Raw genomic sequence first — 72,089 nt, forward strand, 5'->3', positions numbered from 1 at the left:
CCTCATCCGAATGACTTGAAATTTTGCAAACACATCACAAATGACACAACAGACCTACTCCAATTTCCGGAGTTCCATTCCGACCTCGATATCAAGATTTCCACTGCCGACCGGAAAACGCCAAATTTTCAATTTCACCGATTTTCAAAATACATTCTGAACCCGCTCCTAAGTTCAAAATCACCCGATGAAGCTAACCAAATCGTAAAAATCCAAATACGATATCGAATACTGAGAAGTCAAGACTGGGTTAAACCTTTCAAATTTAAAGCTTCAAGCTGAGAATCATTCTTCATATCTATTTCGATTAACCTGAAAACCACAACCGACGATTTACGTAAGTCATAATACATCATACGGGGCTAGCCATGCCCGAGAACTGGCGAGCGAAGTGCAAGTGCTCAAAACAATCGGTCGGGTCGTTACACCAAGGCACTTCTTACATTCCCTCCATTTATTTCTTTTTTTTTTCTTCTTTTTTTTGGGCATTTTTCTAATTATAAATTATAAAATGTCAAAAAAGTCTACATATTTCATTTCTTTTCCACTTTCCATAGTTAAAGGCTTTAAAAAAATTACTTACTTAAATATTAGTTATTGTGGAGAAGTGAAAAGCATCAGGAACTTTCAATTGCTAATCGTGCCTCCCTTCTCCAACATTAAAGTGACGGTTATCTTGTAATGCTACTCTCCATATAATGAACATTAATTATAGGCATGAACTTATCACCTTTCACATTCCCAGGTCATTATCTTATATATGGTAAACACTAATCAAAGTTGTATTCTTTTATCCCTATATTATTCAGGACCCTAACCTCAATTATACAATTATCTGAATTTTCTTCACTTATATATTCGTACGTAGACGTTAGACTTATCGTCGATGCTATTGTTGTTCTGCCAACTTGGTGCGGAGCTACCGTATGAATTACGGGTTCGGATGAACACAGTAACTTTTCTTTAGACCTTGTATTTATATTAAAAATCCATTAAATATGTATAACTGTTTAATCGTGAACCCAGTAACTAAACAACATATGAGTTCGATGGCTAATTCAAAACCCATAAACTTTATATCCTAGCTCCTCCTCTACCACCAAGTTAGTGGTGGCTCAAGTCGAGATTCTCAAAGCAATCTTGATTAATTCCGTGTTATCGACTCAGGAGCTTACAGAAAAAGGCATCTGCCTTATTTGTTTGTTTGGAATTTTAGGAGCTATTTTGCCGAGACAGAATATGTAATTGAGATTTATTCTTTTGGCAGCTTATATTTTCTTTTGGTAAAAGTTATTGACGTTAAAAATAATCAGATCCTTTATACAAATATTTGTTAGTTCTTACCGTCCTCTAAATTTGTCCAATAGCACTAGCATCCTTCAGTGTTAGTTGGAGATTCTTCTAAAGAAGGAAGAACATACCTTATGATTCAGTTTATATAATGTCACCGTAAATATTTTTGACTATTCGGAGCCTAGAAACTTATTGATCTCAACCTTGCAATGTTAGTTAACTCCTTGAAACCTACTTCTATTGAAAGATATTGATGGGAGAAATATGTGTTTTGTTAGCTATTTTTGGTTGAGATAACATTTGTTGAACTTAAGTGATATCTTTAGCCAGTCTGTTTATTTGCTAAAGTTGATTTAATATCATAATCCCTGATTTTTAACCATGTTTAAAAAGCCAGTTATGATAGGTAACAATTAATATCATGTATCTTATACGGATTACCATGATGTTCCACATTTCCTTTTTAAGTAGTATTTGACTATATCCCTCTCATGCATAACTAGTGAATTGGTCCGCGCTTCACGCAGTTATAGTAAATTTATAAATGATGTTTTGAAAATTTAACTAATTGAGATAGAATAAATAAAAGTTATATTTAAAAGCATATGAATATTAATTCTGTAAGTTTATTATCACAAATATAATAATTTATCTTTGAAGACAGCTTGATCAACTCGCTGCGGTTGTAATCTCTTCAATTGCCTTTGTTAAGATGTCGTTGATACACTACTTAAATAAGTTTTAATATTTGAAGTTTATTTAACGTAAATTAAAAAGAACAGTCGAAAAGGTAAGCCACACTTTTGGAATGTCAACCAAATTGCTACTTTAATTTGGAGGTTGAGATATTTTAACCAAGCATATAGATCTATGCAGTAAGGACACATTGGTGAGAGAATTTGTTCTAAAACATTATATTGAGGAAACAAAGGTAATAAAATCCCCTAGCCTTCCTTCACTATTTAAATATTATTCATTATTAATATTTATTAGTAATTGTATTGAGAGAATTTGGGGCTTAACTGCATTCTCCTGCCAAATTCTCTTCCTTATCATGAAATAATGTTCATAATAATAATTCACTAATGTAATACTTTTATACTTGGATTTTGATACTTTTAAATACAACAAATTTTAACGTAATTTTCCTGCATTTTGTCCCGTTTAAATGTTATTCCTAACTAATATTTTGACAGTTGTAACAGTAATAACTATATGTGATGAATTTACAGAGTATTGAGCTTTAATGATAAGGGGGAAAAAATTAAAATGAGAAAAAAGATACATATGTTTTCTAGTCTAAAGATGTGCCATATAATTGATCTCTTCAAATACCAAAATTATACGGGAAGATAGATAAAAATTAATTATTATATTTAAAGATTATTGGGCTTTAATGAAAAGAAAAAACAACTAAAAAGTTTTCCATAGTGATAATATATTTTTATATCCAGAAGGTATCACACCATCTCTTCTTCATGACTCTTCTCCTTGATATAACATTGCTATAAAATTTATCGAGGAAAGAAAGGAAATAGACAAAAAAAGAAGAGTGAAAAAGGTACTAAAAACAAAAACAACCAAGTGTTGGGTGCAGATTTCTTGAACTTCAAGAAAGTATTCAAATAAATAAATTCAAACAAATCTGTGCATTCATATCTAAATTAGATTTTCGATCTCAATGGCATTATACAACATAGCCATATAATATTTTACAACAGATTAATCAGGAATTGCCCCATTAGTAATTTTTGAAGAAAACTCAATATGGGGATTTCAGTCATGACTTATTGGCAAGTTAGTGTGAAATTACTTATTCGAATTTACTGACTTTGCATTGTAGTTCTCCGATAACCCTCTCAATATAGGATCCTACGAATCAGTCTTTGATATTTGATGTTCTTTTTCATTGCCGTAGATTTAATAATGGCCAATGATTTTTCTGTGTCATGGCCCTAGTATATCAACATTGAAACTTCTTCTAATTCTTAATAAATAAAACCACAAATTGATTAAGAATATAACGTTCACATAAAAATGTTCAATGAATATGAGAGACACTAATTTTACTACATGAAAACCTAAAGTTACCCAAAACAAAAAGTGAAACAAAAAACGTATGTAGTATTCCTTTCTTTTTCAATGTTTATTATTCATTTTTTACGTTTTTTCTTTTTCTTTTTGTTTCTTCTTTATTTTTTCCCCTTTCAGTGTACTTGTCTCCCCCCGTGGCGGACCCAAGATTTATTCTTTTTTTCATCATGCAGAATTTATTCTCTACTCCAAAATAAATTCCACAAACTTACTCCTGTCCCTCAATAACTCCTCATACAATTTAAATATTTACACTCTTTATTAATAATAAAAGTGTAGAAGAAAGAACTAACATTTAGCATTTAGCACCATCCTCACGCTGTCACGCAACTTCACATATATCTTCAGAGGTGATCATGAGTGCTTCTGATCTTCATTCATTAAGTTCCTTGGAAAAATGAGATTCAGTCCACACATGTAGTATTCTTTTTTTCATTGATATAAAAGTTTGTAAAATTCATTAATTATGATAATCAAAATTTTGCTCACTGTAAAAATCATTTAGGAAGTGATATACATCTTCAAAAAGCTATAGTGATGAAAAAATTCGTTACCTGAGGCTGTTAAGCTCCTTTTGCAATGATCAATCGGGAACTATTATATCCGTGCAAAAAAATTGTTCATTCAATTATCTTGACATCTTGTGCTTCCATGGCTAACATTTATACCCTTTTAATCGATATTGATTAATATTTACTGCTTTTCATTACTTTTCTCTATTATAATTATCCATTCCGTTTTAACTTTTCATTAACGTTACAAATTCAGATTCCTACAATTAGTGTAGTTTAAAGATCATAATAAAGTAGGTAACGTATAAACTATAAAGCTGAATGCATTATTGGGCTTATTTACTAAATTAAAAATAAAAGAAAAAGGCAAAAAATTGAGAAAAAAGATAAATAAAAATCCTAGCCTAAGAGATATGCCACGTCACTTTTCTATTCCCAGCTTTATAGATATATATAGATTGTTGCCTTGTAAGTATTTCTTGTCACGTGACATTAAATGACTGTTTAGCATGTGAATAAATCTCATAATCACATGTAATAGTGAGGTTAAAAAATAAAAAAAAATTAGAAGGTCCGAATATTTAACGCATTATGTTTTGCAGACTTGCATGGATTTTGATGATGAGAAACAATAGAGCTTTTATATTGAGGAGTCAAAATTGATGAAATATCCGATTGATTTGTTTGTTGTGGCCCCATTAAGGCTTACTATATAAAAACTCTCATTATGCTATACCTTGGTGAATTTTGATAATAATAATAAGATGTTCAAGTGGGGTGAAATCATGTACTATCATTTTGTATGTACAATGGACCATTTCATCACTGACATATAAAACTTTAAACTTCATTATTTGATTAAAAGATTTAATAATTGTGGTATTCGGGCCAACTTGCACACATCTTGACTAGCTCCACACGATATGTCATGGCAACATGTCAAAAATTGTTGCAATAGATAGCAGAACCGTTGCAATAGATCTATTTGAACGGTCCAGGGTCCGTCACAGCAGATCACATGCCAATAGGCTACTGCAATGGTTACAATGGTTACCGTTGAGCATATCTATTGCAACGGTCGCTATAAACTTATTTGTTGCAACAATTATCTTAGCAAATGGAATGGTCCCCAACTGTTGCAATATCCTTTTTTGCAACATTGTTGATAACATTCAGAATTCCAGCTAATTTTGATGAAATATTTGACACAAACCCTAGGTTCAAAGAGAACATCGATGACCTGTGGAGAGAGAAAAATGATATTATTGATTAATTGACAAATCTGTCTAAAGTAAAGAAATAGACCTCTTTATATATTTACAGTAAAGAAAGAATTAAATGAATAATTAAACTAAGTCTAATGGGTCAAGAAGGCTGCAATTAGGCCTGGTCACACTTATTGCGCCTGCTGAACTTTGTAGTGGGCTAAGACAAATCAGGAACTCTAGTAGCCCCTCTCAAACTGGAAGGGGAGCTCATTCCAAGCTTGGAAATGAAGCCCTGTTGTTGAACACCTAGCAAAGACTTGGTAAAAACATCAACAATCTGAGAAGAAGTTGAAGTAGGATGTAAACTGATAAGCCCAGACTTTAAAGCATCCCTAACAAAATGGCAATCAACCTCTATGTGCTTAGTCCGTTCATGGAAGACAGGATTCTTGGCAATATGAATAGACGACTGACTATCACAATAAACCTCAACAGGAACCAAATTGGCAAGACCAAACTCATTCAATAGGCGAACAACCCAAACAACCTCAGCAACCAGTAGTCGAATGACTCTATATTTTGCTTCAGCAGAAGAAAGAGCAAGAGTTAGTTGCTTTTTAGACTTCCATGAAATGGGAAAGCCACCAAGAAACAAAATAAAACCACTAACTGACCGCTTGGAATCAACACAACCGGCCCAGTCAGAGTCACAATAGCCTTTGAGACCAAAATCAGGAGAATGAGAGAGAGAAATACCCAACGTTGGAGTGTCAGACAAGTACCTGAGAACATGATACGCATCGACCAAGTGGGGCAATCTAGGGGCAGACATGAACTGACTTAGGTGTTGCACCGTATAAGAAATGTCTGGCCTAGTGTGTTGCAAGAAATTTAATTTACCCACGAGCTGCCTATACAATAAAGGATTAGACAACAAATTCCCAACCTCATAGGACAACTTAATATGAGGATCAAGGGGAGACACCAAAAGGGTAACATCTGAACAATGGAACTCTAATAGGAGATCCTGGAGAAACTTGTGCTGGTTGATCAAGAAACCAGAGGACTGCTTGACAACCTCAAGCCCAAGAAAATAATGTATCTCACCAAGATCTTTGATCTTGAATTGGGCATCCAAAAATCTTTTGAGAGAATCTATCTCAGAGAGACTGTCCTTAGACACAAGAATATCATCAACATAAACAACCACCACAGTCAAGCAACCATCATAAAGCTTAGTAAACAAAGAGTAATCATTTAAACTAGGCTGGAATCCCTTAGATTGAAGAGCAGCGGACAGCTTAGCATACCATTGCCTAGAAGCTTGTCTAAGGCCATAAAGAGACTTATGAAGTTTACAAGCTAGAGTAGAATTATCAGTGGATTGGACAGACAAACCAGGATGTATCTACATGTACACCTCTTCATCCAAATCACCATGCAAAAAGGCATTATTCACATCCAATTGATAAACAACCCAATTTCTTTTAATAGCCTTAGTCAACAAACATCTAACTATAGTCAACTTGACCACCGGAGAAAAAGTCTCGGTGAAATCCACTCCTTCTTGTTGATTATCACCCTTAATGACTAGTCTAGCTTTGTATCTTTCAATAGAACCATCTACTTTTTGTTTTATCTTATACACCCATTTACAAGGAATAACTTTCTTCCCCGAAGGAAGAGGCACAATAGACCAAGTATTGTTTGCCTCCAAAGCTTGAAATTCCTGCATCATAGCCTCTTGCCAAGCAGGATTTGAAGCAGCCTGATGATAAAATTGAGGCTCAAGCTGGAAACTCTCAGAGGAAGAAGAAGGAATAGCCTTGGAATCAGAAACATAGGTGCATACATAATCACTTAGATAGCCAGGAGTTTGAGTTGTTCTACCAGATCTTCTGAGAGGTGGAGCAGAAGTAGTAGGGTTGTGAGGAGGAATAAAGGAGGGAACAGAACTACTAGGAGCATAAGAGGGAGTAGAAGATGGAGGAGAAGGGACAGAAAATGAGGAAGTAGTAGGTGAGGAGGGAGCTGGAGGAGGGAATAAGTGAGTAGAAGAGGAGTTAGAGTAAGGAAATATATGTTCATGAAACACTACATCTCTTGAATGAAAAATAGCAGAAGTGGACAAGTTCGGCAATTTATAAGCTTTTTTGCCAGTACTATAACCAATAAAAATAGCGAAAATTGTCCTAGACTTGAATTTGTCCCTATAGGGCTTAGGCACAACAACAAAACATAAACAACCAAAAGTCTTTTAAGTATGTGAAGGATGGAGAATGTCCATGCAGAAGTTCAAAAGGTGATTTATGTTGAAGTAAAAGAGAGGGGAACCTATTGATGAGATACGTTGCTGTTAAAACACACTCACCCCAATACTTGACAGGCAATTTAGATTGAAAAAGGAGTGCCCTAGCAGGTCCCAGAAGATGTTTGTGCTTCCTCTCTACCACACCATTCTATTGAGGTGTGTGTGGACAAGAAGTTTGATGGATAATGCCTTGAGCAGAAAAAAAAAAAAAGAAATAGCTTCAGAACTACTATCCAACTCAAATGCATTGTCTGATCTTACAGTTTTAACAGGGGAACCAAACTGAGTATGAACCATATGAATGAAAGATTTCAAAACAGTGAAGGCATTAGCCTTAGAAGACAAAAGGTGAGACCATGTAGCCCGGTAAAGTCATCCACAATAGTCAAAAAATATCTAAATTCATTGTAAGTTTGAGTGTGATAGGGACCCCATAAATATACATGTATCAATTGAAAAGGACAAGTAGAATGAATGGAACTTTCAGAAAAAGGAAGTCTTTGCTGCCTAGCCATAGGACAAATAGGGCAAGGGAAAGTTTGGTTTTGAGGTAATTTACCAGAAAGACATGGAATATATTTCATTTTATTGAAAGGAACATGGCCTAATCTCAAATGCCACATATGGTCAACAGACAAAGTAGAAACAGTAGAAATATTAAATCCAGGTAAAACAATATCAGAAGGAGCAGACACAGAAGAACAAGAAGTAAAACTGCTCTTATTCAAATTATTTACATTGGCAGTTATGGTATTTACAGAGAAAAGACTAGAAAAATCAGAATCACAGAAAGCATTAGATTGCGGAATGTATAGCCCCTTCTGAAGTTTACCAAGAACCAGAGGCTTCTTCAGAAAAAGGCCCTGCAACAAATCACAAAGAACAGGAATAAAGAAAGCATTACACTTAAGATGAAGCAGCAATTGATGCAAAGAAATCAGATTATAGTGAAAGGAAGGAACCAGTAACACATGAGGAAGAGAAATAGTGGGAGACAGAAAAAGTGATCCTGTACAAGTAACCTTAACCTTGTACCCATTTGGGAGAGTTACAAGGTAAGGCAAAGGTAAAAGTGTGATATCAGTAAGTAAAGATTTGTGAGGTGTCATATGATTAGTAGCACCAGAGTCAATAATCCACAAACTATCATCTACTTTAGAAAAATTGCAAGCATGAGATATACAATTACTAAAATCAACACTACTGATCAAACCTGCAAAATTGGCAGAGGCAGCACTAAGGTCCTGAGAAGTAGAGGACTGCTTGGAAAGTTGAAGCAGAGAAACCAGCTGGTCATATTGCTCTTTTGACAAAATATTGCCTTCAATATCGAGTGGAACAGCCTTAGGCCCTTCAGTAACATGATGGTGATTGTCAGGCACACCTGCTCGAGATGGATCCGAGACATGAGCATAAGTTGTTGTTCTTTTGTACTTAGAGCTAGAACCAGGGGGATATCCATGCAATTTATAACATTTGTCAATCGAATGCCCAGGCTTCTTACAATATCTGCACACCATATTAGAATTCTCTTTTCTAGAAGCATCAAAGTTCACCTTATTAGAAGCATCAAAATTTACCCTAGAAGTATATGGTTTTTGAACCCCGGTGGAGAAGGAGGCTAAGTCAGTACTGAAACTTGGAGTAACAGGTTGAACCTCTATCTGGATCTCATCCTCAATTAACATAGCATAAACACTGTCAATGTCAGGCAGCGGCTTCATGAGTAAGATATTCCTTCGAACACCGGAATAAGCCTCATTCAAAACCATAAGGAATTGATGCACCTTTTTTCATCCTCCAACTTCTGAAATGCCTCCTTACATCCACAGGTACATTCTGGGTACGAGATGGAATAGGCCAGTTCATCCCAAAGCTTCTTGATGCGATTAAAATAAGAAGCAATGTTTGAAGAACCTTGGGAGATGGAAGCAAGGTCTTTTCTGATCTGAAAGAGCTTAGTACCATTCGGTCTTCCATAACGTTGTTCAATTTCCTTCCATAGTTTTTGTGCAGACTCGGTGTACATAACACTTTCCCTAATTTCTGTCTCTAAACTATTTAGTATCCAAGCAGTCACCATATTATTACATCGACACCATGATTCAAACAAAGGAGAGTTTTCATTTGGTTCAGCAACCGTCCCATTAATAATCCCTAATTTATTTTCGCAAGATAAGCCTATCAACATACTCCTCCTCCAACCTCCATAACCCGTTCCATTAAAGGATTCGGTCACCAATATTGTGCCAGGAGAATCAGAAGGGTACACATATAAGGGATGAGACGGTTCGACAATAGAAGATGTGCTGGAAGATCTGACAGTAGGAGAAACCCCAACAGATCCCATATGTCAATTATACTAAAGCACAAAATCAGATTATGATTATCGCACAAACAATCAGAAAACAATTTTACCGAGACCAAATCACCCACACCAAACACAATCGAGCAAAATTGGTGAAATTCCAACGATAACAAACACAAGTGCATGGAAGCAATAGCGGAAGATGAGAATGAAGAGAAATTACCTAACTTTGACAATAACTTTGGAAAAGGAAGACCGCAACAACAGAATAGTCAAAAAAATCGCTGAAATACTCGCCTGAATGCCAAAAAATGGCCACCAAAAAATCAAACAAAAAATGACGAATCACCCAACAAGGGTAACACCAGACGAACGGGAATGATCGGAGCTAGTCAATTCCTTGCTCTGATACCATGATAACATTCACAATTTCAGCTAATTTTGATGAAATATCTGACACTAACCCTAGGTTCAAAGAGAACATCGATGAATGATATTATTGATTAATTGAGAAATCTGTCTAAAAGTAAAGAAATAGATCTTTTTATATATTTACAATAAAGAAAGAATTGAATGAATAATTAAACTAAGTCTAATGGGTCAAGAAGGCTGCAATTGGTCCTGGTCACACTTATTGGGCCTGCTGAATTTTATAGTGGGCTGAGACAAATCAAGAACTCCAACAATTGTTGAGGCAATGGCAACGCTTTTTGATTGTGCAACACTTATTAGTAGCTATTTCCACGATACATTTTGCTACTGCAACAATAATTTTAGCTATTGTAACAATGTAGTGGAAAATATAATATCACAACTATGTTTACATTTTCTCTAGTATGATTGTTGATCTTGCTCAACGTTTCCTCAACTTTTTGACCTTCGACAACTCTATTTGTGTTGGCAAGAGTTTAAGTTTCATGTGTAAGCGTATTTGATCTTTTAACGGTGCACATACCTCATCTCATAATTTTTGTGTACCTCAATTAAATAAAAAGTTGCTCTCTTTTTATCAATTTGTGCGTGGCCAATCAACGTCCAATTTGCTTTTATCATTGGGTTGCATCGTTAAAGATTTTAGTCATGGTTATGCATTAGAAAAATAAACAGACAATCCATGATATTTGGATTAATAGATAGAGGTCTACAGAAATGAGCTTTGCTCATCAAATTTTAAAAAGTGAAAAAAAGGAGCAAATTCAGCTCATAAAAATTCTTTTTTCCTTTGTTCTTTTTGGCTATTAAACTTACAAGTTTGTGTATTTAATTAGAGTTGTGTGTTCATCACAAAATCCAAAATTCTTCACAGCTAATTAGGCATATGCATCTCATTTTAACTTAGAGCTGGTTTTGGTTCTCCATTATGGTTCCAACATTCCGACTCCCGGACACATTTCCGACAACCCAACTTCTAGCCGTATTTCTCTAGGAAAGTACAATGCCTTACAACCAAATTTTGAAGTTTTTTCCGGATAAGTTAACTGACAAATTTGGAAAGGCCGAAAATATCACCCCACGGTTTTTCGCTTTGAGAAATTCGTATAAGAGAAAGACGAGAATTTAGGACCTGCTATATAAGAAGCCAGTGAAACCCATCCCTAGCCATACACTGGCTGCAAAAACTACTAGCACCTTGTCTTGGTTAGTTTTAGTGGCTAGCATACATTCAGTTATTTTATCAAATATCAGGTTAATGTATTTGTTCTTTTTTTCTTTTCAAATATCTATTTTCATGGTGTTGTACGGACAGAAAGTACTATGGTATAGTATCTATGCTGAAATTGTGAAATCCCGAAAAAATTCATATGCCTAGCTGACATCAGCTATTTTGAAGGCAAAAGATGACATGGAGAAACAAGCTAGGGTCTTGATAAGAGAAATTGACCTCCCAAAGGCAAATAGCTAGAAAAGGGACTCATACCGATTCTTGAGAAGAATCTCCCAGTCCTCCTTATAGTGCTGAAAGACATGTTAAATCTTGAGATAACTGCTGGGGAAGAGCATGTCGAAACTTCTCAGAACGCTATGGGAGAAAATAGTATGGAGGTTCAGGGGACTACCAAAGAAGAACACTGACGCATGAGAGGCAGTCCTTTTTTCATAGTTGTGTTAGCCTTTTAACTTGTCTCAAATAGATCTGATATTTTGTTTGGGGAAGTGGTACATAGCATTAATTTTACTAAATCAAATTTCTTTAATAAAAAAATACGGATAACTGGAATTGTGAATTCTCCGACACTTAAAAAGGAGAAATTAAAAATAAAAATTTAATCGAACAATGAATTTGGTTAAGTTTAGAAAGTTAAGGAGTGTCTATGGTTAAGTGGAATATCAGAAGAGACCCCCCCCCCCACCCCCCATGAGGGTGTCTTTTATATAACCACAATAATTTTCTTCTATTTTTTTTTAATTCCCTCCAATTCTCACTCACATTATACAAATGAAAGACGTTAGAGAGTATTCATTATAATAAGACGTTAGTCATGTATTGGAGAGTATAATACCTTGAATGTTGTTCTAAAAAGGTTATTTACTAATATAAATATTGAAGTAGTTTAATTCAAAGTTCCAAAATATTATATATTATTAAAGGTTGAATCCATACATAGGCTGGTCATAATTTTTATTTGGACACCTTAGCTAAGGAAGGTACCTATTAGATACCTGAAGTATAAGTAAAGCATGTCGATTAGAGGCGTACTCTTAGCTCTTCCTGCTAACATGCGCTAGTGAACCATTTCCATGGCAAAGAGAGGTCAAGGACGAACATGAAAGCTACTAGAAAACAGATCGGAGACTCGAATTACTACCACACCGGTGACTGAAAACTATTGTGAAGTTAAAATGAAAAGCTCCAATCTCAATGACCATGAGCCCTGGGGTTCCGATAGTTCATGCTGAATCAACAGGATCTCATTTGAACACAGCAGTGAAGAGTACAACAGAGCCATTGGAGGCGAAAATGGAGAATATGCATGAACCACCAACTATGGTTGCACCAATGGAACAGGCATGGGCGGCTCAATAAGTTTATTGCCCTAAAGCCAAACTTTAATGTGAGGCCCTTTTAAAAAAATCATATATATTTTTAGTTGAAGTAGATTTTTCTAGTTTTTTTAGAATAAAATTACTTAAACTTTTTCGCATAAATCATTTAGTGTCTCATGTGCAGTATGATCTTAAGTAATATGAGATGATTCAAGAAGTTGATAACTTTGTATTAAAAGAATTTTTTGATGTTTCAATATACTTGTTGCAATGATGAAAACCTGTGGTGGAACAATTCTCACTCTAATGGACTTTACACGGTACAAATTTAAATTAATCAATATCCCAAATTAAATATCGGACATCAAATAAAAATTGGGAAACAAAAATTGGGGCCCCCTTGGGAACAGGACCAAGGCGACTAGATAAACGAGAAGAAATCCTAGGCTGGGCTGTTCACACATAATCGTGTTGCTACACATGGTATGCCCCTTGATTTCATTCCCCCTCAAATAATTGATGGTAAACTTATGATTATATTGGAGGAAGAAGAAATCAAAGAATAGACTCAGAACTGGAGTAATACTTTCATAATTTACAATGAAGGAGATACTCCAAGTTATACGTTTATTAGCAATTATGTTGCTAATTAATAACTGGAAAGGAGTGACTGCATGGGTCCAAATTTGACTGACCTTAGCCTTTTGATGAGTGCGACCAATGACCGAGTACTGACGAGTCAGCATTCCGAGGGAGATGATCTTGAGGCAAAAATAGAAGTTGTACGACCCTTGTAAGAATGTAAGCTTATTAGGGGACATTAAGAATATTCCGCCGAATATTCCTTATATTGTATTTCCTACATTTCAGAAGGGTTTTCTCCCTAGTATATAACGGGGAAAGAAGGACCTTGTAAAGGGGATTCTGGGAAATTAAAAAACCTTGAAAGAAAAGAAAACTTATTGCTCTCTTCTCTTTATTCATTATCGTTCTAGAGATTATTATATTCGGCTACGATTTACCCTCTCATCTTTGATTGATTTACTCGAATACATCTTAACATCTTTTGAGTCAAACAATTTGGCGCCATCTGTGGGGATTTCTATAGCCGAAACCATAGTTCTCATCTAGATCCCTGAAGGTGATATTCGCTTATCTTCGAACTTCGTATAAACCAACAACGGTGAGAAAGGAAATGAGGCTAAAGACGATCGCAGATGTCTCGAATAATCTCCTGAACTCCCTCAACGAAGCCGGTAGAGAAGATAATGAGAACGCAACACCAAGCGATACACCAGAGGGAGAGATCTCGCCTCTACCACACGGAGATCTAACGATCTTATGCGAAAGGGTAACCTCAACATCCACGGCGGGGGAAGCCCCACCAGCAGTCAAAAGACTACTAGAAGAATGGCTAACGAGTGCTTTGAGCAACATGCTCGAGAAACCCACTCAAGGAAATGTCGAAGACGTGCCACCTGCAGAAATCACAGCTGCCGACGATGAACTAGGCACCACACGAGCGGGTAACACCCGTACTATTACTAATGAAGGCCACGATGCACTCATGGCCATCTTGAAGAAAATGGAAGACATGGAAAATGAGAATAAAACACTCCGCGACCAAATGAAGGAGCATCAGGAGAGAGTCAACAAAATACCAGGTGCCCCGAAGCTGTTATTAAAACGCGACATGGGCCGATTCGTCGTACAGCCATACAGCGAAGGGGCTGCTCCTCATCCTATTCCAAAAACCTTCAAGATGCCGCCATACTTGAAAATATACGACGGGACTACGGACCCGGAGGATCACCTAATCCATTATGTTATTGCGGTAAAGGGCAACAATATATCAAAAGAACAGGTACTATCTGTGCTGCTGAAAAAGTTCGGTGAGACCTTGACAGGGGGAGCATTGACATGGTACTCCCAGCTACCAGCACGATCGATATCGATGTTCGAAGAAATGGCGGATAAATTCGCCACCGCTCATGCATGGGCGAAGAAGGCTGAAGCTAGGGTCAACGATATTTTCGCTGTCATGAAAACGATGGGTGAGAGACTTTAGGATTTTCTCGCCTGATTCAACAGAGTAAGGATGAGCCTACAGAACGTGTCATAGTAAGGATGAGCCTACAGAACGTGTCAGAAAGGATGGCAGTAGCAGCCTTTCAAAATGGGTTAAACAGGAACGGATCAAAGGCAACCAAAAAATTGCTCAGTAGACTCATGAAGTATCCCCCTACCACGTGGGAAGAGATCCACAACGCCTATTGCACTGAGGTAAGGGCAGATGAGGACGATCTGAACAACCTGATTCAGCGATTAACATCAGTTCAGACCGAGGAAAGAAGAGATCGACGCAACAATGGGCGAAGAGATCAACCACCACATTTCAATCGAGAAAGGCATCTGCCCTATGTCCGAACATCCAACCCGCCTCCTCCACGACATGCAGATGATGCGCTACGACATATTGCACCCCTCCAAAATGAAAGTATCTGCTTATAACTTTTGTGTTTCCCCCTCAGAGATAGTGTACTCACTGGAGAATCTGGGCACGAAGGTGCAGTGGCCGCAAAAAAATGAAATCGGACCCATGCACCAGGAGGTCAAATGTCCTCTGTGAATTCCACCAAGAAAGAGAAGACAAGACCGAAGATTGCATAGGTCTGCAGCAAGAAGTAGTTAGGATGTTGAACCAGGGGTACCTAAAAGAACTGCTCAGCGATAAAGGGAGGGCCAACTTCGCCAGAGGACGCGATCCATCTCAGGGACCTCCAAAGCCACCGTCGCCAGCACGCACCATACAGATGATCATTGGCAGTGGCGACGACACGGTAATTAACCATGTGAAATTCACCACCACCTATAAACTCAATCAGACGGTCGCTCACGAATGGTATGATGACCTCAAAGACAGTATCATCTTCGATAATTCAGATGCCGACGATTTGTCTTTCCCTCACTATGATGCTTTGGTTATTATTTTACGCTTCGCTGATATAGATGTAAAAAGAATCATGGTGGATGACGGAAGCGGCGCGTGTATTGTTCACCCGCGAGTTCTCATGCAAATGAGGCTTGAGGATAAAATAATACCGCGTTGCATAACACTAACGGGTTGTAATAATGCAGTAGAGCGGACATTCGGAGAAATAGTGTTACCTGTCCTAGCAGGAGGAGTGACACTGGAAATAATATTCCATGTCATGAACAGGAAACAACTTAAAACGCCATCATAGGGCGACCATGGATAGACGCCATGCGAGCTGTCCTCTCAAGCTTCTATCAAGTGATCAAATTTCCCACTCCGTGGGGAATGTTCAGCATCCGAGGCGAGCCACGCACCGCCCAAGAATGCTATCGGATCGCCCAAGATTGCACACACACCAAACAATTGAAAGGTGCAAGTGCGGAAGCATATCAATCATCCATGTCGGGAAATAGACCCGACTCACAAATAGAGGCCATCAAAGACCCAGACATTGTAGAAGCCTGCAAGGCAACTATAGAGGAGCTTGACCCCGTCCGATTGGACGACGCCGACAACACAAAACAGGCTTACATTGGGCACAACCTCTCGGAGCCAAGTAAATATCGTAAATTTTTAACTAACAACGCTGATTTGTTTGCCTTCGCCCATTCAGATATGCCAGGAATCCCAAAGGACATCGCCACTCATAGACTGAATGTCAACCCACTCTATCCGTCGGTACGACAAATGAGGAGAAAGTTCAATGTTGCAATCAATGAGGCAGTCAGCAAAGATGTGGATAAATTACTCACCAACGGTTCCATCAGAGAATCAAAATACCCCTAATGGGTCGCCAACGTGGTCATGGTCAAAAAGAAGAACGGGAAATGGCGAATGTGCATAGACTTCACCGATCTAAACAAAGCATGCCCAAAGGATTCCTTCCCGTTACCCCATATCGATCAACTGATCGATGCGACAGCGGGGCACGAGTTGCTGAGCTTCTTGGACGCCTACTCCGGTTACAATCAAATTCTAATGGCTGAAGAGGATCAAGAAAAGACGACTTTCATCACTCACCAAGGAACGTAGTGCTATAAAGTAATGTTGTTCGGACTCAAGAATGCAGGGGCCACGTACCAGAGGCTAGTCACCAAAATGTTCAAAGAACAACTCGGCAAGACCATGGAGGTGTACATTGACGAGATGCTGGTAAAGCAAAGAAAGAGGATCACATTAGCCATCTGAAAGAGGCCTTTGAAATATTAAGGCAGTACGGGATGAAACTAAATCCCGAGAAGTGCACTTTCGGCGTAACCTTGGGAAAATTCCTCAGCTTCCTCGTATCACAAAGGGGAATCGAAGTCAACCTGGATCAAATCAAAGCCATTGACACAATACCAGAAGTACTGACCAGCAAAAAATAGGTACAAAAGCTAACATGGCGAATAGCCGCTTTGTCGAGGTTCATTTCACGGTCCTCGGACAGATGCAACAAATTCTTCAATGTGCTAAGAAAAGACCACGGGTTACAATAGAATGAGGAATGTGTCGATGCCTTAAGGAAGTTGAAAGCGTATCTGTCTTCGCCGTCACTACTCATCAAAGCGGATCCGGGTGAGTGTCTGCTCTTGTATTTGGCAGTTTCGGGAGTTGCAGTAAGTGCAGTCTTGGTCTGCGAAAACAAAGGTACGCAGTCTCCAATTTACTATATCAGCAAAACTTTAATAGATTCCAAGACAAGGTACCCTCACCTTGAAAAGATAGCTCTGGCATTAGTCGTAGCTTCACGCAAGCTTAGACCCTATTTTCAATGTCACCCCATAAAAGTGGTAACAACTTTCCCTCTAAGAGGTATCCTGCACAAACCCGAACTCTCAGGTAGACTCGCCAAATGGGCCATAGAGTTAAGCGAGCACGACATAACATACCAACAATGAACTGCCATCAAGTCACAAGTGCTCGCCGACTTCGTCGCTGACTTCAGCGTGAAAATATTGCCCGAGGCAAAACAAGAAGCCCTTCGTGCTTCCACACGTACCGACCTCTGGGTCTTCTACACCGATGGCGCCTCAAATGCCTCGGGATCGGGACTGGGACTCATCCGGAAAGTCCCTACAGGCGAAGTAATTCGCCACTCCATATGATTCCCCGAGATGACTAACAACGAGGCCGAGTATGAGGCTGTGATTGCAGGTTTGAAGTTAGCCCTCAAATACGGCGCCCGACAGCTCATCCTCCACTGCGACTCTCAACTCGTTGTGAATCAAGTTACCGGGACTTTCCAAATCAAAGAGCAGAGACTACAAAGGTACCAATTGGAAATCCAAAAACTGCTGCCAGAGTTCGATGAATGCCGCCTCGACCAGATATCTAGGGCGCAGAATATTGAAGCAGATGGCTTCGCCAAATTAGCCGCGGCCACCAAAAATATTGGCAAAGAAAATGTGGTCACCCTTCTCCACTCCGCAATAGACCACGTCGAGGTACAGTCTATAAACCTAACTTGGGACTAGAGTAACCACTTTGTAGCCTATTTACAGGACGGATCGCTACCACAAGACAAAAAAAAAGCCAAGAAACTCTGGGTACAGGCAGCCCGATACAGCCTAGTAAACCATGATCTCTATAAGAGAACGTTCGGCAACCCCCTAGCCAAGTGTCTTGGACCACATCAAACAAGGCGAGTACTGGAAGAAGTACACGAAGGGCACTGCGAAGCCCACAGGGGAAATCGCGCCCTCGTTCGATGTCTCATTCACGCTGGTTACTACTGGCCTACCATGAAAAAAGAAGCCGCAGACTATGTCCGAAGGTGCGAGCAGTGTCAAAAGTACGCCCCTATGATACATCAAGCAGGGGAACTCCTCCATTCCATCACTCGCTATGGCTATTCATAAAATAGGGAATGGACATAGTCGGCCCCTCCTAGCAGGGCGAGGTAAAGTACATTTCCTTTTGGTTTTAACTGACTATTTCTCTAAATGGGTGGAAGCAGGTGCATACACTCAGATACGTGAACAGGAGGTCATCGGATTTATATGGAAAAATATTATATGCCATTTCGGCATCCCCAAGGAAATCAGCTGCGACAACGGACCTCAGTTCGTCGGAAAAAAAGCGACTGAGTTCTTCGAAAAATGGCACATCAAATGACTACTCTCCACGTCGTATCATCATGCCGCCAACGGCCAAGCCGAATCGTCCAACAAAATGACACTAAACATATTGAAAAAGAAGCTCGAGGAAGCTAAAGGGCTATGGCCTGAACTACTACCTGAAGTATTATGGGCATACCGCACTACGCCAAAATCCAGCACGTGAAAAATTCCATACTCACTGGTCTACGGGACCGACGCAGTTATACCCGTCGAGGTTGGGGAGCCCAGCTTGAGATACTCCAATGAGAGTGGGGAAGATAACGACAAAGGTAGGCTACAAGACCTAGATGAAGTCGAAGAACGAAGAGACATGGCCCACATAAGAATGGTGGCCCAGAAGCAGCAAGTAGAGAGATACTACAACAAAAGAGCCAAGGTGCGACCGCTCAAAGTTGGCGACTACGTCCTCAAGGCCAAAACACAAGCATCAAAGGACCCTAATGAGGGAAAATTGGGAACGAACTGGGACAGACTATATAAAATCGTAGCAGCAGCAAACAAAGGAGCGTTCCAGCTAGAAACAATGGAGGGAAAACTACTCCAAAACAACTGGAACGTCACCCATCTCAAGTATTTCCACTTCTAAAAAAGGTGTCACCTAAGTCGTGCTCTTTTTTCCTCACCCGGGTTTTGTCCCAGTTGGGTTTTCCCGGGAAGGGTTTTAACGAGGCGGCAAGGGGGACACCTTAAGGGGCGACATGCTGATTCATTACCTCAACCCGTCGATGCGACCTCCAGATCGAAGTAATGAAGGGACTACATATAGACGACAATCAAATCTCCATTGTATGTACGGAATCAAATCTCTATTGTATGTACGGAATCAAATCTCCATCATATGTACGGAATCAAATCTCCATTGTATGTACGGAATCAAATCTCCACTATATGACATGCGCGGTCTTCATATGGGAATACAACCGTCTCCAAAGATTTAAGTTTGACCTCGCTCGAACTATGACGAGATTCTACTTCGATGACAGATCGAAGCAACATCCCAATGGCCAAGGCCATCGACGATAATTTAAGTTCGACATCGTTCGAACCACGACGGGATTCTACTTCGACGACAGATCGAAGTAACATCCCAATGGCCAAGTCCATCGATGATAATTTAAGTTCGACCTCATTCGAACCACGACGGGATTCTACTTCGACGATAGATTGAAGCAACATCCCAATGGCCAAGGCCATCGACGATAATTTAAGTTCGACCTCGTTCAAACCACGACGGGATTCTACTTCGATGACAGATCGAAGCAACATCCCAATGGACAAGGCCATCGACGATAATTTAAGTTCGACCTCGCTCGAACCACGCGGGATTCTACTTCGACGACAGATCGAAGCAATATCCCAATGGCCAAGGCCATCGACGATAATTTAAGCTCGACCTCGTTTGAACCACGACGGAATGCTACTTCGACGATATTTCGAAGCAACATCCCAATGGCCAAGGCCATCAATGACAATAATCTCGTTCGAACTACAAAGGGAGTCTAGTTCGATGACAGTTCGAAGCAACATCCTGATAACCAAGGGTGTCAACAGTATCATGGGTTCAATAAATACAATAACAAGTCGACGAAGTAAATCTTATATATGACAACAAAAAATTATTTACACTGAGAACGGGTTCGACTAGGCCCCATGCAAAAAACCCCTCACACAAAAGCAAATACAAACTACAACTACACATCATCCCCAGCGGGATAAGCATCCTCGTACCACGAATCTGAAGCAAGGCGGTTAGCATCCTCGGAGTTGATTTCATCCCTGTCAAGTGTGAGGGGGTCGTACCCGCATGCCTCACGAGCTGCACGAGCCTCGGCGTGTACAGCCTGAACCTCCGCCTCAGTAGCCCTTCCCTCGGCATGAAAAGCCTTATACACGTCAAGTTGAGCCTCCGCAAGGACCCACAACTCATACAAACGGTGGGGCACGACCAGGTCGGTTGAGGCACGAGATGTAGAAGGCTGAGAACGCCGACTCGCACCCTCCGCCCTCAGCGAGGCCATTTGTCCATTCAATGCAGCCAATTCTGCCTCCAGATCTTTGACACACCTTTCAAGCCTTACAACCTGACGACCAAAAGCTTCCTTCTCCCCAATCAGCTCCGATCTGGAAATGCGGAGGGCATCTTCCAAAGATACCGATTCAGAAATAGCCGCTGCTAACTTGTTGGCACTAACGCCCAACTAGCCCTTGAGCCCCTCAATCTCTGCTGCCTTAGTACTCAACTCAGTGGTCAAGTCGGCCACCTTCACCTGTAAGTCGGTATTCTCGGCCGTCACCCCCTTGCTCCCCCCCGTTCAACTCAAGCTCCTCTTCCCTCGCCTTAAGGGAAGCCTCCAACTCGCTACTACAGGCGATGACCTTCATGAGCTTTTCGTCCCTCTCCTCAGCTCCTCAGTCTTGCGCTCCAACTGGTCCTCCCGCTGCTTGAGCCCCTCGCGAAACACCTGGAACTCAGGATCCTGATGATAAAGGTCGGACATCGCCCGATGCTTAGCACGATACTGCCGATACTTGGACGACATCTTCTCATAAAGGTCCGTCCTATTTCTCTCACAACGCTCTCTCTCCGCCTCCAGGATGAGGGTCTGACAAAAGAGAAGGGCAGAAGTTAGAAACAAACTGCAAAACGACGATTATCACACCAGCCCAACGACAAAAGAGAAGGAAAGACACCTACCTACAGGGCCATACTAGTGACCTTCTGAGATAACTCCACGTCACTCATTACTCCAAGCATCTCGCTTTCAGGAGCGGCACATAGTGGAGCAAGGGCCGATGCCACCTGCTCGCTGTTCAATAGCAAGTTGTAGTTCCTTGGGACTACCACATGACCGCTGGACCCGTCCGTCCTAACCTCCACATGGGTATGGCGACCCACAAATTCATTAACATCCTCTAGGTTGATATCTGAACCCGAGCCATCACCCTCAACACGAGACCCTCCAATATTAGACGATGCACCACCCTCGACGGAGTGCACTGAATCGGCTCCCGGGCCAATTCCCTCCACTTGGGGAGATCTCCCTGACAAAATAGTATCGACCATAAATACGGGCACCGGGGCTATCCAGAACACCCTACTACCATCGGCGTCCGTAGCCACGCCCTTCCCCAGCTCGAGCCTCCTCCTTTTTCTCTCCAACGGCTCGTCCCCATTAGAAGATTCATTCAAAAGATGTAAGGCCGGTACCGAAGAAGCCTCTTCCCTCGTGGCCACAACTCGAGGCGAATCTCCCAATTGAATAGGTTGAGGACGACCCTCCCGAATAGACTCGCTCAAGATAAACTACGTATCCGTAGTAGCAACGACTTGTCTAAAACCGGGAATTGGCGCCCTCCGTCTAGAAGCTCCTCGATCTGTCATCACAAAGGGTCGTACCATTAATCAAGGTCGCACGACCGATAAAGTAGTAAGTGAGACATTTACCTGAGGAAATTTTGGGGCCATAACGCTGCACGAAGGCATGCCAAGTTCGAGTTTCTGCTGCATGAGGCAATAGGCGGGCTACCCAATCCTTGATACTCGCAATGGGGCGAGGCGAACGACCCATAGCTGCGAAACGGTGAGTAAGTAGACGTTACAGTAAATACAGAAGAGAGGGGAACACAATGAATGACGACACTTATGAGTTCTGTTCCATCGCTCCGGAAATCTGGCGAAGTCATAAACGACATGTTCGGTCTTGACATAAAAGTACTTGTGCCAAAACTTGCGGCTCGCCCGGTCATCCATTCCAACTACCAGCCCTTTTGTACCACGAAGCCTCAAATGCACCATGGTACCCCTAAGGAAGTCTGGTGTGAATAGGTGCAAAAGGTGGAGGACAGAAATGCTACACTCCGCCAACTCTGCGTACTTAGTCAATAGCAGGAGCACCTTGAGCGTGTATGGCGAAAGTTGCGTTGGTCAAACTTGGTAAAATCTATAGAACTCTTCCTCTAAGGGGAAGAGAGGAAGGGTGTAGCCGATCATGAACGGTTACTCGTAGAAAGCACAGTATCTAGGTCTGTGGACGTCTGCATAGTCTCTCTCAGCTGGAACCATTTCTATATGATCAGGAATGCCATAATTTTTGCGAAGGGCGTCAATATGGACCTGCTCCATTTCATAAAACATGGGATTCAGGGTAGGAGGTGGATCTTTAAAGAAGTCACTCCGGGATAAAGGATGTCTCGGTAGCAGCTCCTCCACCATAAGAGGGATATCATTCTCCTCTACCGCCACATCCCCGCTGTTAGAGGGAGGCGCCACTGATGATAGGGTGACTTCAGGAACCTCCTCGCGAGAACGATGAGACTTCGGCATAATATCATTTGAAGAAGTATCAGCACAGGAAGAGGAAGGAAGAGGAAGCTTCAGGTAACGTATAAAAGAGGAACGGAAGGATGAGGAAGCCAGAAAGAGAGATTGGAAAAGGTTTTCAAGAGAGGAATGACTAAAGTTTTCCAAAAAATCAAATCCTTCACCTATTTATAATATTGGGAGGCACTAGAATCGAAGTGACATGCCTCAAAGCAGCGCAAGAATCGAAGCACCAAGCCATCAATCCCCGCCTCGAAAACCTACGTAATGATGATGCACGTAAAGCTGACACCACTTCCCGAAGGAGTGTACCACACGATGTTTTGCTGAACATGATGACCAACTCCCATCAACCACGTCGCAACGATCCCACATGTCCAAAAGATTGCACGAAGTTCGCTCATCGGGGACACATTCGATCGCGTCCCCGACAAGCGAAGGGACTAACTATATGGGTCCAAATTTGACCGACCTTAGCCTTTTGATGATTGTGACCAACGACCAAGTACTGACAAGTCGGCGTCCTAAGGGAGATGATCTTGAGGCAAAAATAGAAGTTGTACGACCCTTGTAAGAATGTAAGATCATTAGGGGACATTAAGAATATTCTGCTGAATATTCCTTATATTGTATTTCCTACATTTTAGAAAGGTGTTCTCCCTAGTATGTAAGGGGGAAAGAAGGACCTTGTAAAGGGGATTATGGGAAATTGGTTAACCTTGAAAGAAAATAAAACTTATTGCTCTCTTCTCTTTATTAATTATCGTTCTAGAGATTATTATATTCGGCTACGATTTACCCTCTCATCTTTGATTGATTTGCTCGAATAGGTCTTAATATCTTTTGAGTCAAACAGTGACCCTGTCTAGAGCTGTACCTCCATGATGAGGGTTTCTACATAGATAAATTGTGAGACATTCATGACATGAATGAAATCCTCCATTTAGGATCCTACACCTCGAACAACATGCTTTTAATCATGAAACAATGGACTCCAAATTTTGATTTCCAACAAGAATGCCCTAGAACGAAGCCTATATATATGGGTTAATTTGCCTAACCTAGCTACCTCAGATCGAATTGTTGGGGATCAAAAACTCTCAGTAAGATTGCTAGTGGTTTTTAAAAGTAAATGAGAATATCTTATACAAGTTGATATGGATGTTACATAGGAAATGCCTAAGGTGGTTGCTGATAAGCTAGGATAGTAACATGTTTTATGCCCCTACTTGCCTATGCTTTGATCATATATTGTTACAAAATAGTCCTAAAAGGCTCACAAGTTGTGCTTGATCGCAGGTTTGATCGACAAAGTGACGAAATATGAAAGATCGACTCAAAAAGGAGTGAAACCTGCTCAAGTATCAAAGACCAAGAAATTTAAGAAAAGAAGGCCTAGTGCGGACCGCGCAGAGTGGAATGCGGCCGCACTAGGTGGTTTAGAGAGTTGGTGAATCAGGCTAGAAGAAGCACGGCCGTGGTACACATCTCGTGGTCCGCGGTGAAGGCTCCGCGGCCGCACTACTCTTTTGTGCGGTCCACGGTCATGGGATTCAGAGAGATGAAGTTTGCAAATCCAGTGCCATGCGGTCCACAGTCGTGGTTGCGCGGACCACGCCAACTCCCTCCGCGGTCCGTTCTACGCGGTCCGCGGAGTCCAAGTTCAGAGAAGCAGAAGTAAGCCCAGTGCGGCCGCGGTCCATTTAATGCGGCCCGCACTGACCCTACAGGGGTATTTTTGTCCAGTTTTTCCAGCTTTGTATAAATAGAACATTTTAACATATAGAGAGCTGCGCTCGTGAGAACGTATTTTGTAGTCATTTTTGGCACTTTTGCTTTACATTTACGATAAATTATTGTAATTTAATTTTAGCAATTAATTAATATGCTTAGTTATTCATCTATTTCTTCAATTTCTTTATCTAGCATGAGTAGCCAAACTCATTAGCTAGGGTTGTGGCTCAACCCTAGTGTGGGTAATTGATGAGTGTTGCCATCTAGTGTTAGATTGACTATGGGTGTTTGCTATTTGGGTTGATTTTATGTTTTAATCTAGAATTGGTGGTTGCAAACACTGATTCAAGCTTTGTGGGTTTAACTCTTCTTGAGAAAGAGAGTTTACAACCCCAAAATTAACCCAACAAGGAATTGGGATGGACTTATGAGGAATGATAGTCCCAATTAACGGGTTAACCTCGAGAGAGTAATTATCCTACTTGAACCCTAGTTGCTTGGTCTAATTTGCCTACCCATTGTCTCGAGAGAGTCAATTGGGCAAAGTCACTTTCTCTACCAAGAGGTGTGAGAGTGGGTAAAATTGTGCGACGGTTATAGCATAATTCCCAATTATGTCAATCGAACCTTAGTAACATCTACCCGTCAATTAGCCACCTAGGTAGTGTCACGACCCTAGTGCCCGACTTCCTATTAGATACAACTTAGCAATATTCTCGTAGCATAATTTAGTGTTAATCAATAGTTTTAAAAAAATAGTTATAATTTGAAAACCCAAAAATGTTTGAAGTGACATTAGGAGTACAAACACATCTCTAAGATAGACATACAATCCAACTCCACTACTAGCTCCCTGAGGAATTCGATCCCGACCCTCATATCGGGTAAAAGCTATTGCGACCCGCTCTTCCTACCTTAGTGTAGCGTCTAGTTGGCAGTGATCACTTTTTGGCACCGTTGCCGGGGAACTTACGGTGTTGACTATCTGTTTATTTAGTTTTGTGTTTTGCTTCTCTTTCCTTCTTGTTTACTAATTTTGTTTTTGTCGATCAATCAGGTATAAATGGCTCTTAATGTAAATGACCCTCTCGACAACGTGATAGCGGGGGAGGAGGTAGAGGATCTAGAACAAGATGAGGTCTTACCTCAAGTTCCACGGAGGGGCCGAAATGCCAATATAAATGCAAATGAGAACAACAATATTCCAGACCCTCCTCCGCAACTGCCGAGAGTGGCTCCCAGAGTTTTACCAAATCAAGGATATGCCAGTGCTATTGTGCCTCCCCGAATCTGGGCGGGGAACTTTCAAATCATAAATGTTATGTTGACCTTGCTCGAGCAAAGAGGGTATTTCACGGGCGCCTCCGATCAAAATGCCTACAAGCACTTGAAGGGGTTCGTGGATACATGTTGGGGTAGCAAGCAGACAAACGTGTCCGAAGATGCATTGAGATTGAGGCTTTTCCCGTTCTCTCTTCGGGGTAAAGCATTAGATTGGTTAGAAAGGCTCTCCAATCATCCTATTACAACATGGGATGAATTGGCGGACAATTTTATTGCCAAGTTCTTTTCTCCAAGTCATATGGAGGCTCTTCGGGATGAAATTCTAACCTTCAAGCAAGAGCTAACAGAACCTTTGCACGAGATATGGGAAAGATATAGAACAATGGTGAAAGAGTGCCCTAATAACTACATGACTGAGGCTACGATTCAACAAACCTTTTATCGGGGCATCAACACCACGAATAAATGCATTGTGAACGAATTGGCCGGAGGGAACTTTATGAAACTTTCTTACCAAGAGGCATGTGATGTACTTGATGAAACGGCCGACACCTCTTCAGCATGGTAAAATCGAGCAAATGTGCCCCAAGGTGACCCTACGGTCATCTATTTGTACAAGGAATTGCACGATCATGGCCAAGCTATTGCCGAGCTTACAACAACTATGAATCAATTGGCAAAGGCACAATTGCAACAAGTCCAAAACCCGTGCCAAGTCAATGCAATGGAAGGTGTTTCTATGTTAAAAAGGAGACAAAGAGGGCAACATCCTCAAGGTAATTGTGAACAATATGACAACAACAATGATGGTGGTGGTTATTCAAATGAGTGCTATGATGACCAAAGCAAAGAGGTCAAATATGTCAATAACTACCAAGGGAATAGAGGCAACTCTTTGAATCAACAATGGCGTCCTCAAGGAAATTGGGGCAATCAACAACAAGGCGGAGGTAATTGGAATAACAACAATCAATAACAAGGTGGTGTCAATTGGAATAATAACAACCAAAACAACAATTGGGGTAATCAAAGCAACCAAGGGAATTGGAATGGTAATAACAATAATTGGGGCAACAATAACAATCAAGGAGGGTGGAACAATAGCGGGAACCAGCAACCGGGGGCAAGGCTTTCAAAGGCCCCCCATGTACCAACAACCGAACAATCCACCCCCTTTCCTTCTCAAGGTCCGAGTTCCTCCGGGAGTGATATGGGGAGAATTGAAAGCATGTTCGAGCAAATGATGAAAAAGAACCAAGATTTCGATGCCCAATTAGCTTCTCATAATACATCTATTTGGAACATGGAGGTGCAATTAGGCGAAATCTCTCAAACGTTGAATACTCATCCCAAGGGTGCACTACCAAGTGATATGGTAATGAACCCGAAGGGTGGGAACAATAATCATGTGATGGCGGTTACAACAAGAAGTGGGAGAGGCAGTGATGTGAATGCCTCAAAGCAAAAGCAAATTATGGAAGAAGATGTTGAATTGCGGGAAGATGATGTACCTTTGATTGTTGATGATGTGGTTAATCAAAATGTGAACAATGATGTTCGGATTGATATTGATGATGAAATCGAGGTAGAGACTCAAGATGTCGTGAACCCATCTAGGGAACACATGATTGCCATGCCCGAGCCAGTTGTACAAAAGGCCAAGGCACCTTTGCCTAGGCCACCTCCACCTTATCCTTAATGGTTAGCAAAGCAAAAGAGTGACAATCAATTTAAAAAGTGCATTGACATGATGAAGAGCCTCACAATCAATGTGCCTTTGGTGGAGGTGCTTGAGCAAAGAAGAGGTCGATGGAGTGTGAAACAATTAAAATGACTCATCAAGTGAGTTCCATAGTGTATTCAATGGTACCCAAGCTTCAAGATCCCAGAGCTTTTACTATCCCTTGTACTATCGGAAGTGCGGATTTTGCCAAGGCCCTTTGTGACTTGGGGGCTATCATAAATTTGATGCCGTACTCGGTCATCAAGACTTTGGGAATTGGACAACCTCGACCCACCTCAATGAGACTTCAAATGGCGGATCGATCGATGAAGCGAACTTTGGGCATAATCGATGGTGTACTTGTCCGGGTGGATACGTTTATACTGCCGACCGACTTTGTCATATTGGATTGTGAGGTGGACTTTGAAGTGCCGATTATTCTTGGTAGGCCTTTCTTAGCTACGGGGAAGGCATTGGTTGATGTTGAAGCGGGTGAGTGGACTTTCCGAGTGGGGGATGAGAAGGTAGTATTCCATGTTTGCAAATCAATGAGACAACCCAATAGCACGGAGGTGTGTTCATTTGTGGACATTGTCACAGCTGTGATAGTGGATGACACAAATTCCATGATCCATGTTGAAGATCCCCTTGAGGTCGTGCTTCTTAATATGAATGTCAATGATGATGCTAGTAGAGTGGAGTGCGTGAATGCATTGAATGGTATGGGTTCATATTTATATGAGCCTAGGAGGCTATCTTTGGATCTTGAAAACCGCAAAACTCCACCAACAAAGCCATCGATTGAGGAGCCACCGGTGTTGGAGTTGAAGCCACTTCCTCCACACCTTAGGTATGAATTCTTGGGTTCAAATTCTACTTTACCTATTATTCTTTTTTCTTGCCTTACTAACATGCAGGTTCAGGCCACCTTGGCGGTTCTTCAAAAGTGGAAAAGGACAATCGGATGGACTCTAGCTGATATTCGGGGAATAAGCCCCGCATTTTGCATGCACAAAATCATCTTGGAAGAGGATGCAAAGTCTTCCTTGGAGCATCAAAGAAGACTAAATGAGGTGATGCAAGAGGTGGTGAAGAAAGAGGTATCAAGTGGTTAGATGCTGGGGTGGTTTATCCTATTTCTGACAGTTCGTGGACTTCTCCGGTGCAATGTATGCCGAAAAAGGGTGGTATGACTGTGGTGACCAATGACAACAATGAGCTCATTCCCACTAGAACGGTCACCGGGTGGAGGGTTTGTATGGATTACCGGAAGCTGAACAAGGTGACTAGAAAAGATCATTTCCCATTGTCATTCCTTGACCAAATGCTTGATCGTCTTGCGTGCCGGGCTTTCTATTGTTTTTTGGATGGTTACTCGAGGTACAATCAAATTCTAATTGCCCCGGAGGACCAAGAGAAGACCACCTTTACATGTCCTTATGGAACATTCGCTTTCTCTAGAATGCCATTTGGATTATGTAATGCTCCGGCAACCTTCCAACGTTGCATGATGGCTATTTTCACCAACATGGTGGAGGATATCTTGGAGGTCTTCATGGTTGATTTCAGCGTGGTTGGGGATTCTTTTGAGTAATTCTTGGTAAACTTGGATAGAGTGTTGGCCCGATATGAAGACACCAACCTTGTTCTCAATTGGGAAAAGTGTCATTTTATGGTAGAAGAAGGTATAGTGTTGGGTCACAAGATCTCGAAGCGAGGAATTGAAGTTGATAAGGCCAAGATTGAGGTTATTTCGAGGCTCCCTCCCCCTAAAGGGTGAGGAGTTTCCTTGGACACGCGGGTTTCTACCGGAGGTTCATAAAAGATTTTTCTAAAGTGGTACATCCGTTGTGCAAGTTTCTAGAGAAAGATGCAAAGTTCTTGTTCAATGAGAGTTGTATGCATGCATTCGAGCTTCTTAAGCTCAAGTTGACTTCTACCCCCATCATCACCACACCAAATTGGAGCTTGCCTTTTGAGCTCATGTGTGATGCTAGTGACGTTGCGGTTGGGGATATTTTGGGTCAAAGAATCGACAAGATTTTTCATCCGGTGTACTACGCAAGCAAGACCATGAATGAGGCTCAAAGAAACTATACAGTCACCGAGAAAGAATTGTTGGCTATTGTGTTTGCTATGGAAAAGTTTCGACCTTACCTTATGGGGGCCAAAGTTATAGTGCACACTGATCATGCCGCCCTTAGGTATTTGATGACCAAGAAAGACTCCAAGGCGAGATTGATGAGATGGGTGTTACTTCTTCAAGAGTTTGATCAAGAAATTATTGATCAGAAAGGTAGTGAGAATCAAGTGGCGGACCACTTGTCCCGTTTGGAGGAGGAGGGTAGGCCTTGTGACGACCTTGAGATCAATGATTCATTTCCCGACGAACAACTCCTTGCGGTGTCAATGAAGGATATGCATTGGTTTGCCGATGTTGCCAATTACCTTGTGACCGAAATAATCACGTATGAGCTCTCTTCTAACCAAAGGAAGAAGCTCAAGCAGGATAGTTTGGATTTCTATTGGGATGAGCCATACTTGTTCAAGATTTGCACGGATGGTGTGATTCGACAATGTGTCCCGGAGGAGGAAAAATTGGGTATTTTGGAGGCTTGCCATTCCTCTCCCTATGGTGGCCATCATGGTGGGGCGAGAACGGCTTCTAAAGTGCTTAGTTGCAGATTTTACTGGCCTACCTTGTTTAAAGATGCGGACGATTTGGTGAAGAGATGTGATGAGTGCCAAAGAGCCGGCGAAATTTCTAAAAGGGATGAGATGCCCCTCAATACAATTCTCGAAGTGGATATTTTTTATGTTTGGGGCATCGATTTCATGGGTCCTTTGTGAGCTCTTGTGGGAACACTTACATTCTCGTGGCGGTAGACTACGTCTTAAAATGGGTTAAAGTTGTGGCTTTGCCCAACAATGAAGCCGAAGTGTTGTGGCATTTTTGAAAAAGAGCATCTTCACAATGTTTGTCACTCCTCATGCTATCATTAGTGATGGGGGGTCTCACTTTTGCAACAAGGTTTTCGTCACATTGCTTTCTAAGTACGGTGTCAATCATAAGGTTTCGACCCCCTATCATCCTCAAGCTAGTGGCCAAGTGGAAGTCCCCAACAGAGAAATTAAGAGTATCTTGTCTAAAACTGTCAATGCTAATAGGACTGATTGGTCGAAAAAGCTGGATGACGCTCTTTGGGCTTATCGGACGGCTTACAAACTCCGATTGGTATGTCACCATACCGATTAGTGTTTGGGAAAGCTTGTCATCTTCAGGTGGAATTAGAGCATAAGGCCATGTGGGCTTTGAGGAAGTTGAACTTAGAATGGGATGTTGCGGCAAATTTGCGGGTTGAACAACTTAATGAGTTTGATGAGTTTAGATTCCATGCCTACTCTAGCTCGTCCTTGTACAAGGACAAAATGAAGTACATTCACGACAAATATGCTCGGGGCAAGGAGTTCAAGGTTGGAGATATGGTTCTCTTGTTCAATTCTTGGTTACGTTTGTTTCCGGGTAAGCTCAAGTCAAAGTGGAGTGGGTCGTTCGAAGTTGTGTTCGTGACCCCATTTGGTGCTCTTGATCTAAGGAACAAGAATGATGAAGTATTCAGAGTCAATGGACATCGGGTCAAGCATTATCTGGGAAAATTTGATGATAGCCACGTGGTGGCACTTCTCCATCTAAAGTGATGTGCTGGTAACATGTGTCGTGCCGCAACGTTAAATCAGGCGCTGCTTGGGAGGCAACCCATGTCTTTTTTTTTTCTTTTTTGTTGTTTTCTTGGTAGTGTAGGTTTGATTTTTGAGCTAACTGATTGTGAGATGTTGCAGGGATTGAGTTGATGTAGTGCAAAATAGTTTGAAAAAAAGAGTTGAACAGTCTCTGAAGATTGCCAGTGTGACCGCGGTTGCTTTTGTGCGGTCCGCACTGGTGATGGTGAAAAGTGGTACTCTTTGAAGTTTGCCACCGCGGACGCATTCCATTTAGTGCGGACCGCGGTGGACCTCCGCGGCCGCGGTCTGTTTTGTGCGGACCGTGGAGGTTGCCTGCTCAAGCTTCATTCTGAACTAACCCAGCACGGTCCGTGGTCGGTTTTGTGCGGCCGCGCTGGTAGGTAAGGCTGGGTCCTACTATTTTTCTGTAAATAGAGCCCAAGGGTCACAACTTACACTTTTCAAAATTTTAACACTCAGAACCCTGAAAGCTACTGTTCACTCTCTCTTCTAATAGTAATTCTGGTTTAGCCTGATTAATTGCATCTCATAATCACAATCTGGTAACATTTCATCATCTTTCTTTGTTTTATATTATAATTTCATTTTGTTTTTCATGCCCAATAGCTAGAGTCTCTTCTTCTTCCCGTTTTTATTTCACTTGTTAGCCTAGGAAAGTGTAATGGTTGGATATTGTGTGTTTAGAGACCTTTGTGAACTGGGTAAAATGAGTAGGGACAAGTTAGGTGGAAAACTTGAACAAAAATAGCAAAAATTTAAACCCTAACTTAGTGCCTGTTCAAAGTACTCTCTGTGGCCCGCGGTCACCTTTGTGCGGTCCGCGGTGCCCTGACGCGGTCCGCATTACCATTTTGCGCGGACCGCGATGCCCAATTGACTGAAATTGAAGCTATGCCTAGCGCGGCCGCATTGCACTTTATGTGATCCGCGTTGGCCCATCGTGGCTGCAGTGCTTCTTTGTGCGGGCTTCGGTGGTTGGATTCAGAGAGGTAGTGTTACAGACCTCACTTTAGTGCGGATCGCGGTTGCTTTTGCGGTCCACGGTGCCCCAATGCAGCCGCACTACTTTTTGTGCGGGCCGTGGTGGGGAGAATCAGAGAGATGTTGTCCAGGGCCTTGTCCCAATGCGGATCGCGGTCACCTTTGCGCGGTCCACGGTGCCCCCAGTGCGGCCGCACTCCTGTTTGTGCGGCCGCAGTGCCATGTTCTTCAACTGTTTCTGCAACATTTAACCTATTGTCTGCAATTCAATTTCAAGATTTGTTTCACTGTCTGTATTGATACTAACCATGTTAGATGTGTATGCTTGCAGATAATGGTCAAACAACGAGGTAAAGGTTCCAAACAACCCGTCCGAGGTAATTCCTCCCGGGGAGGGAAGCAACTGATGGTAAAACTCACTCCCCAGGCTAGACAAAACATAAAGGACATGAGGAAAGTAATCAAAGCGGCTGATGCAGCCCTTGACACCTCGAGGAGTGAGTACGATCCCTCCCGGGAGATCTCTTCAGATTCAGTCCCTCTATACATCCCATATCCGGAGAACGCCATACATAGAGACACCCCCCCATCTTCCCTCGATGCTCAAGCCTCAATCAACATTTCTTCTGGGTCGTGTGAGGGCTCAGCGGCAGGTAGTGGGGATGAATGCTCTACCTCTCCCACAGCATAAATATCTGGGGAGGGTGCTAGAGGTGATGAGGGATATGGGGAGTTACCGGGGGTGGTGTGCCACAAGTTGGGGGTGTTGACCGGACTAGAAATCTTGCTGTTTGGGAGGATAGATTCGTCAGCCAGGTGGCGTTTCACAAGTTTAGGGAATGGTGGCCGGCACGGAAATTGATTCTTGAGAGGAGTTTCATTGACAGAGACCTCTTACCTCTACACCCCAATGTACATAGACAGTTTCAGGCTCGGGTGGGTTAGGAGTTCTTTAAAGATAATTGTGTGAAGGTGAATGAGCATATGGTCAAGGAGTTCTATAGCAATGTGGCCCACATCTTGAAGGGCACTAAGGTGACCAAAGTGAGAAACAAAAATGTGGTATTTACCGGGAAGGCACTAAATGAATACGTGGGGTTCAATGATGAAGATGAATCCCTTTACAATGAAAAATTGGCAATGGGCGAGGAGGTTCGTCCGTGGTTAGCTTCATACCTGGCAATCCCGGGTACGGTTACAGAGTGGTTGCAAGTAGGGGCCAAAATACTTCGGAGAAATTTCAACTTTGAGGCTAGAGGGTGGTTGACTTTTGTGTGCAGTCGGCTCGACCCCACTACCCATGATTAGACTATTCCACTTGCCCGTGGTGTTCTTGTTACTTCTATTATAGCAGGATATCCTATCAATGTGGTCAATGTGATGTCCCGTGTCATTTCTACAGTGGGGGTTGAGCATGACCGGGAACTACCCTTTTCCCAGCACCCTCACTATGTATTTCCGAGACCTGGAAGTGGAGAAGAAACATTTTGACGTAAAGGTCAAACCTGTGGCTCCGTTCTCATGGTACAGTTTGAAGGGGTCAGACAACCCCAAGGACAAAAATTACAAGCCGCCTGCCTCTGCCTCAACCGGCCAGTCTGAAGAGCCGGTTGCGGTAGAGCCCTCCACTGAGCCTACTTCCACAGTTGCTGACATGCCTCCCGGACCTTCCACTATTGTTGATCCCTCTACTTCAACTGGCCCGGGGATTCCATCTTCCCGGGCCCATCCTATCACCGCCCACCAACTGAGCCAGACACTTCATAGCTTGAACAACTGGATGGCGACTGCTTCATCCAAGTTGTCCACCTTGACTTCTACTATTGCGGCTCAATCGGCACCGCAGCCAATGCAGGTGCCCCAGTGTATCGAGGATTCACTTAAGGAGATTCTTGCCAACCAGCAAAAGATCCTCGATTCTCAGACTACCTTGTCTAAGGCGGTGGATTCACATGGCAAGGCCCTGAAGGAGCTTGCCAGGGAGTACAAGAAGCTACGCAAAACACGGGCTTCCAAGGAGTTTATGAAGGCGCTGAGGGAGGATGTTGACAAACTGAAGGCAGACCAGCTACCTTTAGACTTGCTATTCGAGGATCTAGCCCCAACAGTAGCACCAGTAGCAGAGACACAACAACTTCCAAGAAGAAGAGGAAGCTCCCCAGTGCAGATGAGGCGATCATCCAATTGGCGGAACCACCGGAGGCTTCCTCCAGTTAGCCACAGGATGTTCTTGATATTCAGCCCGTACAGGTCCAGGCCCCAGTCCCAGCAGCTGAGCAGCAGGAGACTGGGAACCAGTCTGAGGTTCTCGTACAAACAGAGGACCAGGGGACCATTCATGTTCCCATGCAGACAGACAAGGCTTAGGGAGCTCCTATATCCTTTCCTCTTGATTTTTTTTATGCTTATTTGTTTAGTAGGAATTGGGGACAATGCCAGCTTTTATTTGTGGGGGTGCGCCCTACTTTTTATCCGGATGATTGTATATATTAGTTGACTTATTTTATGTTTCTATTGATTTTTTTTATTTGGTCTGTATAATACTTTACATTTAGTTACTGTTATCGTACTTTTTATCTTCTCTTTGGTCTGTATATAAAGTTATATTTTTGTATATATATTCAGCCCTCGTTGTATATTCTAACCCCCTATTGTAAATATTCATTATATTTTCTATTTTCGTACAAATTTTTCATTCTTAGCTTAGTAGATAGGCTCGCAGCCTTTTTGTTTCGGTTTTGGCGCTTTCAATAAACCCTTGGTTTTCTTAATGCCACGGTTCTTTCCAAGGGTAGAGTATTGTGCGAACCGAGTGGCTCTTCCCGATGATGGATGGCGTGACAACCTTTTTAAGGGTTTGAGTCCGTTTTTGATTTTTCCCTCGTTTTTAGTAGTTTATAGTTAAGGGTACCTCAAACAAAGCTTCACTTGGGCCTAACACATTTGCCTTTGATCTCATGGTCAAAGACAAGTGGTTGTGTTTAGGATGGTGAAAGTAGTGACCTTGAGGCTCTTGTTTTTGACCAAACAAACATCATGTGGTCTTTCGGGACTATTGTGTGCTCAATCGTGTCTAAGGTTGTTGTGGGCCCCCGACTCTATGTCTTTAGCAATCCTTGAGTGTGTGTGGTGAGAAATTGAATTGTGAGTCCAAGTCCCGAGTCAATGGTCTAGAACTTCCCCTGAATGTTTGTTAAGGCAAAATTTTGAGTGAAATTCGATTTAAGAAGTGATTATAGGCTCTCCTTGATCCAAATAATAGTCGAACAATTTCATATCTTACCAATGATATAATCCTTAGCTAACCCTTCTGAGCCTTAAACCTTTTTCTTTCAAGAACCAATCCTACAAGCCTATACCCATTCTAATATACCCTCTCTTGGCACCCAAATCGTCCCTTAAGTAATGGCAAAAGTCTAAGTTTGGGGGGAGGGGGGAGACAGGAAAGGAAACAAAGTGGTAAAAGGAACAAAAGCAAAAGGAAAGGAAGACGATGAAAAAGATAAAAAGAAAGCCCAATGTGCAAAGAATAAAACGGGATTCAAGTAAAACAAAAGTGAAAAGGGTGTGAAAAAAAAGTAAAAAAAGGAGAAATGCTTTGAATTGCATAAGAAAGAGTGACAATGTGTCTCTCTAACCCCTTGAAAAGAAGTGAAATACTCAAAGAGTCAAAGAGAATTGTGCCAGAATAAATCAAAAGAAGTGCTTAAGGGAAGATGGAACCCATATAGACCAACAACTTTTCCTACCCTGAACCAAAAGCCTTCACATTGACTCCACAAAAGCCCTATATGATCTTGAGTTGGATGACGCTTGCATTAGTGGATACTTACATGAGGGTCAAGCATATGGTACTTAGAGCCAGACTTGTGACCTTTCCTTGAGAGAGACGAGTGACTTCCCATTAACCTTGGTTTGCGTGCTTATATTCTAAAAAGGTGAGGTTTGCTTAGGGAGAGTTGAGGATGTATGAGTTTGGGATCTACAGCGACCAAAGTAATTGAGAGAGTTCTTTGATGTAATGAGTCAATTCTTGATGCTCTTGTGTCACACTTGATCCATAGTTTTTCAAAGTTTAAATTTTGTTAATGATCCATTCATATTGAGGGCAATTGTTAGTCCCAATTGATGCTTGTTGAGGTTACTTTAGAACAGCTGGAATTACTTGGATTTTCCTTTAAGGGATGGGTTTTATTTTGTGCGCTTGAGGACAAGCAAAAGTTTAAGTTTGGGGGAGTTGATAAGTTAGGATTTTAACATGTTTTATGCCCCTACTTGCCTATGATTTGATCATATATTGTTACAAAATAGTCTTAAAAGGCTCACAAGTTGTGCTTGATCGCAGGTTTGATCGACAAAGTGACGAAATGTCAAAGATCGGCTCAAAAAGGAGTGAAACCTGCTCAAATATCAAAAACCAAGAAATTTAAGAAAAGAAGGCCTAGTGCGGACCGTGCAAAGTGGAATGCGGCCGCACTAGGTGGTTCAGAGAGTTGGTGAATCAGGCTAGAATAAGCTCGGCCGCGGTACACATCTCGTGGCCTGCAGTGAAGGCTCCACAGCCGCACTACTCTTTTGTGCGGTCCGCGGTCATGGGATTTAGAGAGATGAAGTTTGCAAAGCCAGTGCCATGCGGTCTGCGGTCGTGGTTGCGCAGACCGCGCCAGCTCCCTCCGCGACCGCGGTCCGTTCTACGCGGTCTGCGGAGTCCAAGTTCAGAGAAGCAGAAGTAAGCCCAGTGCGGCCGCGGTCCATTTAATGCGGCCTGCACTGACCCCGCAGGGTATTTTTGTCCAGTTTTTCCAGCCTAGTATAAATAGAACATTTTACCATTTTTTAGGTAATCAGAGACAACAGTAGAGAGTTGCGCTCGTGAGAACGTATTTTGTAGCCATTTTTGGCACTTTTGCTTTACATTTACGATAAATTCTTGCAATTTAATTTTAGCAATTAATTAATATGCTTAGTTCTTCATCTATTTCTTCAACTTCTTTATCTAGCATGAGTAGCTAAACCCATTAGCTAGGGTTGTGGCTCAACCCTAGTGTGTGTAATTGATGGGTGTTGCCATCTAGTGTTAGATTGACTATGGGTGTTTGCTATTTAGGTTGATTTTATGTTTTAATCTAGAATTGGTGGTTGCAAACACTGATTCAAGCTTTGTGGGTTTAACTCTTCTTGAGAAAGAGAGTCTACAACCCCAAAATTGACCCAACAAGGAATTGGGATGGACTCATGAGGAATGATAGTCCCAATTAACGGGTTAAACCTCGAGAGAGTAATTACCCTACTTGAACCCTAGTTGCTTGGTCTAATTTGCCTACGCATTTGGTCTCGAGAGAGTCAATTGGGCAAAGTCACTTTCTCTACCGAGAGGTGTGAGAGTGGGTAAAATTGTGCAACGGTTATAGCATAAGCCCCAATTATGTCAATCGAACCTTAGTAACATCTACCCGTCAATTAGACACCTAGGTAGTGTTACGACCCTAGTGCCCGACTTCCCATTAGATACAACTTAGCAATATTCTCGTAGCATAATTTAGTGTTAATCAATAGTTTTACAAAAATAGTTATAATTTGAAAACCCAAAAATGTTTGAAGTGACATTAGGAGTACAAACACATCTCTAGGATAGACAGACAATCCAACTCCTCTACTAACTCCCTGAGGAATTCGATCCCGACCCTCATATCGGGTAAAAGTTATTGCGACCTGATCTTCCTACCTTAGTGTAGCGTCGAGTTGGTTTGATCAGTTGCCATAACAGACCCTAGAGGAAGGATTTTTAATCAACAAGTGGAATATGAATGGAAACCTCAATTTTGCAAGAAGTGTGTCAATTTTGGGCATTTCTGCAAAGAGGAAGAGAATAGACCAATATTGCAACACAACAGGAAGGGGCAAGGACAAAAGCAAGGGCAAAAAATAGATCAAAATAGAGGTGGCAGGGTAGCAAAAACCAGGAAGAAATATTCAACAGAGACATCAGAGAATCCTGGAGCCAACTGTCCAAGAGCAAGGAAATACAAGGAAGAAGGTAACTAATACAGAGCAATTAAGTAGTCTTACAACCAGAGCAGATCCAGGATTCGAAGGTTGCGGGTGCTACCACGTTATACATATAGTATACATGCCACTAGCTACAAAGACATATTAGGAATAATGGGCCGGTTCAATTAATTTTTGGTTAATTCGAATAGGCCTATCATTCACTATGCAAATAAGTTCGATTTTAGTTCAGTTTTTCTACGCTTAATTTAAATACGTTCTAAAATAAAAAAAGCAAAAGAAAAATAACATTTCATGAAAAAGCGCCTCCAATATTAAAATTTACTTAAAAAGTAGTTCAACTCAGTTCCAGCATAATATGCTGGAATTCGAATTTTTTATATATGAAATTCCAGCATAATGTGCTGGAATTTCATGATATGCTGGAGTTCCTATATAATATATTGAAAGTTTATACGCATGAGCTCCATAAGCCAACATATTATGCTGGAACTTTTTGTGTGCTGGAGTTCCAACATAATATGCTAGAAGCTTATATACACGACCTCTATAATCTAGCATATTATGCTGAATTTTTCGTGTATCAGCAAAATAGTGACTATTTTTCAATAACTTTACAAACACTGGCTATTTTTAATTACCGGTCCGTAACATGGTTAGCATTCCCCCTAAACCAATGGCAGTCGTGTCTACTTTGTGATTCTTGGGTGCCACCCTATTTATATAGGTTTTTTTCATCGGATATTATATACACAGTAAGAATTTTAGTGAAGGAAGCGGGTGGCATGGCACCCCTACGGCCCTACCGCATAAGGTAGATCCGCCCCTGCCTACAACTGCCCTTCCCTCCTCACCAGGACAGGGTCAGAGGCCGTATGCTACTACTTTGGTGACATAGTTTTCAAGCCAGACTATAATTCCTTTGAAAGCACCTGTGAGAGTCCTGAATGCTTTCTCACCTTAGGCTGAGGGGAAGCCCTATAAACTTGTTGCAGATGGTTCCCAACCTTCCAATCAAAAAATTTCTTCATGCTTTATCCACAAGAAAAAAGCATGACGAAAAAAAAAAAAAAAAGAGGAAGACTGCTTTCTTTTTTTTTATTTGTTTGTTCCAACGTTTCAGTGGAATAAAAGATTTTGGGGGCAAATAATAATGATATAAATCATAATATTTGAAGAATTAGTACAGCAAAAAGCACAAAATGTCAACCAAGATTTGGGTGTTAGCAATAACTCACGTATAGTGAGTTAAAAATCTCCCAGCCTTGAGCATTCCCTATGCCATGCTTAAAAGCATATGAAAAAGAAATAGAAGAAGCATTTGTAAGAAAGTAATTGTTTCTAAAAATATATCCCCAGCTTTATTTTGAATATGTGAAAAAATGTTTTGTATAAATAATCTGTAGGAATTTAGCTAATTAATTTGTGTAATGCCAACACAAACCGGACATTCTACATAACTATATCAGCTTTCTTCTTTTTAGGAGAATTAACCAATTTCAAACGTTGAAGCCTTCAGCTCGAAGGCATATACGATGAGCCTCAATCCATTTCTCACAAGCAGATTCGCCATGTTCCACAATGCATTCATCCCTCAGTTTCTTCGTCTCTGGGCAAGCACAACAAATCTTCTTCTTTGGCTTTTTATCTGCAGGGACTGTAGAGGGAGCTGACTTTTCATCTTTTGGAAGTTGCGACAAAGATATTGCCATTGAAGTGCTCTCTATTGGTAGTCCACCCATGCTCAAAAAAAAAAAAAAACTGCAAGAGTCAGGAAACAAAAGTTTGATGATGGCTGTCCGATTAGCATTTTAATATAGGCTCATAAATCAACCAATATATACAAAAATCAAAGCATATTAATAGAACAAGCCTTCCAAAAGACAACTTTAAAAATTGTAAACTTCCACCACAAAAAGAAATTACATATTGTGCAACTCCCCTATCGTGTATAACTTTGAATGTACATCGATTATAAGAGATAAGTACACCAAAAAGCAAGTAAAGCAATACATGTGTTTAAGGCCGAGTATATCTATTCTTTTGCCAACAAAATTTCTACTGTTACTTTCAAGTCAAGGAGTCCACCTTATGACTTGTGGAATGGTGTTTCAAGTCTTCAGAGACTTCTAGTTCAGTCCCTTTCTTTTCCTGCGATGCAGTAAACAAAGCTAACTGTCTAAAGTACTGATCACCTTTAAAATTATAACTTTGTCAATCAAATAAGTTACCCTACCAATTATCATTTAAAATTAAATTTTCCACTATCACACTTTAAACTGATCAAACTTCTAACAACTCGTGATCAATTGAGAATAAGAAGTGCTGATGAAATCCGACTTCAAATGTCTAACCACTGTGGCACCACCCATAAGAAGAGAACATGTACGAGAGGAGAATACAAAGCCGTTACAAGAATTTTACCATCTTCTGAAAATTTTCTTTCTTTTTATTTTCCACAAAGGGGAAGCACTAGAGTCTAGAATACCCTCTGCAATATCTTACTGCATTTCGCTCATCCTTTAATTATAAAAAGGAAAACACATCGTACTATTTTTTATTAGATCAAGATGAAAATTACATACTATGTTATCTCCACATAATAGACCCAGCCCTAGTTATGATTTTACTTTTGCATTCCAGCAATCATAACTAGAGAAAATTTCTTAGTATCAACACACGCTCTTTCCTTGAGCTGAGGGTCTATCAGAAACATCCTCTCTACCCTCACAAGGTAGAATAGACCCAGCCCTAGTTATGATTATATTTTTGCATTCCAACAATTATAACTAGAGAAAATTTCTTAGTATCAACACGCGCTCTTTCCTCGAGCCGAGGGTCCGTTGGAAACAGCCTCTCTACCCTCACAAGTAGGGGTAAGATTTGTGTCCACTCTACCCTCCCCAAACTTCACTTGTGGGATTATACTGGTTTTAGAGAAAATTTCTTAGTATCAACACGCGCTCTAGTAGTTTCAAGCAATTTCAATATAAAAGGCTCTCATATGACAGAATTTCTTATTTATACCCCCACCTTATTTGACACCCTTCCCCAGCTAATATCTTTAGAACGAAAGACAAAGACACTTATCTATGTCTGTAAGTATCTTTTAATCCTTTTACACGTGAAGTGTGCCAAAGATTATTATCATAGAAGTAGCTCCCCTCCCCATAGCCAAAAGAACTTAATTCTGATAAGACCAAGATTTTTGGCAAATAAACAAGTATATCAAACTACATAAATAAAAGAGTATATCAACTTACGGTTGAGGGTGCGAGGTAACAAGGGATAGCCTTGTTTTTTTTTTCTTTTTGATGAGGGATGGCCTTGTGTTTAGCACCCTCTACATTGGACCACGAGTAAGGGGGTTCAAGACACTAAAGGATTAAAGTCGTTAAAGCTGCTGCTGGGTTCCCAAGCAGGGTGTGGTTTGGCGGTGGGTTTATCATATCAAATAACTAAAAAATAACACACAAAAAAACACTAGGTGATTTTTTTATATTTGTCTAAGCCTTGAGAGATAGTAACTCAATATCTACGCTGGTGGGAGGTGGCAAATAACCGATGGAATAGTCAAGGTGTAGGCCTAAATACCACAATCATTCTTTTAAAAAAAAATGAAAAAAAGGGAACACAAGCTAAATTATTCTATGTATGATATGAAAAACTAGCTAAGAATGCAAATGCAAATTCCAGATGTGTCACTTCTCTGTTCAATTAAGTAATTGTCATAAACCAAAGCAAACTGGTAAAAAGCCCATAAGTGCATACATGACAAATGATTAACATAAACAAAGATGTATTAATACGAAACAAGCACCTTTAATTATAGAAAATGATTTGAATTCATAAATTCTGAAAACTTCAATTGTCACAAAGTACCTCAAATGAGAATTCAGAACATAAGAAACAAAAAAGAATCAATAAGAAAATATTTTACTATTGGAATTTTATACGTCGTGAAAGCTCAAATAAACATCTAAATTTAAGTTCTTTCAACTCGGCAGAGTTGGGTAAAATACAGAAAATCCTAATATCAAAATCGGCGGGGGTTTACACGTGTGGCCTACGAAAATTTTATTCTTTGAAGAAAAAAAAACATGGAAAAGAAGAATAATTGAAAAATTTTAATCATCAAAATACAGCAAAAATTTCAGATTTCAAAGTACATACCTTTGATTCCTTTGTTCTTGTCAGCAAGACAGGGTTTTTGGGAGGTTTATGTGGACAAATTCCTGGTTACGTTTTACAACAGTGGCTGCTTTTATTAGCCTCGACTTTCTATGAAATGTCAAAGCAGCCCCTAAAGGTTCAAACTAGACGATTTGCCCCCTACTTCACACTTTTTATTTATTGATTTTTTTTTTTTTTTTTTTTTTTTTGGTGTTGTGTAATTAATTAGATGGATTAGGAAAAATGTAACTTTTTGGAAATCAACGAAGAATTCGAGTTACCACTGATCATAATAGGTAGACATGTGTTTTTGGTTTAACTTAAGTGTTGCAGTAATTTTATTCTCTTGAACAGTAAAGTATTTATAACAAAATAATGAGGAATTTCTGATATTCAAATAGTGATAGTGATAAAAGCTTGTGCATAAAGCAAATGTTTTAATTATTTTTAAGATTTTGTGAATACTGTGAGTGGAATAAGAACTTTTCTTTAATAAACAGCCAAACCATTTTTTCCAAAAAAATTAAAAAAAATTATATATTATTCTATTTTACTTACTTTTGTATTCCAAAAACTTCTTGAGACAAGTTAAGCAAACACATTTGAGTATGCTCTTTCGCAGAAAATGTGGGGGAGAATTCAAAGCTCTAATCATAAGTTTAAACTTAATTAAGATCACAACAAGACATTATATCTTCTTTTTTTCAGCATAATATAATAACATAACATTATGCCTGAAAAATAAAGATAGTGTCAACTAGACATGCCAATATCTTACATATATCTGTCAAACATATTTTACCTTTAATCTATAAGTTGACAATAGAATTGCTACCATGGGTGGAGGTAGAAGTCTGAATATAGGTTCGGCCGAACTCAATAACTTAATACTTAAATAATATATTTGTATTAAATATGTACAAATATTAAATTTAAAATCTAGCTCTTATTATTTAAAATTGTCGTCTAAAATCCAAAATACATAAAAATTAAAATCGTGATTCCGCTCTATTGCTAAAGAAATTTAGAAGCAAGCATATATAGCATCAATTTAGTTGACAAACTACAATCATCTAGAATACCTAAAGGGTCCACACGTATTTTGCATATAGAAACCACATCAGATTGCAGTCTACTTCTTTCCTTTTCTTGGACAACTATTTCAATGTATTATGGATAGAACATAAAAATCAACCAATGCTTTATAACATTGAAAATGTAACTGTGAAATAAGTTTACCTTCTACTAATTAACTGACAGCTAAATACATATTTTCAGGTGTTGATCCTAGCAATTTACTGGCCCTTTCACTCCCATGACTAAATACATATGATATACCTCATTGCTATAAAACATCATTAAGATTCCACAAGTTAAAGGCCACAAAAGAATGAAGCATACACAATAGGAAAAAAACCAGATGACCCCATTGAGGAAAACTCTATAAAGCTTCAATCTTTAAGCATGTAACAAACGATCATTACTTTGGATCCAATACACAAATAGGTACTCAACAGGTAAAAAGGGGTGAAGAAAGGAATATGGGAAAGGCTTTAGTATATAGAGAGCGTTTCAGAATTCAAGTGAACAACTAATGTGGCAACTTTAGTACACCTAATTTGACACTTAAACAAACAAAAAAGAACGTTTGTCACTAACTTCTCTTATTCAGCTTTCTCTATTTATTTTCAGATTTCATTTCTTTCTTTTTTGTAATAAAGGTTGATTAGTATTCGCCCTGACATGGACACTAATGTGTCAAATACGAAACGGATGCGAAACATGAATTATTTTTCTAAATTGGGACATAATTTTATGGAAAAAAATCCCTATATTTTATACATCCCCTCGTTTGGTTAGACGCATTTCCTAATACGAAGTTCAACTCGTTTGGTTGAACGCGTTCTGATCCTTATATTGCATTTGCGCATACAAAGTTATTAAATAGGGAAATAATTTCTATACATCCCCTGTCCATTTCGGAGCCCAATTAAAGGATGTCCAATCTCAACAACAACGACAACAACAACCCAGTATAATCCCACTTAGTGGGGTCTGGGGAGGGTAGTGTGTATGCAGACCTTGCCCCTACCCTTGGGTAGAGATGTCCAATCTCAAGGATTGTGATATTGTTGTATAGGTCAAAACCGTAAAAATTGCACGGGGTGCCTTATTTGGTCGCCCCCATTAACCTATACCCATTTTTTTAAAAGCTTTTAACTTGTACCCACTTTTGAAACAACTTCAGCCTCCTTTCTCCCGGTGATCTCCATATCACTGGTTTTCACGAATTGAACCTTAGTGGTTTTCATTACTTGAGCATTTTATATAAACATTTGTTCATAATGAACGTACTTTGTTACTGAAAAGTACTGTTATTATTAAATACAGAAGTTGTTCTTTTTTTATTTTTCCTTTTGCTGCTGGTTTAGTGACTGAATGATGTGATGCCAACAAGCATTCATCTTTATATTTTGGAATACCAAATAAATGGATTGTCAGATACCAAACAAAATAGAGCAAATTCAAGCAGAACCATAGTGCATCTCCATCGTCGAGATGCTATGGTCAAGCAGAACCATAGTGCGTTCCTCGACGTTTCGATCCAGAATAAATCAATGAAGCCATCTCCATACTTAGAATATGGAATTTGAAAGGTCAATCTTCCTCCCCCAAAAATAGAAACTTCAGCTATACATACTCAAGGGTTTTAAAAATTTCAGCTCTAGAGCTGAACTTCGCTAGTTACAAATAAAAACTTCAGCTCTAGAACTGAAGTTCGACAGTTACAAAATAAAACTTCAGCTCTAGAGGCGAAGTTCGCCAGTTACAAACAAAAACTTCAACTCTAGAGCTGAAGTTCGCCAGTTACAAAACAAAAACTTCAGCTCTAGAACTGAACTTCAAGCCCGACTACTAGAATGCTGAAGTTTTGCGTGATTGCCTTTGCTACTCCAGCCCCGTATGCTGAAGTTATGCGAAAAAGCGGGTACGCTTGCAATTTTTTTTGCAAAGCAGGCATAAGTTAAAACGTGACACAAAAACTGGTATAGATGCAAATTCCCCGTCAAAACCTGCCCCAAGGGATTTAGCGTGAAGTGGTATTATGGAAAGCGATGTGGCCGAGATCGACTAGTAAACAAGGGGGGTCGAAACCGGGCGTTCAATAAGGGCCGAGGAAGTATCAAGGCCGATACTAACGACTAGTTTTTGTAATAGGATATTTAAAAGAATATTCCATTGAATATTCTCTGTACTTGTTCTTTTAGAGTTGACTTGGATATGTCTCATATAAATAGAAAAAGAGATAAGGGGAAAGGGCATTTAACATTCATTTGGATAAGAATATTTTTTGAGAAGAAGACTCTCTCTAGAAAAGATACAAATACTACCTTTCTAATAAGATTCTACCATCCATTATTCCATACTTTTCCATCAGATCCGAGAATAGTTCCAATATTCTAGGATTTGTCTGTCACTCATCACTGCCAGAAAGAAGAATCATCCACCTCATTCAATATTGGGTGAATCATTCTCCCTATTTATATTAACATCATTTATTGTTATTTATTGCTTGATATTCTCTTATCATTACTCAAACCTCTCGGAATATTGAATACACACTGCATTTAACCCCCTCCCCCCCCTCACCTACACTATCTTGCAATATTTGTGTTAACTAGTTATAAATCTAGGAATATTATTATTAACTTGGTTTAACCCTTGTTACATAAAATTAATTAGTTTAACCAAAGATTTATACTTTTTGGTCAAACAATTGTGAATTTAAATACTCTGTAAAGAAATATAGCCAAATTGATGGTGTTGAAATCATGTCCAACCGGTGCCATATGATTGTCATAGTACCATACGCTTATGCGTCCAATATCCAAGCATACATATCACGTTCGTGACTTCGTGCTACCGAGAAATCCAGCACCAAAAGTTGGTCTTCACTTTGCCGTGTTGCTAGCAGAAAATATGATTAGCTATAAAACAAGAATCAACCAACCTATTATTTCAATTAGTGATATCTACAATGTAAATTGAATTGATATTCACAACTTTCAAAAAAAGCAAAACCAATTTCTTTCTTTGCGCATTTGACAAGTACCTATCAAAATTGTCCTAACCTTGCTGAACAATAAGCAACAAATAGGTTGAAAAAAGAGAACAGATTCTTTTTCCTTTTGCAGCAAAAGAGGAATGGCCGCAAGGGGAGCAAGAAAATCAAAAAGTGCTGCCTCCCCTACTCCCATAACCAACTTTGCGATGTCGTCTTGAATTAGACTTCCTTTCACCTCTTCCACGCTTTGGATTTCTTCTAACTGGAGATTTAATAGAAAAATGATCACGAACCAACGCGGGTGGAGGATGAACTCTCACAACTGTCATGTGAGCCCTTTGCTCCAGTAAATCTCTATGGTATGCCTGTAAAGATTTGGTATAAACACTCCTATACTATGAGAAAGTAGAGGATGTAATACGCAGGAAAAATTAAGGCAAATATTAGCTAACCATAAAAAGTGGAAAGGTAATATCCAACTTTCCCCAGCTTTAGAATAAAAATACTGTTCATTTTCTCCGACCAAAGAAATATTCCCATACCTTTAATATTGAGTCCATGTATATCTTCATCTATGACTCATTTTCTGCATCTATGAGTCCAAAATTCACGATTTTTTTTCTTTTCCTTTTTCCTAATGGGTAAGATCCACCACAAACCCCTGCCCATGAGTCAATACTAGTCCTTTGCTTTGTGTAGGAGTCTAACATTCCTCAGCACATTATGATCCACATTCTAGGTATTTGGAAGTCAACTGACCACCTAACAATTGCAGAGAATTCTTGACATGTGTAAACAATTTGAGTTACAGACTCCCTCAAGATTTATGTAGGCAAAATAACCTACTTTTTTTTTTATCAGGAGGCAAAATTACCTACTTCCCTCAATATAAAACAAAAGTTCATCATCTCCCACCTCTTTTCCATTGGGGCATGTTGTTATAACAAAAAAATGTGTAGAGATGTGTACAGATCTGAGAAGGGCAGCCATAAAATCGAAAGAAACGCACACAAAGTAATTTGGAACAGTTCTCACAGAAAAATCCTACATCCAAGGAAATATTTTGGGCCAGTAGAAACTATAAATGGATCATATGATAAAACAACATATGCATATGGTTCTCCATCTTTGCTGAAGAGAAAGGAAAGGCAAATAAAAAGCAAATGAAAAGAGAGAAGGGAAGAAATATTTTTTAGATTTTGTATGGAGTAAGGAAGATGTTCTGCTGTGGATACCTGTATCACAAAATTTCGCCTCTCACAATCCAAAAACATGTTGATGTTCCAGCTAACCTTTGCCATCAATTTGTCCCTAACAGTGGAAAAGCTCAACTGGTCCCTTGAGGTAAAACGATCAACCTCATTGAACCACAGACAGGTGAAAAGATTTGTGATGGGAATATGTTCCTTTATGATAACACATCCTTCAGGAACATCTGAAAAAAGTTTGCTAAGTTAATTACATTTTGAGAGCGAGTGGGCAAATGAACATAAGGTGTACAGGGACCCACCACTAGTAATAGGAAGCTTAGCCTCCGAATATGCAGTTAAACCTTCTTTCCTGTAGAAGCCAATTTGGTGGTCAATGGATACATTATCATACTTCCCAGCAGCTTTATTAGCTTCAGCTTCTTCAAAGACGTCAAACCGTCTATAATGTCTTGAAATTGCAAAAGTAGCATTCTGGCGCCACAAGAATCTGAGGTAAGGAATAGAAAAGAAGAAACTCATGAAACTGCCAAGTAGAGATGAGAAACTAGAAGGTATAAACCAACAAAAAGAATGAATGACTTGTTCTGCAGGCAGAAGGATGCAAGAGGGAACAAAACCAAATGTACCTCTCAAGAATCTGGTAAGGATCCACAACAAGCTGAAGCTTCCCATCTATCCAAATTGAATAGCGGACATTAGGAAAGAGCCTATGTAGTAGGAGCTTAGGTACCTGCCAGAGATACATCTCTTTTAAGCAAATTCATAAATCACATGTTCTTTAAAATCCAAACTTAACAGTTGAAAAAGTTTCTGAAAATATAATCCATGAAAGAAAGATACAATGGTGTCAAATCACATTGATATCTAATTCACATGTTCTTTAAAATCCAAACTTTATTGATGAAATATTTTTGAAAATATAATCCATGAAAGAAAAAAAATACAACGATCTCAAATCACATTGATATCAGATGAATGATAATGGTTATATCGTATATTCTATTACATCTCGGAATGTTGGTTTTTCTCATTACTTTGTGGAACAAAGATTAAACTATTACAGCAACAGGGGATCGATCAAAAGAGCGAATCCCTCAATCTGCTAACACTCATTTCAAGTTAGAAACTTCAGTAGGTGACAAATAGAAGGATGTGCACTGAGAGGCGTAAAAATTTAGCTCAACCGTTAATATGGTGCTAACAACAAAATCCATAATAGATACTTTATTTTACTAAAAGGTAAAAGCAGTACATGACTACCCAAGTTCATTGCTTTTTTGTGGGGTTTCTTACAAACAGAATGGTCAGAATTTAGTGCTTTTCGTGACTAGACGCAAGATCAAGCAATGTGCACCATGCAGGAGAAACTGGAATGAGATATCTCCCCATCATTCGTATCCTACTTTCTTCTCATTCTAGCATTCTCCTTCTCCGTTCTTCTCCTTCTAAATGGTATCGGAGATAGTAGATACATTCTCTCTGATAACTGTTTTATATTTAAGAAAAGATTTCAGTAAAGTTCACCGAACCGCAAAAATCAAATATGGCCATCATTTCCCCATTAGAAGAGCATTCTCTCACGCCTCACAGCCACCCTATTTCCAAAGTACATCATCAATGACAACGAGCGGTAAAGTACATGCTGAATCTTCTCAAATTACTGCTGACATCATGCGGCTACACGTGGCACATCTCCGGCCAACATCTTCCATCGACGATCACTCCACAGGGTTGCCTGAGTCTCCCAAACCCCTATTGTTCATCATCTCCTTGAGAATCTCCTCAGATCAAATTCAAATTACTCAAACAGTGACCTGGGGCTCAACTTCTCCAGGTTTTACCCATTTCACTCGCTTAGGCGAAAATTCAGTAGAATTTAGTTATCACCTTTGGAGTTCCTAGGACTCTGTTACATTGATATGGGACAATTACTGTTTTTGCTTTGCCCTTTCCCTCTCTGTTCATGACTGTATTATTCGTGGTTCTTTTTTGTATTTTGAAGACGCTTTCTTGCTTCATCACTTAGTAGTTTTTTTAAGGGTCCGAAAAAGAGAACATGACACAAATCAAACTGAAAAATCTCGTTCATTCAATGGAATGACATGAAGAGATATGTTAATATCAAAGCTCACAACTTTTACCTGCACATGTGCAAAGCTACAGCGACAAATAGGAGAAGAGTATGTTCTGCTTAGTGATGTGAAAAAGTGTAACCACAAAGAGATCTCTCAACACAGATTACAATGGGTTCAACCAAACCCCTTGTATCCAAAAAATTTTAAAAATACTTCCACTTTGAAGACAAATGATATTATCTTCCAGTATCTTGGTTTTCCTTTCTACAAGGAGAGAACAGAAGGATTTAGAGGAAAACTAGGAGAGCAAACCTTTCCATTGCGTCTAGCATCAGAATAAGGCACATTGCGAACCAGAATAATCCTCCATAAACCAACCCTATTCCTGCTGTCCAAGAGACTAGAATTCTTCAAGGATGCCTCTGTTTCTTCATCAACAAACATATAAAAGGGAACATTTTCTCGCGCAATTTCACCAGCGTTCTTTGGCTGTTGAATCACATCATAATTTCCTGTAAGAGCGTTTATGTATATACTAGTAAGAGATAAAAAATCACATTGCTGCCTGATGCAAACACCACAATATTTACACATTTTCATGCTTCTTGAGCAGCCACAACATAAAGGATACCTAAGCAGACTAGAGAGAATAAGCACTCCTCGGTAATTCTGCAGGAGATGCATCATATGCTAATATGTTGCATTGTCTAAAACTCCAAGACAATGTCAAACTGATTAAAGATTAAAAAGTCCAACTCATGAATCATGTGTACAAAATTTTAAATCGCACATTCCTACCGTCCAAGGTACTCTAAGATAAAGTATGTAAGGGCGAAATTGGAAAAGGCCTATACGCGTCGTGTTACAAATGCCCCTATGTTGTGGGTTGGGGGGAAACAATATGAAGTTATACTTACATTGGATACTGCATACTCCATCGCTGTGGTTTTACAGGGTCATATTTACCTCCTTGTGATAAGGATATAAGGCTACTTACCCCCTCGTGCTCTGTAAAATATTGCGAATTATTCTCACCATTAAGGGATGCTTAATATCGTTAAGAGATATTCTTTTTTATTCAACCACCTAAAATTGGTAAATTGTCTGAAAAGTGTCTTAACAGCATTAATGTTTCACCGAACCATTTAAAATCAACCTCTCATGCATTTAAAATTTTGTTTCTGATGTTCTAAAAGTTCCCCTGAAAATAATTAATACAATATGTTTCAGAATTTATAGTAATATTGTGTAGATTTTGATATTTTGCTAGTTCTTTTATAACTGGGTTTAGCTTTATGGAGAGCACTAGAGCTCTTAGAAACCTACATAAATAATACTGATATTTTGGAGATATAAGTTTTACCATTTGTACTTTTAGGAACTTGAAGTTGAAGATCAACATAAACCAAATGAAAGAGTATGTGAGCTTGAATATGGAGTAAAAAAAGTCAGACATAATAATGCCTGTAAGAGACTTAGAGATTGTTTGGATTGAGGGATAAGGATGTTTATCCTGGTATAAGATTAAGTATTAGTTATACAACGTCTGGATTTCGATATAAACTCTGCATTTCGAATATAATCTCCGTGTAGCTAATACAACATTTGACTTCCGACCGTCGTATTATTAGTACCGCTTAATATAGGCAATTCCTACATAACAACCTCTACTTATTCACCTTATATTAAATCATGCATAATTATTCATTGGGTAACAACCCCTAAATTATCATTCAGTGCATAAGGAATCCTTGTATATGCATAAATAAATCATAAGCCAAATGACCCTTACTAGTAACAGTTTAATCTTTTAACAAAATAGAAAGAATAATGGTATTACTCATGATTTAACTGAGAGGAGATCATTCGCATAATGTTTCATACAAGAACTAGGTAATTGGTTATCTCCTCATAAAGCGGAGGGGTAATACACAAGTTGCTAAAAACAGGTAATAGCAATGGCTGTCTGAAGCTGCTATTTCTTGACTTATATTATATGTTTTGAGTCTACAACAGGGGGTCACTCTGAAGGAGGTCTAGTCCACTAAGGGTGGAACCCAACTTTAAGAAGATTATTACATAGACTGGGAGGTGTCGAGGATAAAGAGTCTTTTAATACATTGGAGCAAAGCAAGGGGCTGCAAGAGGGTATAGATACACTGAGATGGCAAAATCATTCCAGTGGAGTTTATACAGTTAGTCAGCTTATAAAAATTTGAACCGGGTAAGAACCTCAGCAAACACTTTGGCCATGGAAACACATTTGGAAAGTCAGGGTGCCATATCAAGTGGCATGCTTTACATGGTTGGTAGTTAGAGAAGCTGCTCTGACTCAGGACAATCTCAGAAAAGGGGGAATACAACTTTGTTCAAGATGTTACTTGTGTGGGCAGGATGCAGAGGCAATCAGTTATCTGCTTTTACATTGCTGAACTACTAGACAGCTATGAGATTTGTTCATCAATCTCAGAGGTATAAAATGGGTAAAGCCTGGTAGTACTTCTAAAGTTTTGACATGCTGGAATATAGGGGGAAATTGTGACAGGAACAACGACAGATGGAAAATTGTCCCGGCAAACATTTGGTAGACAATATGGAAGGAAAGGAATTCAAGGTGTTTTGAAGATACAATCAGTACTCTACAGAAGATCAAGATGAATTGTGTTTTTCCCCTTTGTTTTTGGTGTAAATCTGAATACACAGATGATCCTGAGGATATTTTGGATGTATTAGGTTCCTCGTAAGAAGAACAAGGTTTTAGTTTCGTACTATTTTGGTGCTCTGCTGTAACAACCTATTTTGGTTTCCAGGACAATCTTTGTGCTGATGTCTTTATATATACATTAACATGTTACCACTCTCAAAAAAAGTAATATGTAATAAATCCTTTTTATAATTAATAAAACTTGGTTAATAAAAACAAGAAGGAAGAATCTAAGGACGAGTTCATAATATTCTCTGTTATTTCAAAGGCTTGGGTTTCCGACAAATGGAGTTCAAGGAAATGGATTGGACATGATCTCTAATTCAGAGGAGAGGATAGGGATTCTAGTAAAGAACATATGGACATTGATAGATTGTATTGATACCTATTGAAAACAAAAGTTAGAAGTAATAGTAAAATGTACTGTTGCCTCTAACTTTTGTTTCTAATAGATATTAATACTTCTCAGCTTTCTCAGAATGTTTTTTTTAGTGAACGGTAACAAGTTTTATATATCAATGCACAAATACTGTGCCAAAATCATATGTACAGAAGAAGAGCAAAAACATATCATTTGCAATTTACAGAGCTTCCAAAATTTCTAGGATAGCTTCAGTATCCACTAAGGTTTCTTCTTTATACCAAAAATGGAACAACAAAAGGGAGTTCATCTTGATTTTCTGAATATTATCATCCATGCCTTCAAAATGTTTCACATTATAAAATTCAAATATTAAAAAGCAGAAGAGTGTGTTTGGTATAAATGTATATATCGTGCCCAGGTTCATGTGGGATCACAATAATTTTAACATTTTGAAAAATATCATATCGCAGACCCTACTAATTTGGGATTGTGGCGTAGTTGATAAATATAAGTATAATACTCTTACCAGCTTACATACGACTCTATGTAGTTTTGCTCATGTATGAAACACAAACAGCAAATCATAAAATGGACCGCCTACTTTGGTCATTTAAAATAGGTATAATACACATAGGACATGTTCCAACACCACCACTTAGTCTCTCCCTATTCTTTGTTACCCATTATTCACATATTATCTTTTCCATATCTCTAGCAAATTCAAATATCTACATCATACTTCTTTTAATCTTTGCTAATGACAGTATTATATAAATTAGGATGAAGAGGAGGATCTACACCTGCGAAAATTTTGCTTAATCAATAACGGAGAATGAAAAGATCAAAATAAGGGGTGCATACAAACTTGCAAATTCTCCTAGTAATTTGTTTCTTAAGATGGAGCTAGGTGGCATAGATGGGAGACAGCTAAGAAGTGCCTGATTATCTCTCATGCATCAGTGCAGTACGTAGCTAAGTATCTAGTAACATGTACCTAAAACCTAAAATATGACAGCTTCTTCAGCAGATCTGTATTTCTCTTAACGTTCCCAGTCCAATAGGTAGATGAAAATTCTTGTGGTTTTCATACTAGTCACTTCTAGCTTGGCTACATTGTCTGGCCCTTTATTACCTTATAGATGTACTAACATAAATTTAAAAAAATAGTGGGTAAAAAAGATGAAATATCAGGAGCATAGCTTATAGAGTACCAAATATGGCTGATGCAACAATGACTTCATGGAATTGCTCCATCTCCTTTAGATCAGCTGCATTGATGTCAAATCCCGTTCGATCACCAGGTCTACAACCTTTGACAAATCTGACCCAAATATATCAGCGATGGGAAAACTTTGGAAAGAGGACAAAGCACTAAAGCCAACAAAAACACAAGTCACTGTGTCAAGATGATAAGTGCAACTTACCCGCAGTGCACAGTCATCGACTCTTTTATGTCAAAAGAAGCATTCCTCTCCTCCAAAGAAGGGTACCCACCAAATTCAGAACCCCCGTGAGGTTCAGTCTTCATGGGAATTTGCTCATGGAAATAAGTTAAATGCTGAAGCCCGGGTGACGGTGATGGGACTCTAGGCATACGAGCTATCGCTTGCTCCACAGGAACGTAGCATACAGGACATGCTGAATCAAAACGAAAGACAGTATAACCAAGAGTACGACATTACGTAAAGGGTTGATTAAAGCAAAAGATAGAATACAAATGCATGAGACCAAATAACAAATAGGATCCAAGTTTGAAACAGATGAGTTTTATACTTACGGCGAGGCCCAATTCGCCTCCTATCACCAGGTGGAGGAGGGGGAAATGCAAAGTTTTGACAAGGATCAGGAAAAGCAATGGAATCTTTAGCCAATATCACAGTTGAAGCATTGGGAGGAGGCAGCTGGGCAGTATTCTCACCACATACCATAACCTTCCTGGGCAATAATGCAGATAGATGATATGTGTTGTTTTCAAACCATTCCTTGAAGTCCAATTCAGAACTCCTTGATGCATCATCTAATAATAGCAAAAATCTTGTATGAAAATCAGGAAATCTATCTCATAACAAACTAGATTAGTGACTTCAGAACTAAGTAAAATGCATTATATAACTGGTGGTGGTTTTGCCGCTTTTCACAAAAGAAATGAGGAGGCAAGCACCAGTGAACCACACCTACCATACCATTCCTTTTTCTCTTTTCTGGACATGAAATAGATCGATACTCCAAAAACGCTCAAAAGAAGAAAGACAAAGTAAGAGCAAACTAACAACTTCGATGCAAATCTGTGACTGCAGTACTGAGACAAACAACTATGACTCTATTTAGTGCTGTTCAACAGGGGATAGATAACTACCCATTCCGGCACCCTATCCCAAGGAAATAAAATGATAAAAGCTTTAATTTTATTATCAAATCATTATTCCCATTAACAAGTGAAGAGATGTTAACTTATGACTTCTTCCAAACAGGGCCTCTTACAGAGCAGGCACTCGAATTTAACTATATATTTAGCAAGCACTGGATTTATCCATGTCTCGCCTTATTTGTTTTATTTATTCACTAAATTTCAAATTGATTTTAGGTTACACTGATAGAGCCGATGGTAAAGAACAAGGCGTCATGCTTTTCTTCAATAAATTAAAAGTTACAACATCAGAAGCCAACATACAGTAAAAATCCATTGCTCTCAGAATCAAGTCCCATTGAAAATGAATAGACTTAATTCTGTTCATTGCAGTTGCTCAACCTTGTCTCCCTAATTCCTTTCTCAGCAAGCTGCATCTTATGTATCTTGTGCAGGTGTATTAATACCAACATTTTCATTTTAAATGTTGTTTCCTTCACCTATCCACAATATACAATTTGGTCCTCCTAAGAAAGATACTAGAGCCGACAATGCATGCCACCCTTTCAGAACAATTAAAGTTACTAAAGTTTAAAATATAAATAGATCCCTATCCAAATGATAGATCCCTATCCAGATGATATTCCACAACAAAGAAACCAAAAGGACTTCAAGAAACTGACCTTTATTAACCATCGAAAATCCTGCAACAAAAGCCAAGAGTGCAAATGCAACCAAAATCAGCATTCCAACCTGCCTTCGCACCAAAAACCTGCAAATAGAGGGAAGACATCTTTCCTTCTCTCTAGAACCGGAAAGTGATGTCTTTGGAGTTTTACGCGAGCTGAACGAACTCTGAGAGTGCAAAACTCCATTTTGTGCCAGTTGCTGCAACGACCCATCGCTTGCTGTCCGAAGACCCAATGACCACCCAGTCATTGTTCCTCCGACCACACAATAACAACTACTTTCATCTCTTTTTTCCTTCTCCAAAAAACCCTTTCATTAACTATACACCACAACTCTTCACAACGTAAAACTTGTCAAAGTAACACTTGCAATTACTGTTTCATCTCTGCATCTTTCTGAGATCGTCAATGTTGTGCTGGGGGCTTCTTTAACCGAATCAGTAGGAATATTTCCGCCTTTTGCAGCACCAAATCAATCAGAAAGCGAATTCGATACCTATACTATAATAACCAAACAACACATCATTAACTAAGTCTAACTCCAATTAAATAAGGTTTCTAAAGAAGTAACAAATTCTCCATGTCATGATCTCAAAAGCAGAACCGAATAACTAAAACCAATCACAAACTAATTCAATGAGAAGAGAAATCGCCTGATTTACTAATGAATTAAAATTAAAATGATACTCCAACAAAGATACTACTGATACGTCATGGATAATGCAGTAGAAAACTTTGTAACAGAATTCGCATCTGGAACGGAACAGATCAATTCGACTATGAAAACGATTAGCCCAAAGAGGAGGTTTAACGATTATATTACCTGAATCAGAAGTCCAATTTCAAAATTTTCTGACTTGTTGTAGAATCCAATAGGGCTTGAAAAGGAAAAGGGAGAGCATAAAAAGTTTCCTATTTGGGGCTGCTTGATCTTCTCTCTCTCTACGCCTCTTCCTCCTCGGCCTGTTTCTATTTTATTCCCTTTTGGTCTTATTTTTTTGCAAAATTTGATGCGAGTTCATACTCTTGTTTTAATATCCCTTTTGTTTTGCACCCGAAAAAAAAGAAGAGAGAGATCACCACAAGTCTAATCGCATCGCTTTGGGGACTTAAAAATTCCAGTCCTAGAATGCGACTTGTAGAAACGTAAGTGCGATATAAATCTCATTGCGACTATAAGTCTCGTTACGTGAACGCGACTTATTAATCTCATTGCGACTATAAGGGTATGTTTGGTATGGAGGAAAATATTTTTCGAAAAATATTTCCAATTTTCTCATGTTTGGTTGGCTTAAATGTTTTGAAAAATATTTTACTTATCAACTCATTTTTTTCCAATTGGAGGAAAATATTTTCCTTATAAAGAGAAGGGAAAACATTTTCCAAAACTCTTTCTCAACGTTCCCCACCCTATTCCATACCCTCACAACCTACCCCACACCCACCCACCTAACCCCACCCCATGCCCTCTCTCCAGAAAGGTTTTTTTTCCATTACCACCCGCCTTACTACCCCACCCACCAGCACCCCCACCCCGCAAAAAAAATTTATTTTTCGTTTTGAGCCGAGGGTCTCCTGGAAACAGCCTCTCTACCCTTCGGGGTAGGGGTAAGGTCTGTGTACATATTACCCTCCCCAGACCCCACTTGTGGGATTATACTGGGTTGTTGTTGTATTCAAGCCATTGGTTTATTATTCTGGTGAGTTTTTAGTGTTTGTTGTTTTGCAAAATAAGCAAACTCAAGTTTCACCGCATTGTTGGAAGGGATTTCTAAGTATCTAGAGAATTATTAAGAATATCCCCAGGAGAAAAATATTTTTTATATATATTTTCAGTTTTACTTTTTTCATCTTCCGGCTTATAGGTTCGAAATTTTACAAGTTCCAAAGTTATGAATTCCGCGGTTTACGGGTTTAGAAATTATAAAGTTTACGGGTTCGAAATTTCGCGGTTTAGAAAGTTTTGTGGTTCAGAAGTTTATGAAATTTTTGGGTTCGGAAGGTTGTTGGTTTGAAAGTTTATGGCTTCATGTTTATTTTATCAAAATTATTTATGAATACTCTTGAGAAAATATTTTCCTTAATTTGCGTACCAAACACTGGAAAATGAATAAGATTATGACTTGTTTACCAAGAAAATATTTTCTTGAAAAATATTTTCCACGGAAAATATTTTCCGTTATACCAAACACACCCTAAATCTCATTATGTAAACGCGACTTATTAATCCCAATAACCGAATCCAATTATGAAGATTCTTTCTTTCTTTTTTTTCAAAAAAAAAAGAGAGATATTCCTATTAATTTTATCAACCACATTAACGTTATAAAAAATAAGCTCTCCCTTTTTACTTTTTTCTCGTGTAATTAACATAATTATAATCGGGTAAGGAGAGTAAGAAAAAAACTACTAGATAGGACGAGGTTGTTCCAATTCTTAGCTTGCATGTTAGGTATGACGTTAGTGGGGTAGTGAGATCCTCTCCAACGGTAACCATAATTGTGCAACTTACGGGGACCACGATCTCAGAAGAGCTTCGAGTACAATTGAGTTTGGCACCGAAATTATTTGACCTACTCTGGGTATGTGCCCCTCTGGTTGACCTTATTTCGAGTTGAAGAGGCGGTCACAATTACAGTACTTCTGCTCTTAGATCTTGACTTCCATGCTCATGGGCCCGGAACCACTTTCACCACGTGTCAATGTTTTGTTGTGCCACATGGTAAGGCCAAATTTTACAAATACAGATAGTCCGCATGAAAGGGAAGTATGGTATTGAGCCTATAGTCTTTGGCTAGGAAAGAGAAGCATAATACTGAGCCCTTTAGTCACTAACATTCCTCCTAAGCAAATAGATTTTGAAGCGGCCGAAAAAGTCATAGAACAGGCCGACGATGCAATATGTAAGTACTCATGTGAATAACTTTGACTCGCTGGTATATAAAAATCACATCCCCATGTTCGTTGGGGGGATGTCATTGGGACGATCTTGTCGATGTTATAGCGCCTTTGGAAGTGAAAGGAACACCAACCATCGAACTAGATTTTCTGTTATGTGTACTTACCTATTCACCCTTAGGTTCAAACCTCCAATCAATTCCATAATTTTGGACTTTTTGTTGGCACTTCAAAATTTGTCTGGGATAAGTTGGTCGAGTATTTAGAGGCTGGTAATGTGTCTCCATTTTTTGGCTAATTTTGTTGATGTTAATTTTTCTCTTTAGTTTTCCTCCACCTTAACGCCTTGAGGCCATCCATGGGTAGCATTGGTGTTGTCATCAATTGCGGTACACAAGCTCTCTTGAGCATGAAAGACGGTTACAACAGAGGCTAGTACGACTGATCTGTCGTTGTCTCGACCGTGAATTGATCTTTATTTAGGGTAGTTAACCCAAGTATATTATTGAGTTATTTTTTGACTTAACATATTGAAGGAGATCTGATTAAACTATTAAGGTAGCCTCTATTGGACTGTATATAAAAATATATCATTTTTGGAATAGATTTATCTAAAAATTTTGGGTGATTTTGAAATCTTCTGATATCCTAATTTTCATTTTTAGCTGCCATTTTTCTCCATGCGGCTTTTGATCTTCATGACTTACAATTTCATATGGTATAGTCTTCAAGTGTTCGGGTTTGCAGAATGAATATTTGAGTACTGGTATCATAGTCGACTAGTGTCCGAATGAGCGTTCAGTCCAATATGTTTTCCTGATGGTTTTATTCTTACAAAATAAATTAAATGGATGGGGGTGGGATTTAGATGAAGGCAATGATGTATCCCTTTTAGTCAAACATTTTGACCTTGGCTAGAAACTACAGAGATTCTAGAATATTGCCACATGTCAGTATAGTCATCATTCATATTGGTTGGCTTAATTCTTGTCATATAAAATGGTTAGTAAAAATATAATTTAAATAAATCTGTAATGTGTAGATAGGGAAGGAAGTAGAACCGCTACGGTCCTTAGAACTAGAATAGTTTGTGGTGCGCCACGTTCCAATTTACCTTCAAGAATCTATTATCCATCCCCTTGAGCTTGTACAAACATTTTCATGTTATCTCGATGATCTGGTAGTGTCCTTCTCAGTTGGGCTCGAGCTTCCCCATGTTTGGATCTTGGGATGCTGAGAATACATTCTACGGCACATAATCCCCAATTTGAAGAGTCGAAGGTTCACTTTCTTATTGTAATACTTCTTGATTCCTTACTTATGTGTTGTCATCCAAATCAAGACCATTTTTCTCTATCCTTCTAGTAGGTCTAAGTTGGTGGCTACAACCTCGTTGTTCGCCTCTTCAGTAGCATAAATGTCACGATCTAAAATCTACCATAGGTCGTGATGGCGCCCAATGTCGCTGTTAGAAAAGCCAATACTTAATTATTCATTTTATTATTTTTAAAATCATGAATCTTATTTAGATAGAGAGGTCAGTGCATTAAAATAAATCGTAGTTACGTATATTTTAATTAAAAATAATAAGTAAAAGTGTATCAATGTAAAACAATCCATAACAATTCTAGAACACTCTCAAAACCCGGTGTCACAAGTGCATGAGCATCTACTAGAAGGTACAATAACAATAGAACATATGTATAGAATACAAGTTAGGCAGGAAAATGTAAACAATTCTGATGGAGACTCTGTATGTTGCGGATCGTAACATGGGATGTGATAAGTGGGTATTTTTAACTACTTATTAGCACCTTTTTGCTTTTATTTTAGTCCGAAAGTATTGATTTATGTTCTCAAAACTAATGAAATATACAAATTGCAGGAATGTTAGAAGTTCGGTCTCCCATGATGAAATCCAACTCAAAAAGGAGTGTTCTGAATCACAAGGCAATAAAGGGCGAAGAATCAAAGAAGTGCGGTCCGCAGAAGAATGGGAGGACCGAAAAATTCCATTTGCTACCACAAACCAAGTACCAGTACCCAGCAGAACTTTGGCCAATATGCGGACCACACATGAATTGTGCGGCCGCAAAACAAGGTTTTTACTGACAGATGATTTCAAGTTTAGATAGTGTGCATAAGACCAAGTCCTGAAGCCTTGATGAAGTGCAGAGTGAACAAGAATTGTGTGGCCGCAGAAGATACTTCGCAGCCACAACTTAGAAATGTGCGGCTGCAAAAACCCACTCTCCTGCTAACTGAAGAAATTTGCGGACTGCATATGAAATTTTACGGACATGAAACCTCCCGAGGGACATTTTTATTAGTGAATTTTGACCCGCTGTAAATAGACAAGTTTTACAATTTTAGTTCAAGTTTCGAAGTTTAGGTTGATGTAGTCGTTACCTTTTACCATTTTAGGAAGTGTGCAACCATTTTAGTGTTCAAATATTATCTTTTACCATTTTAATCTTTGATTATGAGTTTAATTAACTTTTCTTCTTTATTTTCTTCAACTCCTACTATGAGTAGCTAGATTCTTATTAGGGTTATGACCCAACGCTAGTATGAACTTATGGGTATTTAATTTAATACTTGTTTATGATTGGGTATTTATTATTTAGCGTAGTTCATGCTTCAATTCTAGAATTAATGGTTGCAAATATTAATTCATACCTTATTGACTTAGTCTCTACTTGAGAAAGAGGGACCTAGTCTAGGATAACTTGGCTAACAAGGAATTGGGCTAATTGAAGAGTTTGATTAGCCTAATTAAAGAGTTCAAACTAGAGATAGTAAGAACCCAACTTGAGCTCATATCAACTATTTTGTTTGATACCCATTTGGACTTGAGAAAGCCAAATTGGGCAAAATCACTCTTTGAACGAGAGATATTGAGTGGTTAACGTCGAGTTGAGAACTATAATATACCCCAACCAACAAAACAAGTATTAACGTCTTTGACCCATTAGGCGAATACCTAGGTTATGGTCACATCCCTAGGCTTTTAACTATTTTGAAAAACACCAAAAACATTCGTTCATTTCTAGTTTCTTTTACTTAGCTTACAATTGTTAGAGTAATAATTGTAGTAGAAATCAATACTTTTTGTGGAAGTGCAAATTGAGTTTATCCATTCGCTTTCTTCAAGTGTATACTCCTAACACCCCTTATAACTCCTTGTGGATTCTACCCCAACTCATAGTTTGGTAAATTATATATTGCATACGACCGTATGATATCTCTTATCGAGGTATGTTGTGGATGTCATCAATTTTTGGCGTCGTTGCCGGGGAGTTAAAATGGTGTTAGCTATATATTTGGGTTTGTTTTCGGAATATTTTCTTTTCCTTCCGTGTTACTAACTTGTGTGAAACAGTTTTAGGTACAACCATGGCGGCAAACAATGATCTTGGAAATATACCTTTGGGGGATGTGGACAACGAGGATGAGCAGGTTGATGAGGTACCTCTTGAACCTCAAGCAAATAGAAGAGGTCAAGTGCCTCATGACAATGTACCCGCTCCACCCCTACCTCTTCCACAAGCGGCTCCACACCGGGTATTACCCAATGAAGGATTTGCTAGTGCAATAGTCCATCCCCGTATTAGGGTAGGCAACTTTTAAATCACCAATGTGATGCTCACTTTGCTTGAGCAATGGGATTTCTTCATCGGTGCTCCAATTCAAAATGCGTATAAACATTTGAAGGGGTTTGTGGATACTTGTTAGGGGAACAAACAAACAAATGTCTCCGAGGATGCATTGAGGCTTAGGCTTTTTATGTTCTCTCTACGGGGAAAACTTTAGATTGATGGAACAATTACTGAACTCTTTGCAAGTTCTTCTCCCCGGGACACATGGTTACACTCCGAGATGAGATTTTGGCATTCAAGCAAGAGCTGAATGACTCACTATATGAGATATTGGGAGCAATATAGAACTATGGTCAATGAATGTCCCAACAATGATATGACGGAACACATGATTCAACAAACCTTCTATCGCGGGATCAACACAATCAACCAATGTATAGTGAATCAACTTGTCGGTGAGAACTTTATGACTACGCTTTATGCGGAGGCATGTGAGATTTTGGATGAAATGGCGGAAATGTCATCGGCTTGGAATTCCCGGGTCAATGTTCCACAAGGTGATCTGAATATGATCCACCTTCATAAAGAATTGCATGACTGTGGGCAATCCATTGCCGAATTGACTACTACCATGAATTAGCTAGAAAAGGCTCAAATTAGTCAAGCTCCCAATCAAGTCAATGCCATGGAAGGGGTGAACATGATGGTGAACACGAGGAGGACCAAGGGTCTATAAGTACAAAGTTGAGGGGAGAATTATGTGCAAGAAGATAGTGGTTTTGAGCAAGATGATTCTTATAATGAACAAGAAGAAGAAGTTCAATATGTGAACAATTTTCAAGGGCAAAGAAACAACTTCCAAGGCCCAAAACAACAACAACAATGGTGACCTCAAAATAATTGAGATAATTAGAATTATAACGATCAAGGAAATTGGAGTGGTGTAAACAATCAAGGGAATTGGCATAACAACAACAATCAAGGAAATTGGAGTGGAAATAATCAAGGAAATTGGGAGGGGGGGTTAACAATCAAGGCGGATGGAACAATAATCAAGGCAATTGGGGGTCGGGCTTTCAAAGGCTCCCGATGTATCAACAACCGAGCAACCCGCCTCCTTATCTTTCCCATGGTCCAAGTTCTTCAAATAATAAGATGGGGCATATTGAAAATATGTTCAAGTAAATGATGGAAAAGAATGCCGATTTGGATTCCCAACTTGCCTCACACAACACATCAATCCGCAACTTAGAAGTTCAAATGGGACAAATCTCTCAAGCTCTAAATTCTCGTCCTAAGAGGGCACTACCAAGTGACACGGTAGTAAACCCAAAGGGTGGTAATAACATTGGGCATGCCATGGTTGTGACCACAAGAAGTGGAAGAGCTGGGAATGCACCCACCTCAAGTCAAAGGCAACTTGTGGATGATGAGCAAGTGATGCAAGAAGAAAAGATCTCGAATAATATGGTGTAACCTAATGATAATGTTCGGATTGATATTAATGATAGTGTGGAAGAGACTCAAGAGGAGGTGAACTCATCTAGGGAACACATTATTGACATACCGGAGCCGGTAGTGCAAAAGGGTAAGGCACTATTGCCTAAGCCTTCACCTCCATACCCTCAAATAATTGCTAAGCAAAATGGTAAGAATCAATTCAAGAAGTCCATTCAAATGATGAAGAGTCTCTCAATCAATGTGCCATTAGTTGAAGCCTTCAAACAAATGCTTGATTATGCTAAGTTTATGATGGATCTCATGACATAGAAGCGGTCAATGAATTTTGAAACCATCAAAGTCACTCATCAAGTGAGTGCAATTATGCATTTAGTGGCTCCTAAGTTAGAGGATCTCGGTGCTTTCACGATTCCTTGTACAATTGGAAGTGTCGAGTTTGCTAAAGCTCTTTGTGATCTTGGGGCAAATATCAATTTTATGCCCTATTCGGTTTTCAAGATTTTGGGAATTGGGAAACTAAGGCCCACCTCTATGAGATTGCAAATGGACAATCATACTATGAAGAGGCCCTTGGGAGTGATTGAAGATGTCTTAGTTCATGTTGATAAATTCATTCTCCCAGCGTATTTTGTCATTCTAGATTGTAAAGTTGATTGAAGCGAAGATTATTCTTGGGAGACCTTTCCTTGCTATGGGAAAGGCTCTTTGTGATGTTGAAGCCGGAGAACTTACCTTCCGGGTTGGTGGTGAAAAAGTTGTATTCTATGTGTGTAAGTTCATGCGACAATCAAATAGCAATGAGGTGTGTTCTTTTGTGGATTTGGTGACCAATGTTATTGTTGATAAAACAAGTGCTACAATCAATATTGGTGATATGTTGGAGGCCGTCTTGCTCAACTTTGATGATGACAAGATGGATGGCTTCATGGAATGTGTGAACTCTTTGCAAGGAATGGGGTCGTACAACTATGCACCCCAGAAATCATCTTTGGATCTTGAAAATAGGACAACTCCTCCTACAAACCTTATATTAAAGAGCCTCCTACCTTGGAGTTGAATACATTGCCTCCACATCTTCGGTATGAATTTTGTAGTCCTTGTTCTACTTTACCGGTTATTCTTTCCTCTTGTTTGACTAACGTAAAGGTAGATTCCACATTGGCAGTGCTACAAAAGAGGAAGAAGGCTATTGGGTGGACCTTGGTAGATATTCGGGGGATACGCCCATTTTTGCATGCATAAGATCAAATTGGAGGATGAAGCTAAACCATATATTGAACATCAAAGGAGACTCAATGAGACTATACAAGAAGTTGTCAAAAAGGAGATTATCAAGTGGTTGGATGCCGAAGTTGTCTACCCCATAGATAGTTCGTGGACCTCTCCGGTCCAATATGTCCCAAAGAAGGGGGCATGATAGTGGTCACCAATGATAAGAATGAGTTGATTCCTACAATAACGGTGACCGGTTGGAGAGTGTGTATGGACTATCACAAGCTCAATAAAGTCACAAGAAAGGATCACTTTCCACTTCCTTTCTTGGATCAAATGCTCGATAGATTGGCCGGCCGTGCTTTCTATTGCTTTCTTGATGGGTATTCGGGCTACAACCAAATTCTTATTGCTCCGGAAGATCAAGAGAAAACAACTTTTACATGTCCCTATGGTACTTTTGCTTTCAAGCGGATGCTATTTGGTTTGTGCATTGCACCAACGACTTTTCAAAGGTGTATGATGGCTATTTTCACGGACATGGTGGAGGACTACCTTAAAGTTTTCATGGATGACTTCTAGGTGGTTGGATATTCTTTTGATGATTGTCTTGTAAATTTAGACAAAGTGTTGGCTAGATATGAAGAAACTAATTTGGTGCTCAATTGGAAGAAATGTCATTCTATGGCCGAGGAAGGAATTATCCTTGGCCTTAAAATCTCAAGAAATAGAATTGAAGTTGACAAGGCAAAGATTGAGGTGATTTCTAAACTTCCACCTCCAACTTCGGTGAAGGGTGTGCAGAGTTTCTTAGGCCACGCGGGGTTTTACCAGCGCTTCATCAAATATTTCTCTAAGGTGGTGAACCTGTTGTGCAAGCTTCTTGAGAAGGATGCTAAGTTTAAATTCATTGATGATTGCATGAGAGCTTCTGAATTGTTGAAGCTCAAGTTGACAACTACTCTCATCATCACCGATCTAAATTAGAGTGTGCCTTTTGAACTCATGTGTGATGTAAGTGACATAGCGACTGGGGCTGTTTTGGGTAACGCATCAACAAGATTTTTCATTCGGTCTACTATGCTAGTAAGACCATGAATAGTGACCAAGTCAACTATACCGTTACGGAGAAATATCTCACTGCTATTGTGTTTGCAATTGAGAAGTTCCGCCCGTACTTGATGGGTGCAAAGGTCATTGTCCACACGGATCATCAACGCCTCGTTATCTTATGAGAAAATAGGATTCCAAAGCTCGGTTGATGAGGTGGGTGCTCTTGTTGCAAGAATTTGATATTAACATCCAAGATAGAAAAGGTAGTGAAAACCAAGTGGCAGACCACTTATCTCGTTTGGAAGAGGAGGGGGGCTGCATGATGGCCTTGAAATCAATGACTCCTTCCCTGATGAGCAACTCTTGGCAATTTCAATAAAAGAGGTGCCATGGTTCGCAGATTTAGAAAATTTTCTTGTGTGTGGAATCATTCCGGATGAGTTCTCTTCAAACCAAAGGAAGAAGCTCAAAAGGGATTGTCAAGAGTATTATTAGGATGAACTATACCTCTTTCAAATTTGTACGGATGGGGTGATTAGAAGATGTGTACCAGAAGAAGAGCATGGTGATATTCTTGGGGCTTGTCATTCTTCTCTATATGGTGGTCATCATGGTGGAGCGACAACGACAATCAAAGTGCTTAGTTGTGGTTTCTATTGGCCCACTCTTTACAAAGATGCAAGTGAGTTAGTGAAAAGATGTTATGAATGTCAACGGGCTGGTGGAATCTCAAAGAAAAATGAAATTCCTCTCACTACCATTTTGGAGATTGATATCTTTTAATTGTGGGGTATTGACTTCATGGGCCCTTTTGTGAGTTCTTGTGAAAACACCCATATCTTGGTCGTGGTGGATTATGTGTCCAATTGGATTGAGGCTGTTGCTTTACCCAACAATGAGGCGAGAAGTGTGGTGGCATTCTTGAAGAAGAATATTTTCACAAGGTTTGGTACTCCACGTGCAATTATAAGCGATGGGGGTCACATTTTTGCAACAAGGCCTTCGACACTTTACTTTGCAAATATGGTGTTACTCACAAAGTCACAAATCCTTATTACCCACAAGCTAGTGGGCAAGTGGAAGTCTCCAACCGGGAGATAAAGAGTATCTTATCCAAAATGGTGAATACTAATCGGACGGATTGGTCCAAGAAGCTTGATGATGCATTATGGGCTTATCGGATAGCTTACAAAACACCTATCGAAATGTCGCCATACCAGTTGGTGTTTAGGAAAGCTTGTCATCTTCCGGTGGAGCTAGAGCACAATGCCATGTAGGCTATAAAAAAGTTGAATCTTGATTGAGATGTAGCCTCTAACTTGAGGGTTGCATACTTGAATGAATTGGATGAGTTCTGGTACCATACCTATGCAAGTTTATCCTTATACAAAGAAAATATGAAATATCTTCAAGAAAAATACATTTGGAACAAAGAGTTCAAGGTGGGCGATCTTGTATTGTTGTTTAACTCAAGGTTGCGGATGTTTCCCGGGAAGCTAAAATATAAATGGAATGGTCCTATTGAAATTGTGGATGTGACAACTTTTGGTGCATTAGACTTGAAGAACAAAAATAATAAAGTATTCCGAGTCATAGGTCATCGGGTGAAGCACTACTTGGGAAAAGTTGGAGATAGCCACGTCGTGTCGGTCATTCATTTCACTTGAGGATACTCTGCGTCGTGTCGCGGCGTTAAATCAGGCGCTTCTTGGGAGGCAACTCATGTTTCTTTTCCTTTTTATTTTGTAGTTAGGTGTTATTTTTGTTTAACTTGATTTGAAGTGTGCTACAGGGGCGAGTGTGACTTACAAGAATTGTAGACAAAAATATGGCTAAGTGTTCTAAATGAACACATTTAAATTGTGCGGACCACACATTTGTTGGTGCTATAGCAGAAGAACATTGCAGCCGCACATTTTTCTTGCGGACTGCACAATTGAGATATTAAAAATACCAACTCTCTGAAGTTTAAGCTTGTCAGTACGGAGGTCAATCCGCGACTGCATGTGAAATCTGCGACCGCACCTGAAAATGTGCGGACCGCAGATGAAACTCTGAGTTGAGGCCCCTAGGTGATAGAGTACGGATCGCACATGAAAATGCGCTGCTGCACTCGTCCTTTTTTCCCTTTATCGAGCAATTAGTATAAATAGAGGAACAAGGCCAATTTACACTTTTCACTCTTTAAACTAAAAAATTGTGCTCTATTGAATTTTCTTGGAGATTTCATCTGTCCACACACACAGCCACTTTGATCATTCACTCATTACACTCACTCTATCTGGTATCCTTCAATTTCATGAATCTTTTTAGTTAGTTTAATTTTTAGATTTTTAGTTCTTTTTAGGCCATTTGTTATTCGAGTTCAATTGTGTGTCCATGTGGGATAATTTGAACTAGGTTTACTTGATACATGCTCTATGGGGACTGAGTTAGTGAATTTTCATGTTTTTACAATGTTTTCATGTCTAATTGTGTGAGAATTTAAAAACCCTAAGTAGAAAAATTTGATCTATACGTAATTTTTGAAATCTGCGACCCCACTTGAATTTGTGCGGTCCACGGATGTTGAATTTGGGCAACTAAGTGAAGAAGGAATCTGCGACCGCAAATAAAAATGTGTGGACTGTAGAATTCCCTTTTGCAGCTGCAGATCAGCACAGTTACTGTCATTAGAGAGTCCCCACTTTGAGAATGTGCGACCACAAGTCTAATTGTGTGGACCGTAGAAATCCTTTTGCGGCTGCACATTAGCCAATTATGTGTCATCATAGAGTTGGCATTTTTGGGATTCAAATGTATAGTCGCAAGTCAAATTGTGTGGACCGCACTTCACTTCTGTGGTCGCACAACAAAAATGTGCGATCAACAAGTCCCCATCTATGGTCACAAGTAAAATTATGCAGAGCACAGATCACTTTCCGTGCAAGTGTGATTTAACTGTCCATTCCCGCTGTGTTATATGGTTTCCCTTTTACTCACATGTCTCCTGTATGTGTTTGAACATCGACTTGCAACAAACAATTGCTATTGCTTGATATAGACAATGGTTCGATCTAGAGGACGGGGCGACACTTCAAAAGGGAGAGGTGAACCTTCTCGGGGCCGAGGCAAAAATGCCTTTCCCCTTGGCCAGCAAAAGACAATTAGAAAGAAAGTAACAACCGGTAGAGGGAGAGGTGCAAATCTCTCCGAGTCGAGCTCCTATGTCCCTTCTAGGGAAGTGTTAGAGGGCAACTCAGCCTCTGTTTAGTAGCAGCCAACCACACAGTCGAGGTTGTGTGGGAGATACCAGCTCAAGGACGAGCTGTCCTCATCTCATAACAATTCCGAGGGATTGGAGAGTGCTAGTCAGGCTTCTAAGCCACCAGCTACACCAGTCCTTGAGGCATAGGTTCCTGCACCAGTTCATGACATCCCTAATGATGGAAGAGGGGAAGATGCCACCACTACGGGTTTGGAGAGATCAAAGAAGAAGGGGGTTTGGGAGGATCGTTTTGTCAGCTTAGCCACCTTCACCAGTTTCTGTGTGTGGTGGCCAGTAAGATCGCTAACTCTTGAGCGACAGTTTTTGTTAAAGGATTTGGAGAGGTACAACCCAGCCATACTGAGACAGTTCAAGGCACGAAAGGGGTGGATGTGGTTCACCCAGAGTGTAGTGGATGCAAAAGAATACCATGTCTGCGAATCATATGCCAATGTGGCTCACATAAAGAAAGGGACGAAGGTGACCAAAGTATGCAACCTCAAGGTGAGGTTTGATCAGCATACACTAAACGCGTACTTGAGATTTGAGGATATTGAGCCGAAGGAGTACTTGGAGAAGTATGCACTAAAGGAGGAAGTCCATCCTTGGCTAGTTGAGATTCTAGCACCACCAGGGGCACCACTACCATGGATTGCCGCTGGGGTTCCCATCCACTGGAGCACTCTGAGTTTTGAGACGAAAGGGTGGTAGACCTTTGTCTGCAGCAGACTGGATCCGAGCAAGAATGAGACTAACCTTTCTATTACTCGGGCAGTTCTAGTGGTTTCCATCATGATCGGGTACACAATAAATGTGGGTGCCGTGATGTCGGCCAACATCTCTTTTGTCACGACCCAAACTGGAGGGTCATGACTAGCACCCGGGCCATATTTGCGGAGCGCTAACGTACATTTTATCTAACCTTCCCTTATTATCTTTAATGGCTGACGAGATCAATATAAATGGTAGACATGGATCACGAACAACCAATAATGAAAGATAATGGCATGAACATACATAACATAAGATGACCAGACAGACAAGAAACTATATATAAGGTATGAGCTACCACAGTGCCATGAAAGACTATACAACAAAAATCAGCCGACATGGCATACCAAACTATACATGAGTCGACACTTGTCTATGATCCTCTAAAGGAACATAAGTGCTGCAACATAGCCGCAACAGGGCCCCGACATACCCATAATGTCTACAACAAAAATTCATACCAAGACCATGGCAAGTCTGGAGAAGGGATCTTGCCAATAACCGCTTAACTGGGCAACCTACTATGGTGGGGGAGCAGCGTCTACCCGTCTATCAGGACCTTCAGCGTCCACAAATAAAAAGAATGTCAGTACGAATAAAGTACTGAGTGTGCAAGGCAGGAAAATATAAGTATGAATAGTAATGTAAATAGAGATAGAGAATATACAACCTGTAACATTTGGGTACTTCTGAGGGCTACTGACATGAAATGCATGAAACAGACATATATATACATAAATTTTTAAAACATATGCCTCTGTAGCCACCATCATCATCATATCGTACCCGACCGTAATAGGCTCAGTAAAAACGTACCCGACCATCATAAAGCTCAGTAGAATCGTACCCAGCTACGTGGAGCTCGGTAAAACCCAACTGATCAGTGGTTGCACAATAGGTTCCGTACCCGGCCGTCTATAGCGCGGATCGGTAGAGTAAAATAGATACATATATATATATATATAATGTATGTTGGACTCATTGGAATAATATTCTGAACCTTTCGGAGTGACGTAAGGTCGGTATCCTCTGTACACGTTATTAGGACTAACTCTTCATAATGAATCTTATAAGAATAAGGAAGTACCAAACATTGATAACATAAGAATAAGAAAAGCAACATCAACATCAATCGCTCCATAAGAAGGGAACCAATGTAAGTACTGCTAGCTTCTAAGAGTAGAGTGTCTTTGGAAGCTCGTTCATTACATTATGTACAATTGGATTCATGCAAAAGAAGGAAAGGGATAGCCTCACATACCTTGTATATACTTCCCAACCTCAAGCTATGCAAATGTCACGACTCCTTAGTCTACAATATGAGAAATGACACTATCGTTACCATTTAAGCATCGTAACTATTATGTATCGGTCGCAACCTATTTTACGATGAAACAGACAGCACCTCCCCTATTTATATGACTTCCTACAAGTCAAAACAATCACCAAATATCCTAAACAAAATCAATAATATTCATATTGAGCCTCTCAAAATAGTCCGCTAACCAACAACATTACTACCAAGCCTTTCGATATATATATTTCACAAGTTCTAGCTTCAATGACTTAGCCAC

The 72,089-nt window shown here is 39.8% G+C and overlaps 3 protein-coding genes and 1 long non-coding RNA gene across 7 annotated transcripts; 1 reads left to right on the forward strand and 3 right to left on the reverse strand.

Annotated features, from left to right (window-relative positions):
- Window positions 1–5,324: 5,324 nt before the first annotated feature.
- On the reverse strand, window positions 5,325–9,768 carry LOC142165297 (uncharacterized). Its single transcript, XM_075223879.1, has 5 exons — window positions 9,206–9,768; window positions 8,381–9,116; window positions 8,055–8,281; window positions 6,520–7,269; window positions 5,325–6,435 (listed from the first exon to the last, which is right to left on the reverse strand). The coding sequence occupies exons 1-5, from the start codon at window positions 9,766–9,768 to the stop codon at window positions 5,325–5,327; spliced, it is 3,387 nt and encodes a 1,128-aa protein (XP_075079980.1).
- Window positions 9,769–15,296: 5,528 nt separating this feature from the next.
- LOC107820411 (uncharacterized) lies at window positions 15,297–15,956 on the forward strand. The gene has a single exon (XM_016646697.1). The coding sequence runs from the start codon at window positions 15,297–15,299 to the stop codon at window positions 15,954–15,956; it is 660 nt and encodes a 219-aa protein (XP_016502183.1).
- A 24,027-nt stretch (window positions 15,957–39,983) lies between these two features.
- On the reverse strand, window positions 39,984–42,882 carry LOC107781069 (uncharacterized). Its single transcript, XR_012695688.1, has 2 exons — window positions 42,819–42,882; window positions 39,984–40,406 (listed from the first exon to the last, which is right to left on the reverse strand). It is a non-coding gene; the product is annotated as an uncharacterized LOC107781069 (long non-coding RNA).
- Window positions 42,883–46,790: 3,908 nt separating this feature from the next.
- LOC107781068 (putative hexosyltransferase MUCI70) lies at window positions 46,791–57,463 on the reverse strand. Of its 4 annotated transcripts, none has more exons than XM_016601695.2 (10): window positions 57,098–57,463; window positions 56,269–56,770; window positions 55,016–55,255; window positions 54,663–54,876; window positions 54,450–54,559; window positions 50,483–50,682; window positions 48,722–48,825; window positions 48,395–48,582; window positions 48,120–48,319; window positions 46,791–47,249 (listed from the first exon to the last, which is right to left on the reverse strand). In XM_016601695.2, the coding sequence occupies exons 2-10, from the start codon at window positions 56,522–56,524 to the stop codon at window positions 47,049–47,051; spliced, it is 1,713 nt and encodes a 570-aa protein (XP_016457181.1). In that variant the 5' UTR covers window positions 56,525–56,770; window positions 57,098–57,463; the 3' UTR covers window positions 46,791–47,048. The 4 variants fall into 4 exon arrangements, with proteins under 4 accessions (XP_016457181.1, XP_016457180.1, XP_075079289.1 ...); XM_016601694.2 differs by having other exon boundaries at window positions 56,269–56,775; XM_075223188.1 differs by having other exon boundaries at window positions 46,791–47,279; window positions 56,269–56,775.
- Between the last annotated feature and the right edge of the window lie 14,626 nt (window positions 57,464–72,089).

Source organism: Nicotiana tabacum, chromosome 10 (assembly GCF_000715075.1).
Source record: "Nicotiana tabacum cultivar K326 chromosome 10, ASM71507v2, whole genome shotgun sequence".
In the NCBI taxonomy this organism is placed as follows: Eukaryota; Viridiplantae; Streptophyta; class Magnoliopsida; order Solanales; family Solanaceae; genus Nicotiana; species Nicotiana tabacum.

What these genes read in the sequence shown, in the direction of transcription:
- LOC142165297 (XM_075223879.1), bottom strand. Translation starts at nt 9,768, where the DNA reads ATGGGATCTGTTGGGGTTTCTCCTACTGTCAGATCTTCCAGCACATCT. An exon ending in AAGTTGGAGGATGAAAAAAG is followed by an intron (nt 9,117 to 9,205) that starts GTGCATCAATTC and finishes TGACATTGACAG; the next exon opens with TGTTTATGCTATGTTAATTG. An exon ending in CTCTTCCTCATGTGTTACTG is followed by an intron (nt 8,282 to 8,380) that starts GTTCCTTCCTTT and finishes GATTTGTTGCAG; the next exon opens with GGCCTTTTTCTGAAGAAGCC.
- LOC107820411 (XM_016646697.1), top strand. Translation starts at nt 15,297, where the DNA reads ATGAAATCGGACCCATGCACCAGGAGGTCAAATGTCCTCTGTGAATTC.
- LOC107781068 (XM_075223188.1), bottom strand. Translation starts at nt 56,524, where the DNA reads ATGACTGGGTGGTCATTGGGTCTTCGGACAGCAAGCGATGGGTCGTTG. An exon ending in GAGGCGAATTGGGCCTCGCC is followed by an intron (nt 54,877 to 55,015) that starts GTAAGTATAAAA and finishes GTTTTGATTCAG; the next exon opens with CATGTCCTGTATGCTACGTT. An exon ending in CCTTACCAGATTCTTGAGAG is followed by an intron (nt 48,583 to 48,721) that starts GTACATTTGGTT and finishes TCCTTACCTCAG; the next exon opens with ATTCTTGTGGCGCCAGAATG.